The sequence below is a fragment of the Callorhinus ursinus genome, unplaced genomic scaffold, assembly GCF_003265705.2.
Source record: "Callorhinus ursinus isolate GAN/ISIS: 27379988/994484 unplaced genomic scaffold, GSC_fseal_2.0 scaffold41, whole genome shotgun sequence".
NCBI lineage: Eukaryota > Metazoa > Chordata > Mammalia > Carnivora > Otariidae > Callorhinus > Callorhinus ursinus.
In genome coordinates, this window is record NW_027397103.1 from 13,430,726 (window position 1) to 13,501,036 (window position 70,311).

Sequence of the window (70,311 nt, forward strand, 5' to 3'; positions counted from 1 at the left end):
CACCCTTGGGACGGACAGGGCCCACAAACAAGGCCAGAGGACCACCCTGACCCCTCCTCCGGGAGGCAGAGCCCTCACCTCTGTGACAGATTCATCTCCTTGGCCACTCGCTGGGACATGGCCACAGCAGCCACTCGGCGGGGCTCGGTGATGCCGATGATGCTGTTGTCACTGGGGGAGGAGAGCACAACACATCAGTGGTGCACGGGCCCACTCATCCGTCCATCCCAAAGTCACACGCGGGTCCATGTCAGGATTTGGGGTGTGGAGAGGCCCTCTCCAGGGGTGACGGGACGGGCACCAGACAAGCTGAACAGCAAAAGGGACCAGCCCGCCGGTCAGCACATAGACGCTTCGGTGGTTGCAGCCCAGCAGAAACCAGGCAGCAGCTGCTAGAACAGGGCCCGGGGGGAGCTGGCCCTTAGCCAGGGGAGCACGTGCTCGTCCCGACACAGAACCTGCCAAGAGGACAGGGGCCGGATTCCAGGCCGTGCCGAAAACAGTACAGCAGGCCCACGGCTGCTTTCCTGGGAAAGGTCTGCGTACTGGGTTGGTGGTGGCTGGCGTGTGGGATCTGAATTTCGCGAGGACTCCCAGTCCTGTGCCTGGACTGTTTGTACAAACGATGTGGCTGATGCCGGACCATCTGCTTTCCTTCTGGGCATCTGGGACTCGGGGAGGTACCAGGCAGAGGGTGCCGAGGTGACCCCAAACAAACACCCCGGGTACTCCGTCTCTACTAGGCTTCCCTGGTGACAACTCCTCACACGTGTTGTCACAACTTGCTGCTTCTGTGTGACTCTCCCGGGAGAGGATTCTGGAAGCCTGTGCCTGGATCCCCCAGACTTCACCCCACGTGCCTCTCCCCTCTGCCGGCTAGGTTCTGTGCTCTTTTGCTCTAATAAATCACTCTCATGCGTACAGCTACAGGCTGGGTGCCATGAACCTTCCCAGCAAATCCATGAGGCTGGGTGGTCTTGGGGACCCATGACACACACGGGTCAAAAGTGACAATAGGAGGCGACATTAGCGAATGCACGGCCCCATACGCCAGGGATTGATCTAAGCATCTTACGCAAATTCCCTCATTCCATCTACATAACCTGTGAAGTAGGTGCCATGGCTGTCCTTATCTCAGGGCTGAGGAAACGGAGGCCCAGAGAGGTTAAGCAGCTTGCCCAAGGCCACACAGCACATAAGTGGCAGAGCCAGGACTAGATCCATGGGGGCTCATGTTTGGAATAACTTTTGGGGATCGCACCTCCACTGTCCCGCGAGGGACCCACGGAGGACCCTGTGGCCAGCCCCCACCTGCTATAGCCTGCTTCGTAGAGAAACTGTGGCACCTGCGTGGTCTTCCCGCTGCCGGTCTCCCCGCACACGATGACGATGGGGTGCTCGGCCACCGCCTCCATGATCACTTGTTCTTCAGCGAGAATGGGGAGCTTCAGCCGTTCTTCCTGGTGAAAGAGAGGCAGTCAGTGCTCAGGGAAGGTGGGGGGGCAGGTGGGGAGTCCCCTGCAGAACGGCAGACGGCATCAACAGGACCACGAAGGGGGACGCAGTTTCTGGAAAGGTGCCTGTGGGCACACAGATGCTGTGAGCCTTCCTAGCAAGTCAATGACGCCCTGCCACAGGGGAACAGGTGAGCCCCTGACCGCTGAGGAGTGGGACAGAGGGCCACAGCCCACAGGACACAGAGATATGGGTGGGGGACTTCAGTGTCCGAGCAGACGTTGGTGGGGGCGGCTTGGCCGGTGCAGAGGAGGCCCCTGAGACACAACGGTCTCGGCTGTCGCAGGGAGCGGCGTGGGGTCATTGATATACGATCACTCCGGTAAATAACCTGGCGCTAATTTTATCCAAGTCAAGGATGCGCGACCTGGCAATTCCTCCCCTAGACACGTGTTCCAGGGCACTGACTTTCTTTCTTTAAAATTTATTTGAGAGAGAGAGAGAGCATGTGAGCGAGCGCCTGCGTTAAGGAGGGGGGACAGAGCGAAAGGGACAAGGACACTCCCTGCTGAGTGTGGAGCCTGATTCCATGACCTGAGCCGAAATCAAGAGTCAGACGCTTAACCTACCGAGCCACCCAGGGGCCCCCAGAGCAGTGACTTTCAAACCTTTTCCTACAACCCACACACAGAACACATTTTGTGGTGACTCACTACGTACATGTGCACAGACACGCACATGCATTGGGTTTGAACTGCGCGGGTCTGCTTCCTTATGCACAGGTATTTTCCCTATAAATAAAGTACAGGACTAGGGGCGCCTGGCTGGCTGTCAGGAGAGTATCCGATGCTTGATCTCAGGGTCATGAGTTCGAGCCCACGTGGGGCATACAGTTTACTTTAAAAAAAAAAAAAAAAAAGTCCAGAACGATAGATGTGTTTTCTCTTCCTATGACTTCCTTAATACCATCTTTTCTCTACCTTACTTTATTGTAAAAATACATTATACGATACATGTAACGCACAAAACACTATTAATCGACCGTTTCATGCTTCTGATAAGGTTTCTGGTCAACGGGGCTATTTGCAGTTATGTATCTGGGGAAGTCAAAGTTGAATGTGGGTTTCTGCCTGCGTGGGGAGTGCCCCTAAACCCGTTTTGTTCAAGGTCAACTGTATCATATACTGAAAAAGTTTTAAGAACCACTGCTTACCTTCACTATGTGAAGCATGCTCACATGCTAATTAAAAAAAAAAAATTCTACTCTATTTCTATTCTATTTGCTTCAAAAAAAAAAGTGCTGGTCATCTCATGACCAGTGACAGCCGTGACTCTCAGTTTGCAAACACTGCCCAAGGGAAAATGTTGCACGTATAAGGAACACTTGCGAGAGAAGAATACTTGAACTGTGCTCTATTCACATAGTGGAATACTACACAGCGGGGGGGGGGAACCCCCAAACAAATGAACTTCAGCTACATGCATCAACGTGGATCAATCAATCTCAGAAACATAAAACTAACAAAAAAGCAAAATGCAGGGGAAAAAAATGACATGTCCCTGATAAAACCAGGTAAACCTAATAAATGGCTTGGGAACATGTATGTGGAACAAGCAGAGAGAGGGGACAAAGCCGGGACGGGCAGCAGGGACACTTGATGGTGGAGCCCGGATCCCTGAATGATGGTGTGAGGCAAAATCCCACACCACCACCAGCCATCAGATGGCACTGCGCTCTGATTTCACCTAGAGGGAAATCTAGGGGAGCCTGGGGGGCTCAGTCAGTTAAGCGTCTGACTCTTGGTTTCAGCTCCGGTCATGATCTCAGGGTCCTGGGATTGAGCCCTGCACGTGGGGCTCTGCACTCGGTGGGGAGTCTGCGTGGGATTCTCCCTCTGCTCCTCCCCCCACTTGTGCTCTCTCTAAATAAATAAATAAAATCTAAAGATTCTCTCCCACCCCTGCTTATAAATACTCTCTCAAAAAAAGTCAGTCAGCTTGCCCTAACTACACGTAAGCACATAAATTTACCTAGAACTGAAACCAGTTTCAATAAATAGTACTTATTCTTACGTAGAACACCGCACTGATATCTTCGTTTTGGTTTTTTTTTTCCCCATTAAAAAAAAAAAAAAAAAAAAAGGAGCTGGTCACGTCCCACGGATATCCACAATACAATCTGAGGTCTGAAACAGCCCCTCTTGGACCCAGGAGGCCGCCTGCCTCAGGGACTCAGCTCCGTGGTTCTAAGTGTGGGATAGACCCTCTCCTTGGCTCCTGCTGGGCTCTTAGTGCTTGCCCTAGATGGCTTCCCAGGCCCTCCTGTTCTCCCCCTTCACGGCCCCCAGTCCTTTCCGACGCGGCTCATCCCTGTTCACAACAGTGAGGGGTCCATGTCCGCATCCTCTGGTGGGCTGACAGCGGAGGCTACAGATGGTCGCACTCCCGGGGCCTGGCCCACAGCACACACTTGGGCATGGAGGTGGGGGCCCCCTGTGCCCCGCGTTCTGCAGATGAAGAAAGCCCAGGAATAGGCTAGAAAGTGGTGGAACCAGCTGTCCACTTCAGGTCAACGGACTCCACAGCTGTTGGCTCTTGTCTGGCCGAGTGGCCCCCTGGGCCAGGACCCATGGTCAGGGGCCGAGGGTGATGGTGAGCAGGTGACGACAGAAGCAGCTGACACCCACCTCAACGGCCCTGGCCCTGTGCCGGGTCTGCTGTAGACACATGTGCACATACTCCTGCGTCTCGTCTCCACGACAACCCTACCAGGTAGGAACAGCTGTTCCCATTCCAGGCGAGGCCGCTGGGGTACAGGAGGTGATGTGACCTGCTCGAATCAGGCATGCCCCCCCTTCCACATCCTCAGACCCCCGCTGTGCTAGCCTAAGCGCCGATCACCGACACCAGAGCAGCAAACCTGCATTTCAGGGGTGCGGTCCACAGGAATGAAGACGGCAGGCTTTGCTGGGGCCCTGGCCGGGGTGGAGGCCGCTGCGGGAGGTGCCGAGGTAGTCCCGGCCACACGGGGTTGGCTACTGGGCCCTGGGCTCCCATTCTCTGCACCAGTAGCCACCAGCTCAGCGGCAGGGGCCTCATCGGGTTCAGACTCCACCGAGGACTCCGATTCCTCCTCTTCCTGGTGATAGTGCTTCCGGTGGGCCCCGCTGAGGCTGCTGATCTTCTCCTGCCCCTGGGCTTCGATCCTGTCAGACTTCCTGCTGGGACAGCCAAAAGTCAGGCACAAAAGTCCTACAATGGACCTGACGCAGCTCTGTGTTGCTATCTATCCCACAGAAGTCAGGGTCCAAAGGCCACACCCTTTCCCACCTCAGGGCCTTTGCACTTGCTATTCCTGCTCTCTGCACATACATTCTCCCTCACTTGACCCAAATGTCACCCAACAGGGAGACACTCCCATTTCCCTCCACCCTCTTTCCCTGCTTTATTTTCTGCCTAGGGCCTCTCAGCACTAGATATAGACATATTCATTTGATTATTGTCCATCTCCCCACCATTAGAACGTAAGCTTCTTAAGGGAAGCTTACTTATTATTTTACTCTTGTGCACCCCTCTACCCCCAGGACCTGGAGGAGAACTTGGGACCTAGTTTGCACCCACAGCAGCCATAAATGCACAATGCTTAAGGGAGAAGGTTAAAAGTAAGACAGCAGTGTGTGGGGCGGGTCTAGGGTAGGAGGGGCGCGTGGGCTCCGTCTAAGGCGCGTGGGCTGCCCTACAGGAAGGCCAGCTAGTGCAGCTCAAGACCAGGTGGGAACCTGGATTTTAATGTGGTTGTACTGGGTTGAACAGTGCCTCCCCAGAATTCATGTCCAGAAACTCAGAATATTACCCTTTTGGAAAAAGGGTCTTTGCAGATGTAAGTAAGGTAAAATGAGGGCATCCTGGATCAGGGTGGGCCCTAAACCCAATGCCCGGTGTCCTCACAAGGAGAGAAGAGAGAGACAGACAGAGACAGAAGACCGAGGAAGACATGGAGACGTGCCGGGAGACAAGCCAACCTCAGTGTCAGCTTGGCAAGGACGGGACGCCCAGGACTGCTGGAGACCACCAGAAGCTGGGAGAGAGGCAAGGAAGAAATTCTCCAGCTTCCAGAAGGGCCCAACCCTGACGGCCCGGGTTCTGGCCTTCAACACCACGAGAGAATACATTTCCCTTGTTTTAAGGCACCGGGTTTGCGGAGTTTTGTTACGGCCGCCCCGGGAACCTGGACAAACACGCTGGCGGAAGACCTGAATGCCTTCATGACAGGATGTTAACCCGACAAAACTTACTGATAGGCCAAACCTAACCCCTGACCGCCTTAAAAGCAAATGCTAGCCTCCTCGTGTGTGCCAGAGCTGGAAACCTGTCCTGCAGGACTCTGTGTCACAGGAACCTCCCCGTGGCTGGACCGAGAAACTCTGCAGCCTGTGTGTCACCAGGGTTCTGGCAGTGTCGGGGCCTCCACCCGCTGCCACTGCACATGTCTGCTCGCCCCCAGGGCGCTGGCAGGATGGCCCGGCGCACTCACTCTCTGCTGTGGTACATGCGGTCCCCAATGCCCAGCTTGGACGTGGTGTAGAACAGGCTCAGCTCAGCTTCCGAAACCTGGACTTGGCTCAATTTCTGCAGCATCTCTACTCGCTGGGGAAGGAAACGAGTGTGTCAATCATCTGGCAGGACGACCCTCTCGTCAGAAAGGAAGCGAGACTCTACATCAGGTTTTGGCCTTCCTAACAACTAGTCTTTTTAACCCAAAGGTCATGTTACAAGTGCTGCGTGGCAGTCTCGCCTCCCCGAGAGCCGGGGTGGCTTTCTAGCCCCAGACAGAGTCTGGCGCCGCATGAACCAGCCATCTCTGCATCACTGCGTGTCAGGAGGGATTATCCACCATCCAGATGCCCATCAGAGGGAGACCCAATAAAGGAGGGCCCGTGTGTGTGATGCGGCGCTCCCCAGCTGTCTCACAGGGAGGAGAGGCTCTGGTGTGCCGGCGAGGGGTCCCCACGCTGCCTTCAAGAGCACGTGGGGGCAGGGACAGGTGGCCTCCTTCCCATGGTGAGCGGGTCAGGAGTTTTACTACTCTTGAAATTATGTTTATGTACTTTTATATGTCTATGTATTTTGCAATCAATAAAAGGAAAAACCATGTACAGAACGGTGGAAAAAAAATATAGCATAGGATTTTGAAAGGACACCCTTGCGGCAAAATGAGCCTCCCTGTGCCAAGGGCTCTAGGGCCTGAGTGTCAGGGCTGCAAACAGGGGACCCTGGGTGGTGGCCTCGACAGAAAGGCAAATGGGAATCCCATGAAGTCTCCAGATGGGGCTTCCTCAATCTGTGCTGTAGGCACTCTGGGCCAGAGAGCATTCTGCTGTTCTGTGCACTGTAGGCCGTGTGGCAGTGTCTCATGCCTCCACTGGGTGTCTCCAGACACCACCAGAGATCCTCTGGGGCAAAACTGTCCTGGTTGCGCATCGCTGCCCCAGAGCCAAATACCATTCCCAGGAAATTTGGAAGGGCAAAGGAATGTGTTTAACTTTACCACAGACATGAAGTTTTAAAAATGCAGACTGTGGGAAACTCTACAGACAACCAACCTGATTAACTTCAGCAAATAAATGACAAGGGGGGAAAAACAAAAGAGGTGGGGTAGGGGAGCATTTATGAAACAACTGGAAACTTGACCTTTACTGGATATTTGATATTTTTAAAAAATTTAGGTGTACTAAATGGTCCTTATTTTAGAGATACAATTGTAAATATATATGGATAAAATATTATGCATACGGGGTTGAACAGTGCCCCCCCAAGATACGCCATGTCCCAGAATGTGATCTTCCTTGGAAAAAGGGTCTCTTCAGATGTAATTAAGTCAAAGATCTCGAGGTGAGATCCTGCATTATTCAGGTGGGTCCTAAATCCCAAGACAAGTGTCCTTATAAAACACACAGAGAGGGGACAGCCATGTGAAGACAGGGGCCAAGACTGGAGGGACATGGCCAGAGGCCAAGAATGCCTGGGGCCACCCCAAGCTGGATGGTAGGAAGGCTGCTCCCCGAGAGCCTTCACAGGGAGCAGGGCCCTGCCCGACACCTTGATTTCAGACCCTTGGCCTCCAGAACTACAACAGAATACATCCCTGTTGTTGTGAGCCACCCAGTTTGTGGTCCTCTCTTTCAGCAAGCCTGGGACCCAAATACAGATTTATGCTACCCGGGCTTTGACCCAGGAGGTGGGAAAGTGGCCAGCTGTGGAGACGACCGGGGGACCGTGGGTTGACAGCTGCTGACACTGGTGACAGGTACAAGTGAGCTCAGTGCGTTAGGTTCTCCATTTCTGTAGATGCTGGAATTTCTCATTATAAAATGTCTTCCTTAAAAAAGTATGAAGGGAGAAAGGTTAAAATTCTCCAGAATAAAGTTAAAAAATAAGGGACACAAGAGGATTAGGACAAATAAAGAAGAGATGAGCATGCTGATGGGCTGACTCTCCAGTTAACGAACATCTGGCCTCAGCAAACCTGGGTTCATCCAGACTGACAGAGCGCCTGGAGGGTCTGAAGGCTCTGGAGCTGAGTCAGGTATGGGGGGTGCTAGCCACAAGAAGCCATTCGAATTAAAAATAAATCACATAAAAAATTCAATTCCTCAACCATGCTAGCCACACGTGACTCGTAACTACTATATGGGATTATGCAGACCCAAAGCATGCCCCTCATTCCGGAAAGTTCGGCCAGTCATGCGGCAGAGATCAAGTTGGGGGACACATACCCCGTCTCTCCCCAATGTGGGGAGCTGTGTGCACACCCTATCAGAACAGGCCTACCTGGCTCTTTTTCTCCTTCTGTTCTAAGATTTTCTGCAGCATTTTCCGCTCTTTCCTGGTCAGAGGCTTCTTCTCCTTCTTTGACAGGGGAGGGGCTTTAGGCTTCTTTTTCTTCTTTCCCGGCAAAACGAGTGCATTACTTGCATCTACTCCTTTCAACGTGTCTTTATCTGAAAAGACACACTTGCCTGAACCCCCAGCCCAGGGACCAGAGTCCACATTAATGCCATGTTCTCTGGGGTGGCTCCGTGCCACCTCTCATGGGCACCCCTGCCCCATGTGTGAGACCCCCTGAATGCCCACACAGGAATGGGGGTGCAGGCCCGTCACTGTTCTCTCAACTTGTCTGCCCAGCACCCGCCACGGGTCAGACTCCTCGGTGAGCCAGGGCACCTCCATCCTAGTGGTCAGGGGAGAGGGGGCGGGGCGCCAGTAGGGAGGGTACATGCTGCAACAGCGCTCCCCTCAGAATGTGGTCCCGCTTTCGGCGGACGCCTGAGGTCAAAACAGTGCTTCCTGTGGGCAGCATCTGACTCCACTAGCCTCTGGCTTTGTCCGTCCTCGTGTCACGAAGTTAGGAGAGGCTGGCTGTCTCCTCCCACAAGCATCTAAGCTCAGCAGGGCAGAGATTAAAAACAAAACAAAGCAAACCCCTGTTCCGTCTCCTACAACAAACCCTGGCACACAGTGGGCGCTCCTACTAACGAGGGGGAGTCCGAGCAGAAGTGTCAAGCAGCCTGGAGCTGAGCAGAAATGTCTGGGCTAAAAAACATATTCAGGGGTCGCTGGCAAGAAGATTATAATAGAAGCCAGAGATGTAGATGGGGTTACTTTACTGTCTTGCCCACAATCCCCGTGCTACTAAACTAGGGCTGGGGGCGGCCGGCTGGCTCAGTCGGAAGAGCGGGGGACTCTTGATCTCAGAGTTCGAGCCCCACGTTGGGCGTGGAGAGAACTTAAATAAAACTTAAAAAAACTAGTGCCGGACTCCACAGGCGAGAAAGCCTTGGGATTGCCCCAAAATCACCGCTAAAACTAGACCGTCACGGTGTCCTGCTCTTTGGATCATCTGAGGAGAGGAGGTGCCTCCTGGTCCCCCCGCCCCAGAGTCGCGGAGGCAGGGCGCAGGCCAGCCCGGGCCCAGTGTCCGGCCCGGACGCCTTACCCTCTAGTTCCAGCCGCACGGGGGGCGGCTCCGGGGGGCCCTTCGAGGCGCCGGGGGTCGCCTGCAGGCGCCCCTTGACGTTGTAGCGCCGGCGCAGCTTCCCCATGACGCCCAGTACTGCCCCGGTTCCGGCGGGGCCGAGTCGGCAGCGCACCCCGAAGCCCAGCCCACGTGGGCTCTCAGACCCCGGGCTCAGGCCTCGAAACTTCCGGGATGCGTTCTCGCGAGAGCTGCGAATAACCGGGGCCTGGAGAGCGGGCTTGGGGGCGGGGCCAATTTAGAGGCGGGAGCGAAGCCGGAGGTCGCCGGGGAGGCCTGAGTTTCAGCTCTGAGCGGTTCGCACGTGGTGTGGCTGAGTCTCAAAATCTGATTCATCTGCTAATACTAATTTAGTTACTTGGGAGTGGGACTGTTTTGTCACCTTTTGAAATGTAACCCCGCCCCCATTGCGAACTTCTTCCCTCTTGTCTTTTGTTCATTTGCACTTTTTGATATTCCTATAAGAGACGTAATTAGTTGTGTAGTAAAAAGGCACAAATGTTTCCATTACAGGGACAGAAGCACTAAGAGAAGAAAGCATCTATTAGGCGGCTTTAAACTCTCATTACCCTATCACATTGTCTGTAGCGCACACGGAAATAATGTATTTTCTGGATCCTGTAATTATCTTGCATACGGAAGTTATATCGGCAGCATTTTTTTCTGTTAAAAGCATTAATCTGTAAAGGGCAGACATTTAAAATATATTACAAAAAAAAAAGGTGAAGGCATTAGGATTTTAGAGTTTTAGAACCTAAAACGAGACCTGGCTGCAGAGCAGATAATAAGTAGTTATTGAATATAGGAAGGAATGAAGAATGTGACTGCATTAGCTTCCCTCCTGCCCCCAAAAAACAAAAGCAAAAACAAATCTCCACACACACACAGGTGGGGCATGAGAGGATTTCGGTAGTGAAGGTATGAACATGTTTATAAAGATATATATTAAATGGATTTTGTGGGGGAAAACATAATTAGCATATCAAACCTCTGGTTCCTTGGGTTTTATAGCTTAGAATGATTGTGGTCTGCAGTCTTCCCCTTAAATATCTTTATTTAAATAAATAAAAAGTGTGCCCATTTTAAACTTAAGTAGGTAATAGTACATTCTCCTATATTTTCTCCTAAAATATTATATACCAAAGGATTATCTCCAGAAAATATAATGAAAAAGACCTCTCGTAAATATGTTGAAAAAAGAAACCAATCACAAAAGAGCGTACTGTGTGATCTCATGTACATCATGTTCAAAAACAGGCAAAATAAATTCCCCACATTTTGGAGGGGAAATAGTGAGTGGGAGAGGACAAAGGGAGCTTTCCCCAGAGGCTGGTAAACTGGTCTGGGTGCTGGTTACCTCATGTGTTGTTTGTTTAAACTCATACAAAAGCACCTTATGATTTGGGTATTTTTCTGTTTGTATGCTATACTTCAGTAAAAAAGTTTTCTTAAAAAATAAGAACTTATGGGTGGCTCAGTTGGTTAGGCATCTGCCTTCAGCTCAGGTCATGGTCCCTGAGTCCTGGGATCAAGTCCCACATTGGGCTCCCTGCTCAGCGGGGAGCCTGCTTCCCCCTCTCACACTCCCTCTAGTGCTCCCTCTCTGTCAAATAAATAAAATCTTTAAAAAAAAAACAAACCTTAGAATATGTGGTCAATAAATATATGAAAACTTCACCAGGAATCCAGAGGAAGTGTAAGCTCCGAAATAAGATACAGTTTTTCACTCTTTGGATTGGCAAAGGTTAAGTTTTATTTCCCTGGCCGTCTCAAAAAAAAAATGTCTGGTTGGTCACGGTTTGCTTTAGGCCCTTGTGTTGCATTTGGTTAATGATGGCTCTTCAGTCCTTCAAAATCAATCATCCTCCTTCACTTTTTATACCATTTACTTATTGAAGAAACTGGGTCTTCTGCCCTGTAGAAGGCTCCACATGCTGGATTTGACCGGAGGCTTCTCCTCATTTTCTCCTCCATGCCCCCCTATTTCCTGTAAACTGTTGGGTTAGATATAGAGGCTAGATCGGCTGAGGGTTCAAAGTGTTTTGGTAAGAATCCATCGTAGGTGGCGCAGGTACTTCCTGCTACTAGGGTAGGGCGCGTCCCGGTCAGGACAGCGAGGCCTCTCCATTTTCAAGTCACCTTTTTGGTTTCAGTCTCTTGCTGCCTGGCTCCTGCATCCATCATTTCACGAACGGGGTGCAACGTGATTCTCTAACTCTCTCGCGCCCTCCTTTTTTAACCAGCTGGACTTCATCTTCAGAAAACTTTCCCTCCTCACCTATTCCGTGATGCTGAATTACAGTTCGTTCAGGAAGGGCAGGAGGGATGCTCGCTGCTTCCCCTTTATTTCAAAATTTCAGAACGGAGGAGTGGATGAGCTGGGGCCCTTGCCATCGCCAACGGTGGCCAAGGTTTGGGGAATCGTTATAAACTCCGTGGCATGTTTGTATCTGGGTCTCCAATCAATTAAGGTCATTATCCTTGCTGAGGCCGTTTCAAGTTTTACGGGCGCGGGCTGCTTTTTACCGAAAAGTTAAAAATAAAAATTAGTATATACTTGCTAAAGGTTAACCTCCCACACACACATTCAGTGGGGGCGGGGAGAAAAAGCAGCCTCCGGCCTCCGCGGCCCCTCGTAGGGACGTTGGCGGGGACGTTGGCGGGGTCGTTGGCCGGGACCCCGCGTCCGGGGGCGGGGCGAGGCGTGGGCAGGGCCGTCGCGGCTTTGCGCGCGGGGCGGGGCAGGTGGCGCTGCGACAGCGGCGGTGGCGGCTGACAGAGGCGCGGCGCGCGGCCCCCCGAGCGCGCCAACGCGGTCCCCGCCGGAACCGCGGCGTCCCCGGTGCGGCCCTCAGCCCCGCTCCCGACCCCGCATCCCGCCGGCCCCAGGATGGGCGCGCGCGCCTCGGGCGGGCCCCGGGCCCGGGCTGGGCTCCTGCTGCTCCTGCTGCTCCTCGGGCTGCTGGCCCCCGGCGCGCAGGGGGCGCGGGGCCGCGGCGGCACCGAGAAGAACAGCTACCGCCGCACGGTCAACACCTTCTCGCAGAGCGTCAGCAGCCTGTTCGGCGAGGACAACGTGCGCGCCGCTCAGAAGGTGGGCGCCGGGCTCGAGCCTGCGGTCACCTTGCCCCGGCCGCCGCGCACCTGGCGCCCGGGTCCGGCCTGGGCCGTGCGCGGCCTCCGGGGCTGCCGGGCGGCGGGGAGAGGGGAGAGGGGAGGCCGGCCTGCGCCCCGCGGCCTGCCGCCTGCGGGCCCCCGCCCCCGCGCCCGCGCCAGGCCGTGGTCGGGACCGGCGGCGGGTGCCCGCGCACGGCGGGGGCGCAGGGCCTCGGGCGCCCTGGGCTCAGCGCCCGGCACTTCTCCTTGGACCTTGCCCGCTAGCGCGGCGTGGGCAGGGCGGCCCCTGGGCTGCGCTGACGCCGGCCGCGCCTCTCATTCATTCATTCAGCGCGTTTGAAGGAGCACCTACTATGAGCCAGGCGCCGCGCGGGCTGCCCAGGGGGCGCCCTGCGCGCTCCCCAGCAACCCCACATCTCTGCTAGCCTCGCACCGACCCACTTACCCTGAGCACCTTAGGCCCTCCTCCTTCTGCTTTGAGGATATTTAGCCCCCCCCCTTTTTTTAACTTTACAAGAAAAGAAAGGGGAGTAGTGCAGTCTGCTCTGTTGCTTTGGCAACCTGGCCCAGTAAGTCTCCTGAGTTCCTACTGTGTGCCGCCCCTTGATTTGGAGCGTTTTTATTTTGGAGCTTTTATCAACCTGCAGACCCCTGTATGTTGAGCGTCCAGGAGGAGCGCGGGAACTTCTCCCCACACCCTGTCTGCCCTCTGGAGCCTGGTGGGACGGGCTTCGTTTGGGGCCAAGTCCCCTGAGAAAGGGGAAGTGAATGAGGGACAGTTGCATGTGGTAATGTGGTTCCCTGAGCGCAGCCCTTGCTGTTCCTCCTGTTAAAATCATTGCTCTAAGCTAGCCCTGGGGTTTGGGAACTCAGGTTCTCGCTCTACAGCTTACAAGCCGGCTGGCTTTGCACAAGTGGCTTCGTTTCTTTGAGCCTCAGTTTCTTTATCCTTTAAAAGGGGTTAATCATAATATCCCCTTCATTATGAGGTGGTAATTATGAATCGTTGGTGCCTTCCTGGCCCAGAATAATGGCTGAATCAGTATCAGCTACACCCTGGCCAAGGTGCAAATCCACATTGCTTTTAGCCCTGTTGGAAGGACTTCCAGGGTGAAAAAAAAGTTTTCTGGTGCTTGAGATGGAGGTGGGAAAAAAAATTAAAACCCAAATCAGATTAGCTGGATATTCTTATTGGGTGAAATAAAAAGATTAATTTAGTAGGAAAACTGACTTCTGACTGCCCTCTCCTATGGGTGTGCAGACACTTGTGGAGGTTGTGGGCTCTGTGGGGAGAAGATCACTTTGTAGGTGGGCATGACCCAACACCTGGGTGCAAAAAGATTCTCATCCTGTCTGCCTGGGCATAAAGGGTGTGAGCAAGGTGCCATTGTTCTTGAATGATTTGAAGGCAAAAATCTTTTGTTTTGGAGCAAAAATTTTGAAAGTCTGACTTGTGCAGGTGTAAGGGCAGGCAACTCATGTTTCAGCAGATGGTCCTAGGTCAGAATCTAAGTTCTATGGGCATGAAATACAGAATGATACTTAAGGGCCTAAGCTCTGGGTTATTGATACAATAAGGCAGCTCTATTCTGGCAAAGAACCTGGGAATCTCAAGTTCAGAATTCTTCCTGGGGTAAACCAGGGTTTGTGCCTTCAATAGGGATGATAAACTGTTATTTGCTTGAAATGTGCTGCGTGCTTTTATAGATAAGGTAACTCAGTTCTTAGAACAACCCTATGAGTAGGTACTGTTAATGCGTTCATGTTATAGGTAGGGAAACTGAGGCACAGAGTGGTGATGTGCGTGGCTTTAAGTCAAACTGAGTGCCAGAGCCAGGAATTGAACCCAGGCAGAGTGGGCCTGGAGTCCACACTGGTACCTTCCCAGGTCTTCTTTGCCTCATGATCCTTTCTGGTTCCCCCCATCAATCCAGCATCTAGAATGAGGCTGACCTGACATTTCCTGCTGCGTGTAGCCTAGACTGGCCAGGCTTGGGGGAGGCTGTTTTGTTACTCTTAATTAAACAAAAACTGGGTTTGCTGGCAACTGTAGTTTTCAGCTTGCCTGGGGTTACTAATTGGAGCCAGACCGGCTTGGTGGGTTGTGAAGTTTGAGGGTGTTTAAAGACACACCCCGTATTCTAATCTGGGCCACGACTAGAATAAACCCGTGATGTTCTGGTTTGGAGCATGGGCCTTGCTGTCCAGCAGACATGGGTCGGAATCCCTAGGTCTGTGACCGCGGGCCAGTTGTTTGACCTCTCTGTCTCATTTGCACAGGGGAGATGAACTAGAGGTTGAATGCAGTGAGCCACATTGTACAATACCAGGTACTGAATAAGCATTTAGTACATGGTAGAAGATATTTATTATATAAGAAACAGGTTCATCTGGTAGGAGAGTGATCAACTCATTTATTTTTTAAAAACTATTAAGCAACTTGTACATGAGTGTTCATAGTGCTTTGCATATTAGCCAAAAAGTGGAAACAACCCAAATATTTATCAGTTGATAACGGATAAGCTGTGGCCTGTGCAAGCAGGGAATATTATCCAGCCATAAAAAGGAATAAAGAAAGCACTTGGATGAAATGTGAAAAACAAATGAAAGAAGCCAGACACCAAAGGCCACATGTTGTATGGTTCCATTTGTATGAAATATCCAGAACAAGCAAATCCGTAGAGCCTGAAATTAGGTAAAATGGTTGCTAAGGGGAGGGGGGAATAGGGAGTGACTGCTTAATTGGTAAGGGGTTTCTTTTGGGGGCAATGAAAATGTTTTGGAACTAGGTAGAGATCGCACAACAGTGTGAATGTACTAAATGCCACTGAACTGTACACTTTAAAATGGTTAATTTTATGGTGTGTGTATTTTACAACAACTTAAAAAAATTTCTTAAGCGCCTATTATATGAGCACAAGCCAGACAAAATGGCCCCTCCTGTGGACCTTTCACAGGACGGGCGATAGATAAGTCAGATACATAAAACAAGATTATTTCCGAGTAATAAGTGCCGTTACAGAAATAAGAGAAGATGATGTAATCATAATGAAGAAGAATCTTTGTTTAAGTTTAGTGTGTGTCTGTACTGTTCTAAGAGAGAGGCTCTGTGATGACCTTCCCTGTTTTACAGATGAGGACAGCAAGGCATGGAAAGGTTGAATCTCTTGCCCCCGGTCTAGCTAATCAGAGGGAGAGGGCTGGGCGTGCCTACACTTGTAACCTCTGCAGAATTGGAAATACGTGGAATAGAGTGAGCTGAATGAGAAGGAGGTGGAGGGACACAGCACGCCAGGCAAAGGGAGCAGCATGAGCAAAGGTCCTGCGACGGGAATGGGTTTGGTGTATGAGGGCCAGGGAGGGCCAGTTGTAGGGCTGTGACAGAGCAAGGAACAGAGGGAGACAAACATGTCAGGCAGGACCTAGGGTTTAACAAAACAGGCTCAACAGTGATGCAAGAAAGGCCTTGTGGGGAGCCAGGAGAAAGGGGTGGAGTGCCCTGCCTGGAGGCATTGGGCAGGGGGTGGAGGAAGGGGCCATGAGTTGGGTCTGGGAAGATGGGTTGGCAGGGAAGGAAGGGGCTGGGGCAAGGTTGGGGCACGGTTCACAGGTTGGCTGCATTGGGGTGTAGATCTTGGGGAGCACAGAGAAAAATTATAGCTGGACTCACATGGTGGGAACGTCTGAATGCTAAGCTGAGAGCTGGTGTTTTTTTCTTACCCCTTTGCTTTTTAGTTAGTTTTTTTTTTTTTAAGTTTAAAGTTTTGTTTTCTGTTTCTGTTTTTGTTTTTTTTTTTAATAAGGCCACAGTTGCATGGAATACTATTTCAAATAGTTCAAAAGTTAAGAAAAAGAAATCTGGGGCGCCTGGGTGGCTCAGTTGGTTGGGCGACTGCCTTCGGCTCAGGTCATGATCCTGGGGTCCTGGGATCGAGTCCCACGTCGGGCTCCCTGCTCAGTGGGGAGTCTGCTTCTCCCTCTGACCCTCTTCCCTCTCGTGTGCTCTCTCTCTCTCTCGTTCTTGTTCTCTCAGATGGATAAATAAATCTTAAAAAAAAAAAAAAAGAAAGAAAAAGAGATCTGCTTGCTACCTCTGACCCCATCTCCATTCTCCTTCCCAGAGCAGCCAGATATTCTGAGCATACAGACAGATCCTGCCTCTTCATGGGTTTTCTGTTTGTTTTTCATTATGCATGCTCTTCCACTCTTCTTCTTCCTCCCCCTCCTCCCCTTCCTCCCCCTCCCCCTCCTCCCCCCTCCCCCTCCTTCTTCCTCTTCTTTTTTAATTAATGAGTTTTGGAGACCAGGTCCTGTTGGTACATAAAGCTTTGATTCCTTCTTTTTGGAGGGCTGCAAAAAGCAAACTATCATTCAGGATGTACCGTAATTTAACCCACCCCCTAATAGTCGATAATTTGTTAGCTTCACATCTTTTGCCCCTCCAAACCTGGCGGCAATAAAGGTCTCCATATGCAGAGTGTTGTGTGTGCACATAGACAAGTTCATCTGCAGACTGTTAGAAATGGGATTGCTGAGTCAAAGGGTCTGTGCATTTAGAAATTTTTAAATTGAATTCTAGTTGGTGTACTTTTCTGCATGAGAAGTATAAAGCATAGTGAATCATTATACCCTGAATGCACCCGTGTCACCGGCACGTGGATCTAGAAATGGATTGTCCCAGGCCCTCTACCCCCCCAACCCAAGGCAACCATTCTCCTGACTTTGACAACATAAATTAGTTTTGTCTTTACGCCCAGTTCTAATTCCATATACACTTAAGAAAAAAAAGATTTTATGTATTTATTTCAGAGAGAGAGAAAGAGAGCACGAGCAGGGGGAAAGGGAGAAGCAGACTCCCAACTGAGCAGGGAACCCGACACGGGACTCGATCCCAGAACTCCAAGATCGTGACCTGAGCTGAAGGCAGACTCTTAACCGACTGAGCCACCAGGCGCCCCATATATGCTTTTAATACCAAGAGAGACTGCTGGATTGTTTTCCAAAGAATGACGCGTTTTCACTCCTCCCAGACACGTGAAGGCTGGCTTCCAACCTTCTCCAACGAAGTGTGTCATTAAATTTTTGGTTTTACTATCTTTGAGATAGATGGTCTTTTCACTTATTCAGCATCCGTTGGCGTTTTCTTTTCTGGAAACTGCCTTTGTTTTCTTTGCCATTTTTCTATTGAGCTGTCCGTCTTTTGTTTTTGTTTTTTGAGAGGCTTGCATTGTTAGCTGTTTGCAAGAAAGTATTCTGAGCAAAATAACTCTGACACTTCCCAGTCTTTTTTTCCCACCCCACCCCATCCAAAACCCTTACAGAGTAGTGTAACTGACATTACACTTCAAGAGACTACCTATTTAAAGTAGGGTGAAAGTGTCCAAAAGTGGACAAGTTGATACATTTTGACGTATCTGTGAAAACATCACCACAATCAAAATGTTTCCTCTAACTTGTTATTTTGAAAAATTTTGAAGTACAGAGCAGTTGAAAGAACAGCTAGAAACTCCTCCCCTGGCCCCGGATGGGTCACATTTCCCCCAAACTTGTTTTTCTCTTTTTCTTTGCACACACCGCACACACACGCACAAGCACACACGTGCATACGCGCTCACGTGTGCACATGCACAGGCATGTTTTTTTCTTCACAGAAACATTTGAAAGTGAGTTGCAGGTGTCATGACACTTTCTCCCTACAGAACCACGATACCGTTGTCCACGCCGCCAGAAAAAACCTTGCATTTAGTACAATAAGAACTCATCATATAGTCTATATTTACATTTCCTTTACAGCTTTCCAAAAAAATCTAATGCGTAATCAGGCATTGCTCACTGCATTTAGGTTTCACGTCTCCTTAGTGTCCTTGAGTTTGTCAAAATTCCCTCACTTTCTTGGGAGGGGGGGTGTGGAGAGCTTCTCTGACATTGACATTTTTGAACAGCGCAGACCAATTGCCTTTTCTTCCCCCTTGTTTTGGTAACAGCTCTAGGGAGCGCTAATTCAGGTACCATACACTTCGGTCATGGAGAGCTCAGCGGTTTTGAGTACATTCAGAGAACTGTATGGCCGTCACCACAGTCGATTTCAGAACATCCTCTTCACCCCAGAAAGAGACCCTGTACCCATTAGCCATCATTTCTCTTCCCCCATCCCTAGACACCCCAAATCTGCATTCTGGCTCCGTAGACTTGCCTATTCTGGACGTTTCATACAAAGGGAATCACACAGTATATCTGGCTGCTTCAAGATTCATCCACGGTGTGACCTGCATCAGAACCTCATCCCTTCTTACGAGTTTTTATTTATTCATCAGTTGATGGATATTGGGTTGTTTCCACTTTTTGGCTACTATGAATAATGCTACTGTGAACATTCATGTACGAGTTTTTTGGGTTTTTTTTTTTTTTTTTTTTTGAGAGAGAGCGAGAACGCACAGGCAGGGGGAGCAACAGGTAGAGGGACAGGGAGAAGCAGGGAGCCTGATGCGGCACTCGATCCCAGGACCCTGGGGGCACGATCCGAGCCAAAGGCAGACGCTGAACCGACTGAGCCACCCAGGTGGCCCCATGTACAAGTTTTTATGTGAACATACGTTTTCAACATTTGGGGTGTATAAGTCGGAGTGGAATTGCTGGGTCACGTGGTAACTGACATTTCAAGCAATCACTGTACAGATGCACCATTTTGGATTCCCACCGGCAGCATATGAGGATCCCCATTTCTCTACATTCTTGCAAACACTTGTCATTGTCTTTTTGATTATAGCCATCGGAGTGAGGCCGAAATGGTATCTCACTGTGGTCTTGACAGACCACTCTTTTCTTTTCTTTTCTTTTTTTTTTTTCTGAGATTTTATTTTTAAGTTATCTCTACCCCCAACCTGGGGCTTGAACTCACAACCCCGAGATCAAGAGTCGCAGTTCCACTGACTGAGCCAGCCAGGTGCCCCCAGACCAGTCGTTTCTTGAAATGTCCTGCAGTGTGTGTTGTCTGATTGTTCCCTCACAGTTTACATAAGGGCACACACACCTATCTGGCAAGAATTCTACTGAAGGGGCCAGTGTGGTTGCCCTTCCCCTTGGTGATTCATTTGTGATCTCTGTGTATGTCCTAGTGTTTTTCGTTCATGCGGTCTTTGCAGTTGGCGTGTCCTTCACAGGCTCGGGCAAACTCGAAACCGCAGAAACGTCACTCCTTCTCTGACTTGCTCATCAAGACACGTTTGCAGATTTTCCTTGGAGTCAGTTTTCATAAGCCAGAGGGTGACAGGGGTGAGACTGGGATGCAGGACGCTGCCCGGAGGTGGGTGTCCAGGCTTTTCTGCTGCAAGAAGAGGGATAATGAAATCCTGGCTTGAGTAATTTTGTTCCTCCCTCGGGGACAGCTGTGGGCCTCCTGAGTCCGTTCACCTGAGTCCCCCTTGTTCTAACTTTTCACCCTGAACATTGTACAACCTGCACAAAGGGAGAAAGAATCTTGTAATGAACCCCACACCCAACACCCATGGCTTCTGTTTATCAACCTTCTGCCATTCCTGTTACATTTATCCCCTCGCCAAAAACGACGTTTGACCTGCAATAATATCTTAAAGCCAATCCAAGACATATTAGTTAACCTGAGAATACTTTAGTCTGTATCTTATTTATTTATTTATTTATTTTTAAGATTTTTTATTTATTTATTTGACACAGGGAGAGAGACAGCGAGAGAGGGAACACAAGCAGGGGGAGCGGGAGAGGGAGAAGCAGGCTTCCCGCCGAGCAGGGAGCCCGATGCAGGGCTCGATCCCGGGACCCTGAGATCATGACCTGAGCCGAAGGCAGACGCTTAACCGACTGAGCCACCCAGGCGCCCCGTAGTCTATCTTTAACAAACAACAAAAACATGACCACAAAACACACGGCTCATGGCAATATTCTGTAGTGACTAACCCCAGTCCATTTTCCAGTTTTTCGACGGACTTGAAAGGTCTCCCGACAAAATTACTTCCTTTGCATTGGGATCCAAGCAAAGTTTACCCTGCATTTAACCACTGTGTCTGTTAAGTCACCCTTTTAAAAAAATATCTTTCCCTTAAGGGGCGCCAGACTGGCTGAGTCGGTGGACCACGCGATTCTTGATCTCGGGTTGTGAGTTCGAGTCCCACGTTGGGCTTAGGGATGACTTTAAAAAAATCTTTAAAAATAGATATATCTTTATTTATTTATTTATTTATTTATTTATTTTAAAGATTTTATTTATTTATTTGAGAGAGAGAGAGAATGAGAGATAGAGAGCACGAGAGGGAAGAGGGTCAGAGGGAGAAGCAGACTCCCCGTTGAGCAGGGAGCCCGATGCGGGACTCGATCCCAGGACTCCAGGATCATGACCTGAGCCGAAGGCAGTCGCTTAACTGACTGAGCCACCCAGGCGCCCCTCTTTATTTTTTTAAGAACAGTTTTAGATTTATAGAAAAATTGAGAGGATGGTACAGAATCCCCTCATTCCTTGCAGCCAGATTCCCCTGTTGGGAACGTCCTACATTCCTATAGCACATTTGTTGTGTGAATGAACCAGTATTGATAGATTATTAGTAGTTCAGAGTCCATGCTTTCTTTCGATGTCCTTGGTTTTTACCCCACATCCTTTTGTGTCCGAGGATCACATCCAGAACAGTGCACTGGATCTAGCTGTCCTTGAGCTGGGACATCTCTCGGCCTCTCCTTGGTGGCGGCCACCTGGGCTGTTTGCAGGAGCCCCGGTCAAGGATTCTGCAAGACACCCGTCAGCTGTGATGGGTCTGAGGTTTTTCTCGTGTCGGTTTGAGTGGAAGACACATGAAGGGCACAGACTCTCAGCCTGATTCAAGTGGCCTTAGTGTGAAGGGCTCTTTCCCTCTCACTGCTTCTTGTGTCCCCTGTGGCTTCTGTGGTGGATAAGCCGGGCCCCCGTCCTGGGGCGAGTCCCCGTCCGCACTGGGCAGGTGCAGCGCTCCGGGCCCGGGCTGCAGTATAACCCCTGTAGTAGTGGCTCGGGGCTGCCCGAACAGGGCCACACTGTGCAGCTCCAACAATAGGGATTTACTAGAAATCCGAGGCCACGGTGTTGGCAGGGTCATTTCTTCTGAGGCCTCTCTCCTTGAGGTGCACACGTGTCTTCACGTGGCCCTCCCTCTCTGTATGTCTGTGTCCTGATCTCCTCTTCTTACAAGGACACGGGTCCCATTGGGTTAGGGCCCACCCTAGTGACCTGGTTTTACCTTACTTACCTCTCTGAAGACCCTATCATTAACTCCAGTCACATTCTGAGGTCCTGAGGATTCGGGCTTCAAGGTAGGGGTTTAGGGAGAACACAGTTCATCGCCCTCAGGGCTCGCGTGTCTTTGCCAGGTGAAGTGGGCCAAGGTGTCCTACATCTCGGGAACTACATCTCTTGCTAAAGCAACAGCGTGCCCACAGGTCAGAGAGCGAGCTTGCCCAGTGCGTGGTTAAAAGGCCAAGGGTGGGCCCTTCTCTGCTTTCAGCCTCTCCTGCCCTGGCCAGTTTTCAGGAAGGGGCCTGTTCTTCCTTCTGAGCAATGCCCGTCCTGCGTGGGCATGAGGATTTCCCAGGATGGCGGGTCTGCAGGCACCTACCTGGAGACCTGCGTGTCTAGGCGCTGTGACAGAAGCATCCTTAGCAGCTCCGATGCCGGGCCCCCGGTGCGTGCCCACCCTGTGCAGAGGCCTTTCCAGGTTGCAGTGTCCAATCCTGTCTTGGCCCCATTTGACAGCTGACAAAACTGAGGCACAGAGAGTTTCAGCGGTGTGAGCACTGGTGCCTCTTCCTTCCAAAATAGTTGCTTCTTCACACCCTTTCTGGGGGAGCTGGTGCCATCTCAAAGGCCCAATACCCTCTTCTAGAAAAGCCTAGCGCCCTTCCTTTTTCCTCCATTTGAACAAAGTATAAAAACTGCTACCCAATTCCAGACCAACATGTATGGGTCGTACACCCATTATGCAACAGGATGAGCAAAACAGGGCGTATCTGCAAAGTGGAATGCTATGTGGCCATGAAAAGGAATGAACTCCTGATTCCTGGTACGACATCGGAAATGTCATTACGAGAGAACGAAGCCGGACATGAAAGGTCACGTGTTGTACAATTCCATTTGCATGGAAAGTCTAGGAAAGGCAAATCCGTAGAGACAGCCAGATTAGTCGTTGCCTAGGTTGGGGTGGAGGGATGGGGGGGTTTCTTTGGAGGCGATGACCATGTTCTAAAATTAGATTATGGTGATGGTTGTATAACTTTGTAACCTCGTGACTTATTCCAAAGACCAGCCACCTGGACACTTTGAAGACATGAACCTAATGGTATGTAAATCATATGCCAGTAAAGCTCTTTTTAAAAAAGGAGCCTTTTGTTTTTGTTTTTGTTTTTTAGAAAGAGAGGGGAGTGGACAGAGAGAGAATCCCAAGCTGAGTCCCCTCTGAGCACAGAGCCCAGCACTGGGCTAAGTCACATGACCCTGAGATCGCGGTGCGAGTCGAAACCAAGAGTTGAATGCTTAACCAACTGCGCCACCCAGGCGCCCCTAAAAACCGAGTTTTAACTAGACCATTACCAATGGGCCTTCTACCTGGGGGAAGGTGCATCGTCCCACCTCCCTCCACTGACAAGAGGGACAGCCGCCCTCTCTTTTTTGTGACACGGATGCTTCTTTCTGGTGTTCTCCACACAGTCTTTTCATTTGTGTGTGTATGTGTTTTTTTGTTTTTTGTTTTTATTTTTTTTTTTAAGGAGACTCCACACCCAACGTGGGGCTTGAACTAAGGACCCTGAGATCAAGAGTCACATGTTCCACTGACTGAGCCAGCCAGGTGCCCTGTTTTTTGGTTTTCGGTTTTTTTTAATCACAGGTCTTCTATTTTTTTTTTTTTTTTACCCTTCCACTTTAAAATAGCTTTATGGAGGTATAAGTCAAGTACCGTACAATTCATCCCCCTAAAATGTGCCATTCAACCCTTGTTAGTCTGTTCACGAGCTGTGCACTCATCACCACAGTCCGTGGTAGGACGTTTCGTCACTTCTAGAAAAATCGTGTACCTTTTAGCTATCACAGCCCCTGGCAACCACCCACTACTTTCCATCCCTATGGCTTTGCCTCTCTTGGACATTTCATGCAAACAGAATCATTTGCTATGTGGCCTCTTGTGTCTGGCTTCGTTCCCCGAGCGTCACGTTTTCAAGGTTCGTTGACGTGGAAGCATGCATCAGTACTTCCATTTTATGGCCAAATAATATCCCGTTGTCTGGATAGACTGGGCTTTGTTCGTCCATCCATCAGCTGATGGCCACATGGTCTTTACATGCACAAACCCCGTTAGGGCAATGACCTCAGGATAAAAGGATGATTCCTTGCAGGACATGTTGGGGTCAGTGCTCTGTGAGAATATGGGATGTCAGTAGGAATTGTGATCACTTACCGGGTGCTCAAGGCACTTCACGTGAATAGAGCACTTACTGCTCAGAAAACCAGGTGGGGTGGGACAAGGGCACGTATCTCTTAGCTGGAGCCCTGCTGTGTATCGTATTGTATATCCATGTACCACACACATGGCTGCGTAGCTATAGCAGTAAGAGGCAGATCTGAGATTTGAACCCAGGCACTCAGACTCCCAGCCGCACGCACTCTCAGCCAAGCCACAGAACGGATGTAGAGGTTATTTGAGTCCTCTCTCCTGGTTGCTGATTCAACCCTGCTTCTTTTACCCTTGTCCTGGGGCAGCGATCCACCCATGAAGTCTGATTCCAAATGCCGTAGCCAGTTCACTCCGAGGCACTTCTTGCCCACATGTGAGTCAAAGGGCACAAGTCCAGGGCTCTGCTCGTCACTTCTGTTTGCTGTAACAGTGCAGATGGGTACAACCGAGGTGCCCATGGGGAGGGATTGCTTAAACCTCTTTATGGAGAATGAGGCAGCTCTGTACAGGCTGAGGTTGAGTAATCACCAAGACAGAGTGGCACAGGAGAAAAACTGCAAAACCGTGAACATTCACTGCTGCTGGTGGGAAGAACGTTTGTCCGCCGTGGCTCACTGGGCGCCACTAAGGGAGGCCACAGAAGCGACTGATAACAGCAGGTGCCTCCGGACGGAGGTTTGCATCATGGGGAGTGAAGTGGGAGGCTTACTTTTCACTGAGTTCCCATTTGCAGCTTTGAGTTTTATACCATGTGTGCAGAGTATTACTCCAGAAAAATAGGGGAATGAGGCTGCACCTCCTATTCATATTCCTCCGGAATCACCCGGAGAGCTCACAAAGCCCTCCGACGGCCCAGGTCCTTACAGCCAGGTGGGGTGTGGGGCTCTAGCGTTTCCACGTGCCCAGGACACGGGATACAGCTCACATGTGAGAGCCACCATCATCCTGGTCCTCGTCCCTCGAGGCAGCACCCACACTCCAGGCGAAATGGGTTGGGGGCAGAAACTCCCACTCTTTAAAAATGAGAAATCAGGGCGCCTGGGTGGCTCAGTTGGTTAAGCAACTGCCTTCAGCTCAGGTCATGATCCTGGAGTCCCGGGAGCGAGTCCCACATCGGGCTCCCTGCTCAGCGGGGAGTCTGCTTCTCCCTCTGACCCTCTTCCCTCTCGTGCTCTCTATCTCTCATTCTCTCTCTCTCAAATAAATAAAATCTTTAAAAAAAATGAGAAATCAGAGAAAAGCAGAGACCTTCACCTTGTCGTGAGCAACAGGGCTCTAGGAGAAATCGGAAGTGGAGCGAAGCCACTTTGCGGGGACCTCCCGTCTCCCATAGGTGTGCCACTCGGCCTGTGGTGGAGGAGGCTTGACCAGACTTCTCCCAGCTCCTGGCCGACCGGGCTCATGACGGCGCCCAGGCTACCCGGCTCTGTTTCCCGTTGACATGTATACCACTGGGCCTGGCTGGACGAGGAGAAGGGGGAGTTGTCCAAGTCAGCTTAGTGACCATTCTCTTCTTTCTGCAGTTCCTGACCAGGCTGACCGAGAGGTTCGTGCTGGGGGTGGATATGTTTGTCGAAACGTTGTGGAAAGTTTGGATGGAGCTCTTGGATGTTCTTGGACTTGACGGTACGTGTGTGGAGGGGGGCCATTCATTTAAGGCGCTGTTTTATTCTAGTGGTTCTCAAGGTGTGGACGCAGTATCTGCAGCGGGTGGCACAGGGGACCCTTTGGAGGGGGGCAGGGGGACACAAATGAACATTTTTTTCTTGTAATAGTTGCATAAAGAAATGGCCCCTCCAAACTGAGATTCACAGATGCTGTTTAGGGCAAGGTACAAGTGGGTGGTGCTGACTTGTCTGCCCCCTGCAAAGCCGCACGGACCAGAGGAGGAACCTCTGGGTTGTTGGGATCCATCACAGACTAGACAGTTATTTAGGCAGAAAGGGATTTCATACAGAGCTTGGGGCACTCACAGAGTTATCAGAAGGACAGAAGAAGTGGTGTGTGGCCCCCAGAACACTGCCGAACTGGCCTGAAAGGGGAGTTGCTCCTCAGCCCCAGGAATCAGGAGGCTGCCTCTGGGATGGTTGAATTCAAGGTCACGGGCCCTGGGCCAGGCTGCCACCTCTTTTGCCAGGAAGTCTCCATTAGCCTGTGTTGAGGTCCCCAAGACCAGCCCCAGGTTCGGTGAGCCACTAGGAAAACCCAGGACTCAGCATTATAGTCATGCTTATGGCTGTGACTTATTAGAGTGCAAGGACACAAAGCACCATGAGCAAGGGGCACAGGACGCTCTAATTCCTCCAGCAACAATTTGTGACAACAGGTGTAAAGTGTCGTCTACCAGGGAAGCCCGTTAGAGACCCAGTGCCCGGGGTGTTTCTTAGGGCTGGTCACCTAGGCACTTTCTGCCTGGCACCGACCAAAACTCCCGACTGCCCGCAGGAAAGCAGGTGGTCAGCATAAACCACCTGATTCGTACAAACAGTCCGGGCACAGTCCCTTATGAGGGAATGGAGGGAAGTCCCCTCCATACATGTGTTTTTTCCACACCACCAACCAATAAACTCCATCCTCCATGGACACTGATCAGGCGTCCCACAAATTTAACTGAATTCTGACCCACAGGGCAAGGGCTCCCCCCACAAGACTGCCCCTTCCTCTCTAGATGCCAGTTGCAAGCCCACCTGTGCTTCTGACTGACCGGCTCTAGATCGAAGGTTCCCACGTGCCCCTGCCTGGGTTTGACTGATTTGCTAGAGTGGCTCACAGAACTCCAGAAACCCATTTCCTTAACTAGGTTACCAGTTTGTTATAGATGGATGTAACCCAGGAACAGCCAGATGGAAGAGATATGCAGCGCGAGGTCCGTGGGAAGGGCCAGGGAGCTTTAATGTTCTCTGAGCTCCCCAACCTGGAACCTACCCAAAACCTGTCCAGGTTTTTATGGAGACTCCGTGACACAGGCATGATTGACCAAGTCCTTGGCTATCGGTGACTGACTCAACCTTCAGCCGCTCTCCCCTCCCTGGAGGTCAGGGGATGGAAAAGAAATCCCAGCCCCCTCCTCACGGTTGGTTCTCCTAGCACCCAGCCCCCATCCTTAGGACCTTTCCAAAAGTCACTGCCTCGGATTGTGCTCAGGTGAGGCTGAAAGGGGCTTGTTCTGAATTATCAAGATACTGTTATTGCTCTCGTCCCTTAGAAAACTCCAAAGGATTTAGCTGCTCTGTGCCAGGCATGGGGACAAAGACCGAATATATATACTTCTTATTATAAATCACCATATCACACTCCAGAAATCCAAGTTCCCAAATGCCAGCCAAGGGCCCTTCTTACCTGCACACCTTTCTAGAGAGCAGCCTCAGGCCCACTGTGTTAACCCTTCCTGCACACCTCCTAACTTGGCTTCCTCTCTTGGCCCCTGTGGTTCCTTCTCAACCGATAGCCAGGGTGTTTTTTTTGTTTTTATTACAACTTTTGCTGCGTAGAGTGATTTAAAAAAAAAAAAAAAATTAGTCGGGTCGTCATTCACCTTCAGACTGCCCAGTGACTCCTGTTGCACTTGGAATTGACACGGGGCTCCCACCGAGGACAGTCAGCGCCGAGGATCTGCCCAGCCTCCCTGCCCAGTCCCCGGCCTCCATCCTGCTCTTGGATGCAGCTTTGGTTCCGTTAGGCGTCCTCTGCCAGGAGCAGTCCCTCAGCCCTTTGCCTGCTGAGTCTTTCCCATCCTCTGCTCTCTGGTACATGACACCTCCTCCAAGGGGCCCATCCTGACTAACCCGTGTACAGGAGGGACCCCATCTGTTCTCACACCCACCACCCCTCACCAGCTGTGATGTTCTGTGTGCACACACGCGTGCGCATGTGTGTTTATTGCTCATCTCCCTTCTGGAATCTCTGCTCCTGTGAGTGGGGTTTTGCCCATCTCCTCCAGACTGCCCCCTCTGCCTTGCTCTGCCTCTGGTGCACAGGGGCTCATGACTCATAAAAGTTGGAGGACTGTCGGCTCCACTACTTCGCTGCTGGTGTGAGTTCACTTGTGTCCCCCCAGAAGCACGCCAGAAGCCCCATATCTGTGAACATGAGCTTATTTGGGAATAGTCTTTGCAGATATGATCAAGTTAAGATGAGGTCATCCTGGATCAGGGTGGGTCCTACGTCCAATGTCCTTGTATGAGGAGGGAAATTTGGACACAGAAGACAGAAATACCCAGAGAAGAGACGGCCCTGGCAGAGACTAGAGAGATGCGGCCACAAGCCCAGGACGCCTGGAGCCCCCAGTTGCTGGAAGAGGCAGGAGGGACCCCTGTGGAGTGCTCAGGGAGAGCAGCCCTGCCCACACCTTGATTTCGGAATTCTGGCCCCCAGCCGGCAAGACAATGCATTCCTACTGCTTTAAGCCACCTCATCTAGTCATTTGTTACAGCAGCTGTGGGAAACCCTGGCCACGTGCAGGGTCTCTGGGAGTCCTCCTGCCTGCCTTTGACACTCCCACCTGACGGACTGGAGACTGGCCCCATAGGTGGGGCTCCCTGGTTCACACCCGCTGTCGTCCCCCTCAGCCCCTGGGAATCTGACTCCAGCCTTGAATCACCGAGTTCAACCTGTGAGAGACCTTAGACCAGCTCAGGGTACCTCACGGCTTGGGCAAAGATTCCGCGGCAGCGGGACGACCCTTTGAGAGGATGCTGTGCCACCTGCAGCCTCCTGGGGCTGCTGGGGACCCCTCCTGGGAGTCAGGCTGAGTCAACACATAGCACAGATACAACTGTGTGCGATCCTGCTCAGGCTCCATATTCACCACCTGCCCAGATTCCATCCCCGACCGACGCGCCCTGGAGAAGCCAGCCTGATTGCCAAAAGTTTCACGCAGCTTGGAGTGGAAAGCTAGAGTAGCGACAGCCTCCTGATTACGTGGGACAGATCAGAACAGCATCATTCCACGGAGGCCCCACATGCTTGTGTTCACGGCCAGGGTCGCTGGACATCCCAGAGGTGAAAGAACTCCCTTCCACGTCGTGTTTTCCCCTCGTAGTTGGTGCATCAGCTTCAAAGCATCCAAAGGCCTTTGGAATTTGCATCTTAGGCTTAGAAGTTTGAGTGTGCAAAAGGCAGGAACCTGTATCCCAAAGTTGGATATTCTGGTGTAAAATGTTTCCATGAGTACAATCCTCTAACTTCCGACTCCAGAAGTTTTCTAAAATGTTTCCATGAGTACAATCCTCTAACTTCCGACTCCAGAACTTTTCTAAAATGTTTCCATGAGTACAATCCTCTAACTTCCAACTCCAGAAGTTTTCAGTGCCCTGGAGCCTCCTGAGCCAGAGCAGTCCAATGGAAATAGAATGCCAGATGATATTACACGTTCCAGTTGCCACATTAGAAAAGTAAAAAGACATTAACTTAATAAGGTGTTTTAGTTGCCCCAATAGGTTCAAAATATTGTCATCTCAACTTTTGATCAATACAAAAAATTATTAAGGTATCTTACATTTTGGGGGGTATTAAGCCGTTGAAATCCAGCCTGTATTTGACACAGCACATCGCCGTTCAGACTCGCCACGTCTCAAGCGCTCCGTGGCCACACGTGGCCAGTGGCTACCATAGTGGACACCATGGCATTAGCCCTTCTCTAGATCTGGTGGCTCAAGCCACTGTTCTGGGAAGTGGAGCCCTTGTCCAGGAGTCGGAAGGATGGATTTAAGTCTTGTGCCTTCATCAAGTTGTTTACTTTCTCTGAAGGCTTGGAAGCCACTTCCCACACATGCTGTGACCACGCATCAGGATAGCGCAGGTAGTGGGTGGCTCCAAGCGCCAGACTCCCTGCATCGCAATCCCAGCCCCTCCCCGCTCTAGCTGTGGGACTTAGGGCAAGTCACGCTCTGCGCCCGAGTCCCCACGTGGGAAATGCTACGTATCCTCAGCACGTTGTGAGGACCAGGTGACAATTTGTGCAGAGCCGTTAGAACAGTGCCTGGCCCACGGTAAATGCCTCGTGAACACTGCATGGCTTACGAAGGGGCTCTGCTCCAAAAAATACGTCACCATGCACTTCTGGGACGCACGTAATCCCGATTCTCGAGGCTGAGGGCCACCTGCGCCCGGCTGTGCTCAGAGCCAGCTCTCCCTGGGCTCTGGACCGGGTGGGCCCCTAATCCAGTATGACCGGTGACCTCACAGAGGCCACGCAAAGATGAAGGTAGGGATCGGGGGATGCTTCCCTGAGTCAAGAAGGCTGGGGATGGCCTGCACACCCCAGAAGCCAGGGAGAGGCCTGGGATGGGTTCTTCCTCACGGCCTTAGAAGGTACCGCCTGTCGGCACCTTGGCCTCACACTCAGGGCCCTCCGTGCTGTGTAAGAATATGATCCTCTTGTCTAAGCCCCTCAGCCAGTGCTTCTTCACTGGGGCAGGCCTGGGAAGCAGATACAGGCGGGACATCCAGAGCTGCTCATGTCCTATTTAGGACTTTTAGGGTCTCCGCGGGAGGCAGGGTGCTCCTTAGGAGCCTCGCTGGAGAGAAGCGCAGTTTTTATAAGGGTCTCTTTACCTGTGTTAACCACTCTCTGCCCCGGTCCGGTATTTCCCCTGGGGGTCCTTGGGCCCCCTGGTCACCGAACTTGGCCCCTTGATAACCTGATAGTACATGTTATACGGTTTTGGATGTAAGAGGCTAGTCCAGCGGCTCTCAAAGTATGCTCTAAGGAACCCTGGGGGGGATTCCCTGAGGCCCCTCAGGGAAAATTGTGAGGTTAGGCATTCAAGGAGTGCTTCCATAGTGTTTTGCATCGATTCCACGTCGATAATATATTGAATACGTTGGGCTTTCTACACATTAATTTTTACCTGTTTCTTTTTTGCCCTTTTTTTGTTTGTTTGTTTAAGATTTTTATTTATTTATTGAGAGAGAGAGAATGGTAGAGAGAGAGCATGAGAGGGAGGAAGGTCAGAGGGAGAAGGGACTCGATCCCGGGACCCCAGGATCATGACCTGAGCCGAAGGCAGTTGCTTAACCAACTGAGCCACCCAGGCGCCCTCTTTTTTGCCCTTTTTAATGGGCAAAAATATTTGGCCGCTAGAAATACTTAGATTACATCTGTGGCCTACCTTTGTGGCTGGCATCCTGTTTCTGTGGATTCAAAACCAGATCTGAGGATCCAGCCCTCCTCTCTCAAAGCAGATATTACAGAGATTTGTAAAATCGCAAAACAACTCCACTGTTTTCATTGTGGGGGGTTTTGGGGTTTTGTTTTGGAAAGCAGTTATTTTTCATGAAAAATATATTATTTGTGTTAACCTATAATGGGTTCACTGTTATTTTTAAACAAATTGATAATAATATTTAAAAATGAATTTATTCCTTTTGCTTAATTTTTCTGTAAACCTAAAACTCTGAAAAATTAAGGCCATTTAATAAAAAAATTTTTTAAAGAAAAAATTAGCCTTAAAATATGAGGTATATCTAAGTACAAAATCGTAATGAAGTTCTATTTTATTTTACTTTATTTTATTATTTTTTAAGAAGATTTTATTTATTTATTTGACAGAGAGAGCAGGAGAACACAGGCGAGGGGAGCGACAGAGGGAGAGGGCAAAGCAGTGGGGGAGCGACTCCCCCAGTGAGCAGGGAGTCCGAAACAGGGCTGGATCCCAGGACCCCGGGGGCATGACCTGAGCCGAAGGCAGTCGCTTAACAGACTGAGCCACCCAGGCGCCCCTATTTTATTTTTTTAAGTAGGCCCCATGCCCAGTGTAGAGCCCAACATGAGGCTTGAACCCAAGACCCTGAGATCAAGACCTGAGCTGAGATCAAGAGTCAGAGGCTTAACTGACTGAGCCACCTAGACACCCACAATGAAATTCTTTTTTAAATTAAGAACTTATTTATTTATTTATTTACTTATCTATATATTTTTAGAAAGATTTTATTTATTTATTTGAGAGAGAGAGAGAGAGAGAGAGAGAAAGAGAGCACATGAGAGGGGTGAGGAGCAGAGGGAGAAGCAGACTCCCCGCTGAGCAGGGAGCCCGATGTGGGACTCGATCCCGGGACTCCAGGATCATGACCTGAGCTGAAGGCAGTCCTTTAACCGACTGAGCCACCCAGGCGCCCGAAGTTAAGAATTTATTTAAAAAAATAATAATTAAAATAAATTAAGAATTTATTAAGGGCGCCTGGTTGGCTCAGTCGTAAGAGCATGTGACTCTTGAGGTCGGGGTTGTGAGTTCGAGCCCCACATCCAGGGTAGAGATTACTTAATAAATAAAAGTTAAAATAAAATGGATCAGTGTTTAAAAAACAATTGGTTAGAAATTAGTTTTAGTTTCTACTGTAATAAATATAAATAGATAGAACCCATATAAACAAAATCTCTTGGGAATCCTGAGACCAAAACAGTTGGTTTTGTCTCATCTTTTGCTGGGGTTAAGTGTGAAAACTCCAGAGTCAAAGCCACACTCAGTCAGATGCTCCTGATCCCTCCGGAAGGCACGATGAAGGAGTGCAGCGCACTGGCATTTGGGGAGTGAGTGCTGGGTGACCCCGTGCCTTCGGCTTGGACAAGGTTTTTGTTTCCGAAGTTGGGCCCCGTGAAGTGGCCAGCTGAGGCACAGTAATCTGATCACTTTGGAGGTAGCAGGCAGGCGGGGAGTGAAGGGAGGATGGGAGACAGTTGCGCTGTGGATGCATTTAGAGCATCAGAAAGGCTCAAGTCTTCCATCTCATGCTCACTTCCAATCCTCATGCCCCACCTCTCTCCTCATGCCCTCCCCCTCGTGCATGGACTGGGTTGTGCATCAGCCAGCAGGTCTCAAAGCGAGGCCCACCTCAGACCTACAAAATCCCATGTCCTGGGGGTGGGCCTCAGCTGTGTGTGTTGGAGGGCCCTCCAGGGAAGTCTGAGGCACACACTCGAGTTGAGAACTTTGGTTGAACATTGAAGGTACTTAGGATAGAACTCCCCTTGAACGGGGTAAATGACACCATGAGGAGACAGACCGCTCCAGGATATAGGACCTTCTTGCAAGAAAACTAGCCTTGAAAACTGGTCTTCAGAAAGTCATTGTCACAGGACTCTTCTAGATTAAAGATGGCAAACACGGCATGGCCAATGGCAGTGCATGAACTGTGACTGGATCCCAGTGGGAGTGGTGGGGGTCAGGGGGATGAACAATAGGGAATTTAATACTCTTAGTTACAATCATGGTGTCGTGGTTTTGAGGAGAATGTTTATTCTTAAAACACAAAAGCAATCGGAATTGGAAAGGAAGAAGTAAAATCGTCTCTCTTTGCAGATGGCATGATTTTATCTATAGAAAATCCTAAAGACTCCACCAAAAAACTGTTAGATCTGATCAATGAATTCAGTAAAGTTGCAGGGTGCAAAATTAACATACAAAAATCAGCAGTATTTTTATATACTAACGATGAATGATCTGAAAAAGAAATAAAATGATCCCATTTATAGTAGCATCAAAAACAATAAAATACTTAGGAATAACTTAACCAAGGAGGTGAAAGACCTCCACTCTGAAAATTGCAAGACACTGATGACAACACAAATAAATGGAAAGTTATCCCATGTTCATGGATTGGAAGAATTAATGTTGTTAAAATGTCTGTTATTTACCCAAAGCCAGCTACAGATTCAGTGTAGTCCCTATCAGGATTCCAAAGGCTTTTTTTTTTACAGATGTAGAAAAAAAGTCCTAAAATTTATGTGGAACCACAGAAGACCCGGGAATCCTGAGAAGGAAGAACAAAGTGGTACTTGCTGATTTCAAGTTGTATTATAAAGCTGTAGTAATCAAAATAGTATAGTGCTGGCATAAAAACAGACACGCAGGGCGCCTGGGTGGCTCAGTTGGTTAAGCGACTGCCTTCGGCTCAGGTCATGATCCTGGAGTCCCGGGATCGAGTCCCGCATTGCTCCCTGCTCAGCGGGGAGTCTGCTTCTCCCTCTGACCCTCCCCCCTCTCATGTACTCTCTCTCTGTCTCTCATTCTCACTCTCTCAAAATAAATAATAAATAAATCTTTAAAAAAAAAAAAACAGACACGCAGACCAACGGAAGAGGGTTGAGAGTGTACCGAAATAAACCATGGACCTCTGGTCAACTAGTATTTGACAAGGGGGCCAAGGATACTCAGTGGAGAAAGGACAGTGTCTTCAATAGACGGTGCTGGGAAAACTGGATATTCACGTGGAAAAGAATGAAACTAGACCCCTATAATACACCCCTCGCAAAAATGAACTCAAAATATATTAAAGACTTAAATGTAAGACCAGAAACCATAAAACTCCTAGAAGAAAACAGGTGGTAAGCTCCTTGACATCAGTCTTGGCAATGATTTTTTTGGGATTTGACGCCAAAAGCAAAAATAAACAAGTGGGAGCACATCAGACCGAGAAACTTCTGCAGAGCAGAAGGAACAACCTACAAAATGAAAAGTACCTATGGAATGGGAAAAAAATATTTGCAAACCATATATCTGTTAAGGGGTTAATGTCCAAAATATGTAACGAACTCCTACAACTCAATAGCAAGAAACCAACAGTCTGATTAAAATACGAGCAAAGGACCCAAACAGACATTTTTCCAAAGAAGATATACAAACGGCCAACAGTTATATAAAAAGATGCTCAACATCACTAATCAGGGAAGTGCAAATCAAAAGCACATGAGATATCATCTTACACCTACTGAAATGACTGTTGTCGCAAAGACGAGATTACAAATGCTGGCGAGGATGTGTGCAGAAGGGGTCCCTTCCTTGTCCACTGTTGGTGGGATTGTCAGTTGGTGCGGTCACTATGGAAAACAGTATGGGGGTTCCTGAAAAAATTAAAAATTAGAGTGACCATATGATCCAGCAATCCCACTTCTGGGAATATACCCAAAGGAAATGAAAACACTGTGTCACAGAGACATGTGCACCGCTGTGTTCATTGCAGCATCATCTACAATGGCCAAGACAGGGAAACAACATAGGTGTCCATCGACGGATGAATGGGTAAAGAAGTGATACATATGGGCGCCTGGGTGGCTCAGTTGGTTGGGCGACTGCCTTCGGCTCAGGTCATGATCCTGGAGTCCCGGGATCGAGTCCCACATCGGGCTCCCTGCTCGGCGGGGAGTCTGCTTCTCCCTCTGACCCTCCCCCATCTCATGCTCTCTGTGTCTCATTCTCTCTGTCAAATAAATAAATAAAATCTTAAAAAAAAAAGGATACATATACACAATGGAATATTCCTCAGCCATAAAAAGAGAAGGAAATCCTGCCATTTGCAACAACGTGGATGGAACTTGAGGGCATTATGCTAAGTGAAATAAGTCAGACAGGGAAAGACAAATACCGTATGATCTCACATATATGTAGAATCTTTAAAAAAAAAAAGCCTCATAGAAAAAGAGATCAGATTTGTGGTCAGAGGTAGGAGGTGGTGGGTGAGGGAATTGAAATAAGATGGTCAAAAGGTACAAATTTCTAATTACAAGATAAATAAGGACCCAGGGATGTAACAGACAATGTAACGATTATAGTTAACTCTGTTGTATGGCATATTTGAAAGTTATTAGGAGAATAGTAGATTCTAAGAGTTCTCAGGACAAGAAAATTCTTTTTTTTTTTGTATCTATATGAGGTGATGGATGTTAATTAAGTTTATTGTAGTAATTTCACAATATATGTAATACGTCATGCTTTGCAGCTTGAGCTTATACAGTGCTTTATGTCAGTTATAGCTCAATAAAACTGGAAAAAAATATGCCAAAGTATGATCTTTTGCATCTTTCAAATGGCTCAGTAAAAAAAAAAAAAAAAGTATGTGACAAAACAAGATATGGTAAAATGTTAACCACTATTAAACCTAGTGGTTTCAATAGGAGTATTTATTTTACTATCCTTTTAACTTTTCTGTTTGAAAATTTTCTTAAGTTGGGCACACAGAAGATGCAACTCCTCCATTTCACTCCATGTTTAAGATGGAACTTCATGTATGATTAGGTTTGACTGTGAGTAAGAGATCCAAAATATCAGCAGCTTAAACAAGATGGAAGCTTATTTCTCTATGTGAAAGTTCACAGGTAGGTGGTTAGGCAGGTAGGTGGCTTTGCAGCACGTTGTCCTCAGAACCGAGGCACCTTCCATTTTATTGCTCCCCAATAGGTGACTTCCCTTACTTCATGGCCCGAGACAGCTGCTCCCACTCCCGCCATCACATCCACATTCCAGCAGACAGAAGAAAAGGAGGTAAAGGGCACATTCCTGCTACTTTCAGGAAAAACCCCTGGGGGCCACCGCAAAACATCTCCTTGACCAAAGCTTAGTTTTGTAGCTACAAGGGAGGCCGGACATGCCTCCATCCTAGGCAGCCGCATACCCGGCCTAAAATTGGGCATTTGTGACTCCGGAAGGCAGGAAGGGAGGAAATCCACGGTCAGTTTGTAAGCTGTGCCCTGCCACAAAAAGGCATCTTAAACTCAGGATATGGCAGGTAGTCTCCCAGGGCTTAGCACGAAGGATTGCAAGGCAGCCGACTTTAGGGACATCTTATTGCAGAGACCCAGCAAGGGAGCCGAGCTGCCCGAGCCCCACTTGGAGAGAAAGCCCTGGCTCTTGGTGACCGGCCACTGTCCCTCTTTTCTGTGCCCCGCAGTGTCGAACCTGTCCCAGTACTTCAGCCCGGCCTCGGTGGCCAACAGCCCGGCCCGCGCGCTCCTGCTGGTCGGTGTCGTTCTCCTGGCTTACTGGTTCTTGTCTCTGACCCTGGGCTTCACCTTCAGCCTCCTGCACGTGGTGTTTGGCCGCTTCTTCTGGGTCGCGCGGGTCATCCTGTTCTCCATGTCGTGCGTGTATGTCCTGCACAAGTACGAGGGGGAGCCGGAGAACGCCGTCCTGCCCCTCTGCTTCGTGGTGGCCATCTACTTCATGACCGGGCCCATGGGCTTCTACTGGCGCAGCGGGCCCAGCGGCCCTAGCGTGGAGGAGAAGCTGGAGCACCTGGAGAACCAGGTCAGACTGCTCAACATCCGCCTCAACAAGGTGCTGGAGAGTCTCGACCGCGCCAACGGCAAGTGACAATCAGCCAGCCGGCCGGGTCCCCTCACGCCAGCGCCCTCTCTCAGAAAACAAAAACGGAGGAGGAAGAAAAGAGCACCAACCCCCAAGCAATCTCAATAAACGTTCCTGAGCACGGCGGGGCGCGCTCCGTGAGGGTCTTTCCGGCCACGTGTCGACCCTGAGGACACGTTCCCGGAGGAATGACGGGATCACTTGTGTAGAACCCCCCACCAAGTGTCATTAGTGGGGGGGAAAATATTTTTTAAACAAAGGATATAACCATATTAGCTGTACAGTAAGAGTTTATCTGTGCATAGAGCATAAAGTTAATTTTTTCAAGCACTTAAATACATCTTTTGTAAGGTTTTTTAATAAAGGCAGATCGAGTCAAGTTTAATAAAACTTCACATTGAGGGGAAGGATGTGCTAATGGGACACTTTGGACTAAAAGCTCCAAAGCTAGCGTTTGTTTTCACAGCACAGGGCTTGGTGGGGGAGGTCTGGGTGCGTGATTCTCGTGTTCCAAGACCGTGGGCTTCATTTTATGTTACTTTCAGTTGATGGTGACTGGGCTGACGGAGGTGGCCGGTTCTGGGTGTGGGCGGGTCCAGGACGAGACTAAACATCTTTTGGGTCCTAATGACCCCCAGCCAGGTGCCTGTCAACTATATTTCAGAGGGAAAGATTATTATTTGTGGCAAACCTGAGATTACTTGGTTGGTTGGTTGGTTTCCCTTCTGAACTTTGATGTATTTTAACCAGCACGTTTTGTAAAGGAAAATTCAAGGACCAGGCAAAGAAATGTCTCTGGGGTTTGATGCCGAGAGCCATGGGGGGGAGCACCGAAGCTCCCTCGGGCAGGAGTCTATCTGATGCCCTCACGTCGCCGTCTGCCAGCCAGATCTCTAGACGAAAGTTCTGCCCTGCAGGGTTGTTGTTTGTTTCCTTGTGGTTTTGGTGGACCCAGGACCATGGAAGGAAGACAAACCGTAGCAGCTAATAACATTTCCAAGTCTGTCGCTGCTCCTAAGGCATTCTCAGGAACAACAAGCAGCGAGAAACACGCCTTGGAGAAGATCCGAATTATTTTTCCTGAAATTTTTACGATCCATGTGTTAGGTGCTTTCTGTCTGAAGTCTGTGGTGCCCTCATCTTAGGTAGTGCCCAGGGGCAGAGAGGGACGTACCAGGCAGACAGCGGTGGGGGGCCTTGGCAGGGGCGCCTTGCGAGGCTGGGTCAGGGGTGCAGGGAAACGCCCCAGCCTCGGGCCCCCCCCCCCCGGGGCTGTCAGTAAGCACCGGGGAACACACAGCAAGGAGAGGAGGCTTGGGCTTTGGTGGAAGGCAGTTTCGAAGGTGGCCAAGGGTGGTGACTCCCTCCATGATCCTTCCCGGCCCCGCTCTGTGCCCCGGGGGTCCCCTCACGGAGCCCCTGTACACAGATTTGCAGAGACCCCTGTCAGATTGGGCAGAACCAAGAGCCCATGGTCCACCTAGCATTCTAGAGAAAACCCAGCTGTCTGCCAACTCTTGTGCGGTATTCCCGGGAAGTTTTATTTTGGGTCGCAAGTATCGGGAAAACAGGAACAGCTGTTTTTGAGGATGTTGATGAAACTTCTGCTTTTAAGGTGCACATAATGGGGACCCAAACTCGGCTGCATTCGGTTCATTTCCTGAAATGCATACCTGTTCTCCAGGGTGTGCTCGGGCAAATCCTTATCCGTGGGCATCTGGAACCTGTGGTTTCTGGATCGAAGCCGTTCCAGTTTTGCCATTTAGATACTTCCAGACAAATCTCTTTTAGCACAGGGTATACAGAATGGCCTCCTGGGGAGGCCATTCTTGCCCTCCTTCCTGTTGTGCAGTTTGGCTTTTGTGTATTGGGAGTGTTTGGTACTAAATAAAACATTGCTTTGCCCACGTTGGCTGGGGGAGAATTGGCATTCGGTGCACAAAGCTTTAAAGTCCTCAACTATCATGGGTCTTCATGTCCCCTGCCATCTTCCCACATGAAGCCTGAAGGTGTAGACAGGAACACCGTTTTAATCTCCAGTAAATCAAGGGAGGCTCATGCCTCTGGGCCCCGGTGCGCTGAGACGAGACCGGGAGCAAAAACTAGAAATCGCTGTTGGGAAGATGCACCACTTTTACCCAATGAGCCAAGTGTGGGCTCTGAGGCTAGTCTTAGAATCTGATACACTCAGATGAAAGATGGCTTTATTTTCAATGAAAGAACCTACAGTTAAATAGACGTATCACTTCAGGGCAGAACGTTATTTGAAATTTGGGTAGGAATCGTGGATGTTAGATCTGGATAAATCTTGCTCTTTGATGCACACGTTTGCTTTTTGTTTTGGGCATCTTCCTACCTCCAAATAGTTTGGGATTTTTTTTTTTCTTTCTTTCTCCCTTCCATGGAAGCTTGTTAGGGTACTTGGCCTCTCCCAGAGCTCCCCATCCCTTTCTTTTTCCTCTCTTTTGTACATGGGAAAAAAATGTATTTTTGTACCATATCTCATACCTGGAAGAGAAACCCTTTTTTTATGTCTCCCGGGCTGTAGAACATGTTAGTGCAACACTTCCTTCAATGTGATGTAAAAAATCCCGATGAGAACTACTGTGAATGGGTTATCACTACGACTCTGTTTTCTAGATCTCTTAAAGTTCATCAGTGTTTATTTCCCAGTGCCTCAGTGTCCTGACACATGCCAGGAACAGAAAAGAGAAAGGACCAACTCTCTCTCTCTGACTGGCTGGATTTGTGCGGCTGCTCCGGAGTCTGGATTGACAATGACCTCTGCCCTGACAGCTAGCAAAGGTGTTTCTGCAGTGCGCCAGCCTTCCATCAGTACATTCCCTGTAGCGATCAGGATCGGCATCATCTGCCTTCTGGGGGCTTGGGGCTTTCTATTTCAGTGATACCCCCTATCCCTTCTGGTAACAAAGTGCAGCGATAGAATTTCTCGAAAGCCAGTCTTGTGCATTGTGCCAGGGTCTTTATTGAGAAAGGTAACTGGGTGACTGGCACGGGAGGCCAATACCATTGAAAGAAGGTTTGTCACACGGTTCCCTAAAGCCAATGGGCACCACATGCCACGCAGGGCCCCCCGAAGCCCGTCATGTGCAGGGTCAGGAAGCAGAGAAGGGGGTCCATGCTTGATGACTGTGGTCGTGGGAGGTGACCAGGTTCGAACATCCCCTCCTGGGTGCCAAGGGCAAACGTGCGGATCGGGGTCAGTGGTTGGGAGGATTATACCAGGACTTTGCTGAGGGCAGGCTAGTGGGGAAGATGTAAACCCCGTTGGCTGCTAGTCCGTCTCTGACTCAGCAGCCTTATGGAGAGGTGAGGAATAATGTCACATAGCCAATGCAGCATCGAAAACATGGTGAATACACCCTGTGCCTGGTGGCAATCCCGAACTGCTTCATTTCTACGCCTCCTGCTTCTTAAGCTGCTCTAGATGTTTGGCACCTGATCGCCCCCTCCCTGACGAGGTTTGATTGTCTGACTTAACCCAAAAGCCAGCTCTGGCCGTCTAACTGGCTCATGTTAGAAGGAATTCCTAAGGCCCTAAGATGTCATCCCCCTTCCCCAACTTAAAAAAATAATATCTATCTATCTATCTATCTATAGGTAGGTAGGTAGATAGATAGATAGATAGATAGATAGATAGATAGATAAATCTCCATTCTGCAAAGTTTTGTTTACGGTCATCTGATTGGACTTTTGCTCCTCACTTGTGAATAGTGAATAATAGAATTATATATTTTTTTGCAGGATCTAACAGAGTTCCCTTAAAATTAGTATTAGACAGCCGTCAATATGATGTACAGTATCTGGGATAAACAAACTTAGTTCAGCATACTGAATTCTGTGCTTTCCTCCTCAGTGTTTCCCCGATTTGCAGGAGATACACCAGGACTGGTTTTGCCATTGTGGTGGCATAAAAAAGCTGATTGTCATTTGCATCATCTACTGAAAAACCTGTGGCAGCTAATGGTGTCATTGACCCTATGTTCTAATGTCTTTTTGTGGATTTAAAGGTTTTGTTATAGTGTCAGCTTTAATATTCGCATGTGTGTTAAATCTCTGGATACCGTGTAATTAAATTGATTTCTTGTGGTGGTGACGGTGATTAGCGCTCACTTAAAATCCAGCGAAGCAACTCCTTCCCCTCTTAACTGGAAATCATATTTGTGAGGTATGGTGTCCATTATCAACAGTGTATTCATGATTCAGTTCATATTTTGTGTATCTGATTATAAATTTTCTAGAGCATTTGATTTCACCCTTAATATAAACCCATTTGATTTGAATATGGTGGTGTGTGTGTGTATGTGATGTGTGCACACTTTAGTTCCATAAGCCTTGGAAAACTGATTCTATGAATATCAAATATAGACATAAATGTGTAAGGCTTATTTTATTTGCAAAATGGTACCTACATTCCTCCTATTTATTAAATCACTGGCTTTAGTGTTCTGTAGAGATATTTGTAGACCGATTTCAGAACAGAATGAAAATATTGTGAAAATTACAGCTTAATAAATGTTTATTGTAATTTTGTTGTACACATTTCTTAAATATGTTTCATTATTTCTGACCAAGCATTTGTGGAGTCTTCCCCAATCTTGACATGTAATGATGATTTTATGGTTCTATTCCCCAGTCTGAGAAGAGTCAAATAATCTTTTTTTTTTGTTTTTTTGTTTTTGTTTTTTGTTTTTTGTATTGTTAAAACCTTATATTATCATGGTACTTTGGTCAAAACCCAGAACCCAACAGGGAGCATCACTATTTGCCAAACTCCAGGAAGAGTCAAATAATCTTGATGTGTTCAATTGGAAGGAGGGTTACCAGATAAAATACAGACACACCCAGTTAAATTTGAATTTCAGATAAGCAACCAATACTTTTTTTTACTTTAAATGTTTTATTGTTATGTTAATCACCATACATTACATCATTAGTTTTTTTTTTAAAGATTTTACTTATTTATTTATTTGAAAGAGCAAGAATGAGAGAGAGAGAGCACATGAGAGGGGGGAGGGTCAGAGGGAGAAGCGGACTCCCTGCCGAACAGGGAGCCCGATGCGGGACTCGATCCCTGGACTCCAGGATCATGACCTGAGCTGAAGGCAGTCGCTTAACCAACTGAGCCACCCCGGCGCCCTTCATCATTAGTTTTTGATGTAGTGTTCCATGATTCATTGTTTGTGCATAACACCCAGTGCCCCACACAGAACGTGCCCTCTTTAATACCCATCACCAGGCTAACCCATCCCCCCACACCCCTCCCCTCTAGAACCCTCAGTTTGTTTTTCAGAGTCCATTGTCTCTCATGGTTGGTCTCCCCCTCCGATTTACCCCCCTTCATTCTTCCCCTCCTGCTATCTTCTTTTTTTTTTCTTAACATATATTGCATTATTAGTTTCAGAGGTACAGATCTGTGATTCAACAGTCTTGCACAATTCACAGTGCTCACCAAAGCACATACCCTCCCCAATGTCTATCACCCAGCCACCCCATCCCTCCCACCCCACCCCCACTCCAGCGACCCTCAGTTTGTTTCCTGAGATTAAGAATTCCTCATATCAGTGAGGTCATAGGATACATGTCTTTCTCTGATTGACTTATTTTACTCAGCATAACACCCTCCAGTTCCATCCACGTCGCAACCAATACTTTAAGTATGTCCCAAACATTGCATGAGATATACTTATACTTAAAAAAAGTACTGGTTGTTTATCTGAAACTCAGATTTAACCAGGAATCCTGTATTTTTATTTGCGAATTTGAGCAACCCTAACAGGGTTTTGCAATAGACGTATACGACTCCAGCCCACCGACCGAGATGCTTTCATGGGTGGTAAACATTATTTCCTTAGCAAATATTCAGGAGCAAACATAACAGAATAGTCGAGCTAAATACACGTGGGGGGTGGGGTGGGTGTGCTCTCTGGAGGCCCCCTCGGTGGCCCCCGCCTGGGAGAGAGAGCAGCTTAGGGGAAGGGACCGCACACTGGAGCACAGCACTGCAGTGAGTAGCCTCAGCCGCAGTGCTGGGTGACAAAGTAGGAACCAGAGCGAGATACGAAAACGTCCATTTGAGTGAATTAAATACATGTGATTAATCGTTGTGCAAGAGCACATAAAAAAAAAAAGATCCAGTGAAACAGTAGATGGGAAAGGAGGGGTGGGAGCAGGCCCCAGGAGCAGGAAGAACATTAACTGAAACGAGGCACTGCTGGGCGCTGTGCTGGGCTGAGCAGCGCGGTTCGAGAGAGCCGCCGAGAGCACGCACGCACGGCCCTGCCCCCAACCCGGCCTCGATTTACAGATTGACCGACTCCACTTCCGCTATCCCTTCTGTCAAAAGCCACCAGCTTCTTCCAGCCAGCAGGTGGTTTACTTGATACCCAGGGCGGCGAGCTGGTCGGCGGTACCTCGGCCCCTGTCCCCAGCCTGGGCTCTTGTGCTGTCTGTTTCATTTAAACAACAAAAGCAAACAAACAAAAAACCCCCCAGCTTTACTGAAGTGTGATTGACATACGATGAATCAGGCATGTTTAAGGTGTCAATTTTGATCACTTTGGATCTATTTCTGTCCCTGTGAAAACATGGCCACCATCAAGAAAGGAAGCACGTCCCCCACCTCCAGAGTCCCTCCTGCCCCCGCCTCTGAACCCGTCTCCCGTTCCCAGGCAACGCCTCATCGCTTCTCTGGCCCACACATTCGCTTGCATTTTCTAGCATTTTACATAAATGGAATCAAACAGCAGGTGCTTGCTAGTCTATCCTGTCTTGTTTGACTCAGAATAATTATTCTGAAATTCATCCAGGTTGGGGGTGTGGGCAGCTCCCTCCCTTTTATTGCTGGGTAGTAGTCCACGGTGTGAATATACTTCCGCGTCTCCGTTCACCTGCTGATGGGCTTGGGCCGGTTTCGTTTTGGGGCTATTACAAATAAAGCTGCCGTGGACGTGTACGTGCAGATCTTTGTATGAACATTTTCTTTCGTTTGTCTTAGGCAAATACTTAGGGGCGGAATGGCTGAATCCTCTAATAGGCATATGTTTAATTGGAAAAAACACCATTTTCCGAGGGGTTTGCACCCACATTTTCACTAGCTGTGTATAAGAATTCAGTTCCTCTACATCCCCACCAATACTTGGTATGGTCAGTTTTTTTCTCAAAAAAATTTTTTTTTCATTTACTGAAAGGTATCGTCTCAATTGAAAGCTGGCCATCTTTAATTAAGCCATAATAAACCAGTAATAGTACATAACGTGTTTCCCTGAGTTCTGTGAGCCATTCTAGCAAATTGTTGAACCCAAGGAGGCGGTCACGGAACTTCTGATGTCACCAAGTGGAACAGAAGTGAGGGCAACCCCGGGGTCCCTGAACTTGGGATTGACGTCTGAAGGCAAGGGATGGTTTTGTGGGGCTCTGCTCTTAACCCGTGGGGTCTGCACTAATTCTGGGAAGCTAGTGTCAGAGTTGCTTAATGTGAGGGAAAACTCCATACGTTTGGTGCCAGAGTGTTGTGAGCAAAGGGACAGTTTTCCTTGAGATGAGTTTTCAGGACCCAGAGCACCACAGGTTGCTGTAGGAGGTGATGAGACAGGGGTGGTGACTGGATGACAGCAGTCATATAAACTAAGAGCCTTCTGTGTGTGTCTCTGCTCCGCTCTACCTGCCCCAGCTTGTTAGAATTACACAACCACTCTGCTAAGAAAGGATTATCTTGGTAATGCAAAGGGGATCACCCAGACTCAGAGAGGCTGAGGAACATTGCCCAAGGTCAATGGCCAGTCCTCGGGGAACCTGGGTGAGAGCCCAGTCTTGCAGGCTACCTCCCTAAAGGCAGAAGTCATTCCAGGATCTCCTTTCTGTAGAAGCTGTAGCTTTCATGTGTTTTTTTGTTTGTTTGTTTGGTTTTTGTTTTTTGGGACTTGCATCAATGGAGATGTTCATTGGTGACCCTAAGGAAACAATGACTATAGATACTAACAATCAAAAAACTCAAGGGGTGTCTGGCTCACTCCGTTGGTGGAGCATGTGACTCTTGATCACCACATGAGAGTAGAAATTCCTTAAAAAAAAAAAAAAACAAAACTTAACCCCCCCCCAAACCAAATAACCACCGTCTTCTCTACTCCAAAGTGTCAGAGCTGGAAGCAAGGATCAATTGTGTTTGTTTTACGGCTTATTGATTTTTTGAAAATTTAAGCCTTACAACGAATTCCTGTTTCGTTCGGGGGCCCAGAGATGTTAAGTGACTTGTATAAAGTGGCACAACTAGAAAGGGAGTGTGCGGAGCCAGGACTGAAACCCGGTGGCTCTGATCCACATCCGGTGTGCCACCGCACGCTGGGGCATAGAGAGCAGCTTCCGTATGGTCAGCGTTTACACGGAGCGATCTTTCCTCCTGACAGTATGAGAATGTATAGATGCGTGCCTTTGGAGGTTCACCTGTCCCCAGCTATGCTGGGCAAGTTGGAGCTTCATGTACATTTACAGCTTATTAGATGCTCAGGAGAACCCCCAGCTTCACTGATATCTTCTGGATACGTTTGTTTTTCGGGGGTCTCAGGATGCCCTATTCTATTCAAAGAGGCCATTGTTTTACCAGGATTTAAGATCTTGTCGTAGGGAGAGTGAAATCGTTCTGGCCTCAGGAATCAGACAAAACCGAGCACCAACTGTGCTCTATATTAACTTAGATTTCAAAAGACTGCAACATCGCTTCCCTTTGTTTTCAGATCCTTTTCTTGTATTGCTTAGAACACCCTGCGTGAATTGTGTAAAATCATTTGAATGTTACCCCCACATGCGTGCATATATATATATATATATATAATTTATTTTTGCATGGAGGAGCCCTCGGAGGCTTGGAAATAGTTCATTCATTCATTTGGATAAGCCTGCAGTTCTCAAAGTGTGGTCTGAGTTCCTCTAGTTACATAAAATACTATTAATAATTAGTCATTTGCATTTTCCATTCTCATTCGGTCTCAAACGTGAAATGGGGTTTTCCAGAGGCTACCAGATAGGGTATCGCAACTGATGAATGGCAACACAGGGCTGAGGAGCCAGCAGTCTTTGATTAAGTTAGACATTCGAGATTAGCAGACATGTAGAACAATGCTACTCTTCTCACTGATTTTTTTTCCCGAAGTATAGATATTTTTCATACAAATAGGCTGTTTATGGTAGCGTGCTATGGGTTTATCATTTTTATTTTAATTTTTTAGAGTAGGGGAGGGGCAGAGGGAGAGGGAGAGAAAGAATCTCAAGCCAATCCCATGGGCTCGCTCTCACCACCCTGACATCATGACCTGAGCCGACACCAAGAATCAGACACTCAACTGACTGAGCCAGCCAGGCACCCCATCATTGTTATTTTTAAATGAAGTTATGTATTTTTTGGTTTCTCACTTTTTATTTTTAATATTGTAAAATTATTTCTAATTTTACTGTTAATCCTAATTGATAGACATAACCCATGGAAACAAAAGCTTTCGGGATCCTCAGGAAGTTAAAGAATGTAAAAAGCTCCTTGCCTTACTCTCTTTGGGTTTCTGTAACAAAAGTACCACAGACTGGGTGACTTAAACAACAAACATTCATTATTTCTCACAGTTCTGGAGTCTGGGAAGTCCAAGGTCAAGGGGTCAGATAATTGTGCCTGGTGAGGTCTGTTTCCTGGCTCACAGATGACAGTCCTCGCTCCCTGTGTCCTCATGTGGTGGAAGGGGTGAGGGGGCTCTCTGGGGTTTCCTTTATGAGGGCACTAATCCTACTCACGAGCCTCCACCCTCATGACCTCATCACCTCCCAAAGACCCCACCTCCTTACACTATCACACTGGGGGTTAAGGGTTAGGGGCTAGGGTTCTACATATGAATGGGGTGGGGTGACACAAACAGTCTACAGCAGTCCTGAACCACAAAGTTTGAGGCTCACTGGCAAAGGCAAGCAATCACATAGTACAGACTTCAGAGGTACAAACGTGTGTTCAGTGAACCCTGAATCTCCTTCCTGCCTGGCCTGCCCAGCCCACCACCTTTCTGCCTCTAAGGCGACCCCTGTCACCAGTTTCTTATGACTCCTGCTAGGGATAGCCAGTGACTACACAAGCATATATGTATATACCAGGCTTTAACACTAATTATAGCATATTATCTACACTTTTCTGGAACCTGGTAGTTTTGTACATACATCTCAGCCAGTGGCCACATTCTTTGTCTAGTATCCCATTTTGTGGCTATGCCATAATTTATTTAGCCATTTCCTTATTGATCAACAGCTGTACTTCCTAAGGTGATTTATTTATGCTTAGCTCCCATGTGTTTCTATGACTTCCATGCAAGTTGTTGTATTTGGTGCAAATCTGATGCTATATAACTTTATTATATAATATAACATACAATATAACAGTATTATAAGTATAACACAATATAACATTATATAATAACACAACATAACATTATTATATATTATTATATAAGACATCACATTATTATGTAACACAATATGACATTATTATACCTATGATGCAGTATAACTTATAACAATATAACATTATTATCCAATGTAACAGAATAAACATAATATGACATTAAGAGTTCAGTTTTGCCTCTTAGTTTTCTAGGAACTAGGCTGTTAATTTCATTCCATCTTTCCATTAGTGTAGAAAATTTGAAACCAACCTATTGGTGATTGAATGAAAAATGTGCATTTGCATCATTAGTCTAATGGATAAGCTTGTTTTGTTTTTTTTCTAAACACCTCCTTTGTCCTGTCTACTTTAGTTGTGACACAGTGAGGGTAAGCATTATAAATCAGAGTGAAATAAGGATGACTGGTAGTATTTAATCCCATGGCTCTCTATGGAGGGCCAATTTCCTTCGGGCCCTGGGATTTGGGCTATCCTTCAGTAAGATTTTGTGCGCTCTGCAGCAAAGGTGTGTGAGCCCATTCACCCTAAGCCAGCTATGATATCCATGCTTATAGTCGCTAAAAACAAGGCCAACTACTTCCAATCACTGCTGAATTATGTTTTTTCATTCTTAAGTCCACACTTGACTTCAATATTAGAAGGCTGCTGTGAACTGGAAATTGATTGAATCACAAAACATACTCATTGGGAAAATGTACATGACAGGGCATGAAATTGAATACTAACAAAACTAGCAAAAGAAACATCTACAAAGAGGTTATCTCATACAAGAATGTGTGACCCACATCCACATGTCAGCTGGCGTGAGAGGTATAGCTTAAGGATAAGGATGAGAGAATCACACCTATGTCAAGCCTAGATAAGAGTCAGGAAAGCTCCTCCCATCCATGCGGACATGGTATTTTCATCGCCAGTGCTAAGATAATGCATGCAATTTACCCTGCATTATGACAATAAATTCTGGCCTCTCTTTACATTTATTTTTCTGTGTCAAAGTTTTTCTCCGAGTGTTTTAGTTCAACGACTGCAGCTTCCCGTGGATAGGCTTGGTGAGAAAATACTATCGTTAAAAAGAGTTGGTTTTGGGGGTGCCTGGCTGGCTCAGTCGTTGGAGCCTGGGACTCTTGATCTCACAGTTGTAAATTCAAGCCCCGTGTAGAGATTATTTACAAATAAAATCTTACAAAAACTAAAAAAAAAAAAAGCTGTTTTTGACAGCTGAAAGTTCATATATGAACTGTGCCTATTCTTCTATCTAGAGCTCTACGTTTAGAAAACACCTAAAAGAACAGAATGCTCACAACGGCCACAAAGGGGGCTACCCTTGTTGTGTAGAGCCCCTACCAGAGCCCGAAGCTGCAAGCCGAGGTTAAATTACCTTTTCATGTCTATAGTCATCTGATTGGAGCGTCCCCTTCATCTCACACCCTGCCTTAGCGCTTTCAGTCATAGTTAGGTATTTTTTATATTTATTTCACTTGGCTCTGGCTCCCACCTTCGCAAAGGTTTCAAGCTCGACTTTCATAATTTAGAGATTATGGCGTCCACCAAAAGCACGGCCTTATTGAATGCAAACGTTTAAAATAAGCCTCGAGAGGGCAAGCCAGGCTTCAGAACTTGAGTTATCGGAGGACTTTGTATCGCTTCCTCCCGCCTGGACTCGATGGGGTTCCCGCCGATGCCCCACGTGCACTCAGCCTCGCGGTCGGGCACCCCAGCATACGCATCAGAACATAGACAGGAAAGAAGAGACAGGTCCCAGACGCTTCGCGGGCTCGCAGAGCTCGAGGCGGTGAGGCAGTGAGGCCAAGGGTAACTCCCTGAGGACGGGCGGAAGACAAGCTGGGGGGACCCGCCCGCCCCGCCCCGGGACTGGCTGGGTTGTCAAGGTGACAGCGGTCGGCCTTCACGGTCGAGGGGTGACCCCGCCCTCCTGCCCAGCTCCGATTGGGCACGCCTTTTTCCGGCTCCCCTTTTGGATTGGCTGAGAGGCGCGGCTCACGCACCGGAGCATCTTGCGATTGGTTGGTGCTCAGGCCGCCTCGCCGCCGCGCGGCCGCCTGGGCTGATGTGAGGCCAGCTCTCAGCCAGCCAATCAGAGTGCGCGCCGAGTGTGGTGCGGCCGGGTGGCTCGGATCCTTCCGCCGGGCTGGCAGGCGTGAGACCGGGGAGGTGCCGGGAGGCTCCAGGAGGTCCCGGGAGGGGTGACCCGTAGGACCTGGGGGCGCGCCAAGTGGGGGAGAAACGAGCAGCTCCGGGCAGCCTTGTCCGCAGGGGGCTTTCCCCGCTTCCCAGGACCCCTCCCGCAGATACACACTCTGGCGTGGCATCCTAAAGAATGAATTAACAAACAAACAAAAAAAACCACCAAGAGGAATCAAGAATACAAGTAAATAAAAGGCTTACATTGCCCAAAATGTACGAAAGAAGTGCGCAATATAGGCTTGATGACACAGATGAGAGAGACTCTGAATCCTCGGGTTCTTTGGTGTTTTCACGAGTATGCACGGAGCTGCTGGTGCCTCCGGGAGGCAGGTGGCAGGAACCAGGGCTGTCTGGGAGCTTGCAGGAGCCCAGAGGACGTCATTCGAATGGGGATGAGTGCTCCCGGTGAAAACAGGCTCAGAGCAGGCAGAGCCTGGGCGCTACTTTGAATTGTACCCCATGCAATGAGACAGGCTGGCGGGGGGCGGGGGGGGGGGGGAGGTTTCCAAACAAGGAGCAGCCTTCGGCAGGTCTTGTACTACGTGCACACGAGATGGTATAAAAAGGGAAAGCGAACTGTGTGTGTGTGAGAAAATAAGACTTATTTGCATCTTAAAGGTTTATTTATTTACGTAGTATCTACATCCAACATGGAGTTCCAATGCAGGACCCTGAGATTAAGAGTCACAGGCTACCTACAGAGCCAGGTGTACCAAGACTTCTTTGCATTTTTTTTTTTTTTTTAAGATTTAATGATTTGCGAGGGAGAGAGAGCACATAAGCAGGGGAAGGGGCAGCAGGAGAGAGAATCCTCAAGCGGACTCCCTGCTGAGCAAAGAGCCCCACGTGGGACTTGATCCCAAGACCCTGAGATCATGACCTGAGACAAAATGAAGAGTCTCACACTTAACCCACGGAGCCACCCAAGGGCCCTGTAGACTTCTTTGCATCTTATTACACCACCCAGCCCCTTCCTTCACCATACGTGCCAGCTGAATCCACTAGAGACTTGGTATTTTTCATGATTCTTTTCTCTGGTAGCCTGGCTTCTCTACTGAGAACTTTACACTTACATAAGAGGAGAAAGAAGCCAAATCAAGCCAGAGGGTGGGCAGTTACCTCATCTGGTCACCTTTCCTTCCCTGTTAAAAACAAGCCTGAGGAGAAACCATGGTAGGGTAGGATGGCTTGTGTGGCTATCTAAATTTGTTTAGCATTAAATGAGGCCTCTGCTGGTGGGAATGTCTGTTTCACCATTAGCACTAGGCTAATAAGGTTTAGCACTGTCTAGAACCCTGTTCGTAGTATATCACCGGGTTGTGGGTGATGTTCAGTAACTGAGTGTCACACAGAAGACAGTAAGAAACTCAGTGGGGAGTCTGCTTCTCCCTCCCCCCCCGCTCATGCTCTCTCACTTGCTCTCTCTCAAATAATTAAATAAAATCTTAAAAAAAAAAAGATTAGGGATGCCTGGGTGGCTCAGGTCCTGGGATCAAGTCCCACGTTGGGCTCCTTGCTCAGGGGGAGCCTGCTTTTCCCTCTGCCTGTCGCTCCCCCTGCTTGTGCTATCTCTCTCTGACAAATAAATGAATAAAATCTTTAAAAATATGTAAAAAAGTAGGGGCGCCTGGGTGGCTCAGTTGGTTAAGCGACTGCCTTCGGCTCAGGTCATGATCCTGGAGTCCCGGGATCGAGTCCCACATCGGGCTCCCTGCTCGGCGGGGAGTCTGCTTCTCCCTCTGACCCTCTTCCCTCTCGTGCTCTCTATCTCTCATTCTCTCTCTCTCAAATAAATAAATAAAATCTTTAAAAAAATAAATAAAAATATGTAAAAAAGTAAACAAATTAATAATCAGGATGATTTAGACTTGTACTGTGAAGGGAGCAAAATGAAATCATGTGCAGAGTTCCTGCAGAGGGTGGAGGATTGCTTCCATAGTCATTGGCTGGCTGGGGAAGGCCTGTTTGAGGGGGTGGCATTTGAACTTGTGACAGATGTCTGTCCCAGGTGATCCCAGCAGAAGTGGTCCAGGGCTTCAAAAACCAATTTGCCAAAAGCCAATATGCCAAATAATCAATTCAGTGCATTTGCAGAATTGACCAGATTTACCAATTTACCAGAAAACGATGTTTTATGACATAAGAGTCTTGAGTTAGATTCAGAGAATAAGAATTTAATCTTCTGATTTTTTTTCTTAAATATTGAATAGAAAATGTGCCTCATGAATATATTTTTATTCAGTCTCTTCAGGAACATCCTGCTGGAGGACCTTGAGTGTTCATTTTGAGTATTCTCATCTCATTATGCTCCATCTGGCTGGTGAGCTCAGGTGTGTGTGGGGAGGGGGCACACTGTGCTTGCCTTGTACATTCTTGTAGCCCCTGACCCATTCTAGGTCAAAAACAACTGGTGAATGATCGAGATCCTTGTCCAGACTGAGCCCATTGAAATCTTCCTTTCCAGTCTTAAGGACAGAGAAGGGTTGAAGTGGGAGGCTCTGAGCATGGACCAACATTTGGAAGTACCTGCATAAACCATGATCCTTCATTTATTGATTCTACAGATCTTTACAGAGCATCCCCTGGGTGACAGACCCAGGGTGCTAGGCTCATGGATTCTAAGGGGGAGCCAGATCATGCACAGGTAAACAAAGACAGAGGCTTAAAGTAAACTCTACCCCCAACGTGGGGCTCATACTCATGACCCTGAGATCAAGAGTCACATGCTGTACTGACTGAGCCAGCCAGGTTGCCCCCCACCCCCGAAGATCATAAGTTTTAACACTGCAAATAATAATGAAGTCATTTCTCTTATAAAAAAATGGGGACATGACACATGAGACTATGGTCCTCCCTTCCCAGAGGTAACCACTGTTTGCAGCTTGGTGAATATTTGTATTAGTGTCCTTGGGGTTGCTGTAACAAATTACTACAAACATGGTAGCTGACAACAACAGAAGTTCATTCTGTCGCAGCTCTGGAAGGTGTGGACAGGGCCCCCTCTGAAGACTCTAGGGCAGATTCCCTCCTTGCCTTGTCCAGTTTCTGGTGGCTGATGGCACTCCTTGGCTCATGGCTGCGTCTCTCCACTCTCTGTCTCCGTGGTCACAAGACCTCTTCACTTGTGTCTCCTCTGTATGTCTCTTATAAGGACACTTGCCATTAGATTTAGGGGCGATGTGGGGAATCTAGAGTAATCTTATCTTAAGATCTTTGCCTTAATTACATCTGCAAAGATGCTTTTTCCAAATAAGATCATATTTCCAGGTTCCAAGTGGACATATCTTTTGGAGGGGCCATCACTCAACCCCCCTACAGTATCTTTCCTACACATATATTAGTATGTGGAGAATATATATTATATATGCCAAAGAAGAAAATATATTTTTTTATTTTATTGTGTATTTTTAAAATATTTTATTTATTTATTTGACAGAGAGAGAGAGAGAGAGAGAGAGAGAGACCATGAGAGAGGGAATACAAGCAGGGGGAGAGGCCGAGGGAGAAGCAGGCTTCCTGCAGAGCAGGGAGCCTGATGCGGGGCTCGATCCCAGGACCCTGGGACATGACCTGAGCCGAAGGCAGATGCTTAACGACTGAGCCACCCAGGCGCCCTGACAATATATTTTAAAACACAAATGGTATTTTACATGTATTTTTCTACAGCTGTAGATCTTGTTCTGCAACTTGCTCTTCCTCCTGAACAATCTCTTTGAGAACTATGCTTTTTGTAGGGCAATCTGACTGTTTTTAACTGATGCACACAGTATTGCAAGGTCTGGAATGTACTGCACTTTACTAGCCTTTCTCCTTATTGACAAATGTGAAATTTGTGTACAATTTTTCAGTCCAGGCTTGGTGAAGTAAGACAGTCATGGATGTTACCAGATTTTTAATTATTTACTTTTCTCTTCTTTCTTCCTTCCTTCCTCCCTTTTTTTAAAGATTTTATTTATGTATTTGACAGAGAGATAGAGAGAGAGCATAAGTAGGCAGAGTGGCAGGCAGAGGGAGAGGGAGAAGCAGGCTCTCCGCCGAGCAGGGAGCCGGGCGCGGGGCTTGATCCCAGGACCCCAGGATCACGACCTGAGCCGAAGGCAGCTGCTCAACCGACTGAGCCACCCAGGCGCCTCTTTTTTTTTTTTAAGTAGGCTCCATGCCCAGTGTGGAGCTAACCATGGGGCTTGAACTTATGACCATGAGATCAAGACCTGAGCTGAGCTCAAGAGTCAGATGTTCAACCGACGGAAGCACCCAGGGGTCCCTTATTTATTTACTTTTAATTGTGAAAAGTATGAAGCCTACAAAAAGTATGTGTGTACATTTTAAAGACTAATAAATGTGCACTGTGTTCATATGATCCAGTTTAATAGGGCGTGACCAGTATCTTGGAAGCCCCTCCTTAAATTCATTCCCTTGTCCTAGAACCCTGTGCCCTGAATGTTGATACACATTCCTTTGCATTTCTTTATGTTTCTCTAACATGTATGTATTCCTAAACCAGATGTTTTTGGGTTTTGCCTGCTTTTTCCCTTTCTATACAAGTCTGTATGCTTCTGAGGCTTTTTTGCTCAACATTATGTTTTTGAGGTTCATTGTGCCGGCCCATCTATAGAGTGTCCCTTTTGGTTGCTGCATAGTATTCATTGGATGACTGTCCCGCCACCTATGTATCCCTGTTTTTGGGTTGTGACCACGTTTCCCCCTCTGCTTTCTTCTGCGGTTGGAGAGGAGGTGGAGAGGTTGAACTTTGGGCCATCCCTTTAGGCACATCTGGCCCTTGGTAGCTGGCATCCCCTGGATTTCCACAGCCCTGTGCGTGGACAGGGAGGGTTGAGGCAACCACACCACAGAGGCCAGAAAAAGAAATCCTCCAACAACCCTTTTGCCTGATGAACCCAGGGAACGTGGCTGAGGCTTTGGACTCACCCTTCTCCCGGACCAGCCTTAGAGAGCCCCCTGTGTCAGCAACCACAGGAAATGGAAATATGTCAGTGTCTTGCCCCTTCTGGCCTTTTCTCCACCAAGTCCTAGGCATTACTTCTTTGGTTATGACTTGGGGAAAGTCAGTTCTATGCTAGAAGTTGCTCTCATCTCATCTGGACCCCGAGCATTGCTATCTACTCTCTAACCCTGCACTATATGCTCTTGGCCTACTTTCCAAAATACCTCTATGTATACATAGATATTTAAAGATGTATCTCTATCTAAGCTTATATTCATATACAAGTACATGGATTTCTCTCTTTCTCTCTCCCCTTCTCAATATCTCCCTCCTTTCCAACCCAGTCAAGCACCATGATACCCCATGTGAACCTCTGCAATATCTCCCTCCCTCCTACTCCAAATTCAACCCCACTCACTCTATTACTGCTAGAATAATGCTTTCAAAATATATGTCACACCACTCCCCTACTCAAAGCTTTCCAAATGGCTTCTAATCACACTTCAAATAAAATCCACAGTCCTTACCCTGTGGCCTCCCAGGGTCCTGGATAGCCACTTCCATTTGTGCCAACCATAACTCAGGGCCTTTGCACTTATGTCCTCTCTCTGGGAAGGTTCCTCCCAAAGATCAGCACTGGGGTGGATTCTTCACTTTTTTTTTTAGGTGGAGAACCTTCAGACTAGGGATAGAGAGATCCCTAGTTTGGGGATTCGACACACCCTCGTTGTTACTGATGCCTGCCTATCTTCGGATCAGGTGTTCTAGGCCATCCCACGTCAGTGATGAAGGTGCTAAAGTGAACACAAGCCCCTCCAGGGGAGAGTGCAAGTGGGATGACCTTTGGTGATTGTTTCGGTTAGGATGCATCGGGCAGCAAGTTATGCCAATGGGACTCCCTGCGGCTTAAACCACGACGACAGTTACTATTTATTCAGCCAGAAGCCCATGGCTCGTCACAGGCTTGCTCTGCAGCTCTGCGAGGGGATTCGGCTCTTCCTCCTTGTCTGCTTCGCCAGCCTCTGTTTAAAGGCTTTCTTGCGCCGTGCTCCTCCGAGTCGCCAAACACCCACCGCAGCCCCCTGCAAAAGCACCTCGGCCCTCCCGGGGGAAACTCAGCGCCAGGGCCCCCCCCGTACACGCCCCTTCGAGCTCATTGGCCGGGATTTGGTCACGTGCTGACACACGAGCCAATTGGGCAAAGGAGAAGAAGGAGTGCTGTGATTGGCTTAGACCAGTGGGCACATTGATCCCTGGGGGACAAGTTCTGAGGGCCGCGTGGATGCACAGCTGCTTTTACACCATTAATTGATAGGCAGCCTCGTACTTACACGGGCCTTCCGATTGCCGGAGAAAGCATCTGTGCTCTCAATCCTCCTGCACCCCCTTACCAGGGACAGAGGCTTACTCTGAACTCATCGCAATTCTCGCCGTTGCGTCTTGCCCTGGGGTAGAACCGGTAACTCTGCTCCAAAACCTCCGTGGATGAGTAAATGCCATTCTTTCGTGTCTGGCTTAGACGTGTCTCCTAAGGCTGAAGTTTGGCCTGGGTGGAAATGCGCTGATTTTAGAATAACCAAAGAAGTGAAATTTACCAACACCGATTCACTTTTTACTTTTAGGTATTTTCCCCAGTTCTTCTAAATGTCTCAAGATACTTTGAAGAACATCCACGAATACGTTTTTAAATGCAATTTCTTTCAGATTTGGTCTCCTTAATCAATAAGACAGATACACATGTATGGTATTCAGTTATGTCGGAGTGTATTCATTCCAATGAGAGCAAATCCTCATTTCATTTTAAAACCCTCAGTTTATTTATTTATTTAATTATTTTTTAAAAGATTTTATTTCTTTATTTGAGAGAGAGAGAATGAGAGATAGAAAGCATGGGAGGGAAGAGGATCAGAGGGAGAAGCAGACTCCCCGCTGAGCAGGGAGCCAGACTCGGGGCTCGATCCCAGGAGGCTGGGGTCACGATGTGAGCCAAAGGCAGTCACTTAACTAACTGACTGAGCCACCCAGGTGTCCCTAAAACCCTCAGTTTAAAAAAGATGTCCATTTAAGCCTATGATGAAACTTTCCAATGTCAACCTAAGTCAGGATACAATCCTTTGGCTTGGGCACAATCCTCTCAGGAGAGTCTCCAAAGTTGGATTTTGTGGCATTCCTAGTAGGTGGGTAGCTCTGAGTCAGTGTGACTTCCCTGCTGCATCTTAGCATCCTGGCATTTGTTTCTATGTGTACAAAGAAATATCATGCTTTGGCAAGAGAGGAGAAAAATGAGATTCATAATGTCAAAAGCATGTGGGACTTTCAGATAACCCGGACTCGTACCCCAACTATGGGGCCATTCCTTTTCCAGATCATCAGTTTGGGCGTTTTTGGAAAACTCTTTGCTACTTCCAAATACTCATGCTTTTCTCTTGAAGCTGCTTTCAACATATTCCAGGGGACTCAATATGTTTTCATCATTTCCTATATTGGTTAATGGTCACTTTATAATAGCGAGAGCTCTGAAAGATGGAAAGCCTAACTTGATGCACACCAGGGTGGGAGAAATAAAAAGGAATGTAGGCGAGCTCATACGTGAGGGAGCAACAGGGTGGATTCCAAAGAAATGACCGGGAGGTCGGCCCTCTGATGAAGTGTGAGTGCATCTGGCCTGGCAAATTTCGGTATTCTGTTAAAAGTTTTGACTAGGAGGGGGAGGCACAGATCAGGAGTGTGGTGTATTAATAGTATCAATCTAGGGGCTCTCAGTGCCTCAGTCAGTCAAATCTCCAACTCTTGATTTCAGCTCAGATCATGATCTCTGGGTCATGGAGCCTGCTTAAGATTCTCTCCCTCTGGGGCTCCTGGGTGGCTCAGTCAGTTGAGTGTCTACCTACCGCTCAGGTCATGATCTCAGGGTCCTGGGATCAAGTCCCGAGTTGGGCTCTCTGCTCGGTGGACAGTCTGCTTCTCCCTCTCCCTCTGTGCTCTCTCTCTCTCTGGCTCTCATGCTCTCTCTCAAGTAAATAAATAAAATCGTAAAAAAAAAAAAGATTCTCTCCCTCTTCCTCTGTGCCCTGCCCCCATGCACACACTCTTTCTCTCTGTCTCTCTCTCTCTCTCAAAAAAAGTACCAATCTAGATCCTTAAATCAAAAATAAGCAACAGGTACAGAGGGAAAAGGGGAATTGCAGAGACGCAAGGAAGGTTGCACATAGACAGACAGTTTAAGGTTCTTGGTCAGGAAGGGCTCTTCCAGCAATGTTCCCATTTTATTTATTTATTTACTTATTTATTTTTAAGATTTTATTTATTTGTTTGACACACAGAGAGAGAGGGACAGAGAGAGCACAAGCAGGGGGAGGCGGCAGGCAGAGGGAGGAGAAGCCGACTTCCCATTGAGCAGGGAGCCCGATGTGGGGCTCGATCCCAGGACCTCGGGATCGTGACCTGAGCCGAAGGCAGACACTTCACCAACTGAGCCACCCAGGTGCACCAGTGTTCCCATTTTAAATGGGAAGAACTTTCTTGAATTTCTTTCTCTTCCCCCTCTCTGATCTTGTAAAGAAGGATATGGGGCAGCAAGGTGAGGCCTGAAAAGGTATTGCCAAAGGTGTGTGTGTGGAAGTGTTGATATTTTGGCTATAGCTTACCTCTCCTTTGGGTTCCCCTACAGATGCTGTGCCTGGTTGGGTGGGCCAGGCTGAAGGGATTAAGAATGAATCAAGTGGCCATCAGGTGTATAAATCCAGTCCTCTGCCCGCTCCATGAGAGTTGGCCAATCCCCTCATCAAACTCTGATTTGCATGGCCCTGGAAGGCGAGGTCTATGCTTTACATAGCAGAACCCCCTTGCCTAGCCCACGGAGGCACACACTAGGCATTTCTGAATGAATGACTCTTTCTTGAGCTCCTCCTATGGATCAGGCTTTGGGAACCCTGGTGAACCGGTGAAACAAGGATTTTGCTCCTGTTGAAAAAAACCATGAATCCTTCAAAGATGAATCTCCTTCTGGGTCAAGATGAACTCATGCCTTCACAAGGGTGGTAACTCAAACACAGAGCCAGATGAGATGCTGGCCCTAGGACTTGGAGGTCAGGAAGCCAGGTATCCTGGAAGTCATGTTTATATAGCAAGCATCCTGTTTTAGATTAGAACCTATGTTTTTTTCGTGGTGATTGAGAGATGGAAGCTGTTTCTGATTTAGTGATGGGGTTGCTTCATAAAACTCCAACACTGCAAAAAAAAAAAAAATGTGCCTGGGAGAAGCTGACTGGGTTATTGGGAGAATAAGTTACAAGGAATGTGGGAAGGTCCGTAGCACAGTGCCAACCCACGCACAGTAGGAGTGTAATAAATTAACCTTCAAAATATACCCCAAGTCTCATTTTTCTATTTCCACATCTGCCACCTGGTCCAGCCACCATCATCTCTCTCTCTCTCTCTTTTTAAAAGATTTTATTTATTTGACAGAGAGAAAGAAAGAGAGCATGAGCAGGGGGAGTGGGAGAGGGAGAAGCAGACTCCCCGCCAAGCCGGGAGCCCCATGTGGGGCTTGATTCCAGGACCTTGGAACCATGACCCCAGCCGAAGGCAGACGCCCAACCAGCTGAGCCACCCAGGCGCCCCACCATCATCTCTTTCAACATCATCCTAACTGGTCTCCCTGCTTCTATACCTGCTCCCTGAAATCTATTCTCAACTCAGCAGCCAGAGGAATTCCTATTACAGCTACAGTCAGAACATGACCCTCTTCTGCTCAAAACCTTCAGCGGTCCCATCTTGCCCATCGTAAAAGCTGGTCTTCATTGTCCTTAGGAGCCACTTGTGCGGCCACTCTTCCTTCATTGACTTTATCTTCTACTCCAGGTCTCTCAAGTCAAAGAAAAAGGCTGGACCCTTTACTAGTTCTCTAACCACACCCAACACTCCTGCTCAGGGCCTTAGCACCTGCTGTCATCTCTGCCTGGAAACTTTCCCCCAGATACTGAAGAGCTCATTACTCCTGTCACCTGCTTCAAGTTGGTGGCAGACGTCACCTTTTCAATGGAATCTTCCCTGACGACTCTATTTAAATAGAAACACTCCTTCCGTCTTTTCTATCCTTCCCTGCTTTCTTTCCATAGTACTTAATACCTTTTATTACATGAATAACTGTACACGTATTATTTATACGACACTCATTGGTATACTACATATTTCACTGCATGCATTATACTATGTATGACGTATATACGACATCTTCTTCGTCCCTTATCCCCTGTTGACACAAGGCAGGAACTTTGCTTCGTTCACTGCTGTATCCGCAAAGCCCTGCACCGTGCCCGGCACCCAGCAGGCGCTCCGTCAATAATCCGCAGGAAGAACAAATCAATAGCGAACGAATGAGCACAGGAACCGGCCAGCGCCTCTCGGCTTCCCGTGCTGCTTTAACCCCTTGCCGTCCCAGGTGAGGATGGGGAGCCCGGGCGCAACGCGCCTGCGCAACTCCACCCACCGCGCGCGGGTTCGAGTCCCGGCCGCGGTAGGGCGCGGCGGGGAGCACTCCTTTGCGAGGTTCGGCAGCGGCGGAGGGTTACACGCGGAGGGGCGGGGCCTGGCAGGGGCGGGGCCCGGCAGGGGCGGGGCCGGCCGGGGATCCCGCAGACGCGCCCGCGCCGCGCTCAGTCGTGCTGCCTGCCACCCGTCGGTGCCGCTCACCCGCCGCCCCGGGACCCTGCCGCTCCGCCTGCCGCCCCCCGCCCGGTCCCACCCCCGGTCCCGGTCCCAGCACAGTCCACGCCGCCCCCCGCCGCAGCCATGTCCAAGCAGCCGCGGTCCGGCCGGGAGGAGATCCTGGAGTGCCAGGTGATGTGGGAGCCTGACAGCAAGAAGAACACGCAGATGGACCGTTTCCGGGCGGCTGTGGGCGCCGCCTGCGGCCTGGCGCTGGGTGAGTGCGGGCACGCGGCCCGGGGGCTCCGCGGCCACCACCGCTCCCCCCGCCCACCGGGCCGTGGCCTCCAGAAGTCTGGCTCCCCCTCGGGGTCCGAAGGGCCCCCTGGCAGAGGGACCCCCTCCTGGGGACCGGGGCGCCCCCTTCTCCGGGGCGTTGCTGTCAGGGCCCCTCCTGGTTGTTGGAATAATCCCCTGATTCTCAGTTTCCCTGTTCCGGGGCTTGGAGGAGCCCCTGGCAGTGGAGGCCCTCTCTCCAGGGGGTGGGGCACCTTCTGACGGTGGGGTTTTGCCCCCTTGTCTGTGCAGGACTCCTCCTGACTGTAGCATCTATGTCCCCGGCAGGGGTCTTCACCCGCCCCCGCTCGCCCCCACCCCTCCCGGGCCTTGGAACCTCTGGGGACTGAGATCCCTTGCTAGTCTTCCTACTTGTGAGGTGAGGGGCTCCTGGGGTCTTGCACTGTGGCCTGGGGGGGGGCTTCCTCCCAGACATAGGGTCTTTCTGACTTGTAGCTCTTCTCCTATGTTTGTGGGGGGGTCCCTTGCCAGCCAGTAGCCCCTTGTGTTGTGTCCCCTCCTAGGCCCCTCATCTTGAGCTTACTAAAGGGCTGCCATGGAATTCAGGCACCTAGGAGAAAGACGGTCAGGTAGAGCCTTTGGGATTGGGGCGAGACTCCTTCCCCTCCTGTTTACGCTCGCAGCCTGCTGCAGAACCTAGCCACGGGCCCTCCCTCCAGCCACCACCCTGGCTCTCAGAAACAGCCTGGCCTGGCTGCATGTGGGCTGGGCAGACGAGGCCCTTTTTCTGGGTGAGAAGCACCTGCACGTGCTTCCCTCTGGCTCTGGCTGGCTTGTCCGACTTCCTGCAGGACATTTCCCACCTTCAGGGGTTTTTAGCTCCTCACAGCCACTTTCCTCCCCTTCGTGGCCCTCGGCTGGCTTCTGGGACTCCTGTGTTCCTGTCGGTGGCATCACCGTTCTCAGTAATCCTCACAGAAGTGGAGACTGGGTCGTCTGCCCTGCATAGGGGAGTCCTCAGCAACACTGCCTTCCTTCTTAATCCCCCCTTTTTGTGGGGGGCCCTTGTTCCCTCTACCCCGAACACTGGCTGGTTTCCTGCTTCCTGCTTTTCCTTCCTCCTCCCTTCTGTACACCCTGCTTGCTTCGCCGGAGCACAGGTCTGACTTTGTCACTCCTTGGCTCAGAGGCTCACAATGGCCCCTTGTTGACCGTGAAATCGCACAGTGCCACCTGGCAGCTTCCAAGCCCTCCACCGTAGGATGGGTGTCATAGCTTCCACTGAGCCCCTTCCCTTGGCAAACCCAGCTCTCTCGCTCTCCCTCCCTCCTGCTCACTAGACAGGGAGCACCTTGGAGACAGATGTGGCTTATTACTTGGGGGCCTTCCAGGTAGTAGTGGGTAAATAATGTGTGTCTGGTTGGGGGAGAACAGACCTGATTCCTTCTCCCCCAAGAAGAGCCAGGAGTGGAACATTCGCCTGTGTTACCTCCCCTCGATTCTGTCTCTTTCCCCTGCTGGCAGTAGTATAATATTCTTCTCCTGTGCTTAACTAGCCGTGGCACTTTAGGAAGTGATGGCACATGAGTTGTGAGGTGGGTGAGACACATCCGACCTGACTACCTGGATTTCGAACTGGCTCCACCACTTCTTTGTGATCAGGAGGAAGTCACCAGATCTTCCCTGAGTCTCACTTTCCCTGGCTGTAAAATGGGCATGATGAGAGGACCTGTGTCAGTGGGTGGTATGAGGGTGACAGGAGGCCCTCAGGCCCAGCGGTCACCTGCACCTGGCTGGTCCGTGGGTCGCTGTGTAAACACTCCTGAGCACTCCCAGTCGGCCTGCTCGGGGCGGTGGGCTGGGGGTCCAGGCCCAGACTGGACCTGAAGACTTGGCTCAGGTGGCTCACACACTGGGAGACTGCATAGGGAAAGCAAGATTTCCAACTTGTTTTGAAAACCCAAAGGTCTGTGATGCTGCGTCTGTGTCACCATGTGGTGGCAATAAGCTAGACTGAGCGGGGTTCTCCTCTTGGTCTGGGGGAGCTTTAGAGCTTGATGTTTGTCTCTCTCTCTTTTTTTTTAAAGATTTTATCTATTTATTTGACAGAGACACAGCGAGAGACGGAACACAAGCAGGGGGAGTGGGAGAGGGAGAAGCAAGCTCCCCGCTGAGCAGGGAGCCCGATGCGGGGCTCGATCCCAGGACCCTGGGATTATGACCTGAGCCGAAGGTAGACGCTTAATGACTGAGCCCTCAGGCGCTCCTTGGTGTTTGTCTTTTACTCTTCCACTCCTGATGGTTGAGCCAGCCTGCTGCTTCCAGAGGCCCAGCCCTGGCGGTTTTGGGCTTTAAGAGCCAACTCACATGCTGCCTTGTTTTTGATCATTGTCTTTGAATGTTTTCTCCTTTCATCTGCTCTCCAAATGCATGTAATTTGGACTTTCATTCTGCCTCGTCTTTCCATTAATTTGTGAGTATTCTAGTCGCTTCAAGACTGCACACTTGAACTTGTACTCCCCCCCACCCCCCGGGGTCTTGTGTGTAGTTGGTATGCAGTCTTGAGCAATGCTGTCGCTCGCATGTACAGAGAGAGAGCAAAGTACGCATCTTCACGGGTCGCTTCAGTTGTGCTCTGGTTCCGAGGTTGGACGGCTGGGGGCCATCCTCCCGCCTGGCCACCTGGCCATGAGCCCAAACCCCCAGACCGAGGTTGGCGTGAGGTCTCTATCCCCGCCGTTCAGGAGCTGCCCGATCTGGGTGAGCTTACTTATTCTCTTTCCCGCACCCAGGGCCATTGCTTGGTTTATTGTCACTGCTTCTAGCGGAGCTCACCTGAGGGCTCCCTGCCAAGCCCACGTAGACCTGGGGGCCCTCAGGATGCGAACCCCTTATGGAGCAGCCCACAGCTGCAGCCCAGCATTTGTGCCTGTGGTGTGAGGCCTCTTTTGCAAGACCCCAGGGCGCATGCTACACGCACCAGCCCCCCCCGCCTTGATTAGGGGAGGGACACCCCCTTCAAAGCACCTGCTGGTTTGGTGGCCTGTGCCACGTGTCTTCCGGTGTACCACAAGCTACAGCTCAGTTCAGTGTTGGAGCAGCTGGGACATCGTTTGCCCACAGATTGAAGGCTTGCTCCCTGTTCTCAAATAGCTCAAGTGTAGCTGGAGGAGAAAGCTCGTGCGGGCTAGCAGTGCGGCGAGTGAATCAGGGCCGAGCGCCAGCGCACGGCAGCCTGCTGTCGCCTCCCGGGCGCCCCAGGGCGTGTTGGCTCTGGCAGACAGGATCCTGAGCTGAGACTTGGAGGTGTAGGCTGGTCAAAAGTCTCGTAGGTGGAGAGGAAGAAGAGGGTGAAGGGAAAGCAAGACTTGCACATTCAGATGCCTACGGGGACCCAGAGGGTGATGGGCATAGTACCAGTCAACTTAGTGGGTGCTTTTTTTGTTTTTAAAGATTTTATTTATTTATTTGAGAGAGAGAGAATGAGAGATAGAGAGCACGAGAGGGAAGAGGGTCAGAGGGAGAAGCAGACTCCCCGCCGAGCAGGGAGCCCGATGCGGGACTCGATCCCGGGACTCCAGGATCATGACCTGAGCCGAAGGCAGTCGCCCAACCAACTGAGCCACCCAGGCGCCCCCTTAGTGGGTGCTTTACACACGCATCCGCCGACTCCATCCTCAGTAACCTGGCCAGGTAGGTGCTGCTTTCACCCCCTTTCCCCAGCTGGGAAAACGGAAGTTCAGTCCTGGTTGGGTTGTCGCAGCTGTGAGTAGCCCGTCTGTAGTCTGTTTCTGGAATCATTAGTCTGTGCCGCGGTATGTGGCCTTGGGCATGTGGGTGAGGGTGGGGCGCGGCTGTCACCCAGCTCTGTAGTTGCTTGTCACTACGTGGTGGGATGGTGCCTTAGTGATCTGGGAGAGCAAGGCGGGGGCTGCGCTGTTGGGAGCTGGCCTCAGAAGTCGCCCTTGGTCATTTCCATACTATCCTGTTGGTGACACGGATGAGTCCTGCTCAGTGTGGGGAGGGAACAGCACAGGGAGGTGAGGGCAGAGGTGAGAAACGGGAGCCAGTCACAGCTGTTCTCTTGTCTCAGGAGAAGGCAGCGACACTGAATTTCATTTGAAACCTGACTTTAGTACGTTGACAGCTAGTTCCAGTTCTTCACGAGCAGCGTGCAGCCTGAACCACACAGGCCTGTGGCGGATCATCCGGGCTTTGGGATGCTGCCTGTGAGTGGGGGCCAGGAGTGTGTGAGCAGGAGCCGGAAGGGCGTGTCTGAAGAGGGGTCCCCGATGACTTGGCTGGGTCGTCAGCGGTGGAGAAGTCTCTGCACCGAGTCCTTCCGTTTCTCTGCTGTCCTCTACGGTCCTTGTGATGTTGGGTTGCTGTCGAGACCACTCAGTCCCCAGATTGGCAGGCGGGTGGCATCTTCCTCCCTCGCGGATGCTGCTGGTGACTCACTCTTGATGGGCTTTTGTAGTCTTCAGTGGAGGTGTGGGTGTGAAGCCTCTGGTCCATCTCTTGTGTGAGCCTGAAGGAATTTTTGGTGCCGGAACTATTTGCCCTTTGCGAGGATCAAGGTGACCAAAAACAAACAAAAGACTGGGAGAGAATGGAGCTGTGGGCCTGTTTGCCTAGTGCGGGCAGGGTGGAGGCTCCCTCTCCCGCCCCCCCTTCTGGACCCGGAGTCCTGCTCATTAACACTTCCATGTACTTGCACAGCCCGTCCTGTCTGCTAGCCCGCTGTGGGTCGTGCTTCTGCAGGATGTGACCAGCAGTGGCTGCAGTGGCTGTCACGCCGGGTACTTTCTCTCTGCCAAGCACTGTTCTTAGTGCTTCATGTGTTCTGACTGTTTCAGTCCTGACAGTGACCCTGTGACAAGTACCATTCTCTTCCTTTCATGGAGGAGAAGCTGAGGTCCAGAGATGATTGATTACTCATCTGAGCTCACATGGAAAGTGGCGGGATCTGAACCCGGATTGTTGCACTCTGGAGCCTTTGTCTTTAAGCAACATGCTCTACTGCTCCTCGGGGTCACTGTTGTTATTCCCATCTTGCAGTTGACAATGCCGAGGCTCAGAGGGTGGAGCAGCTTGCCCACCGTCATTGTGTCGTAAGTGGCAGAGCCGAGATTCTAATGCAGGTCGTCCAGCCCAACCCTGGAGCGCAGTGTTACCTCTCCACGGTCATGGGGGCATCCATGCCCTCCTCCAGTCAATTTCCAGGTGACACACAGGGAAACTGAGTCCCCAAGACTGGCCTACCTGAGGTCCCCAAGCGTGGTCTCTAGAGTCAGGGTTGGCCCCAGCCTTCCAGATGCCCGGTCCCTGGCGTTTTTCCCTGCATGCTTGGTGGACCTGCTCTCTGGCCCCTGGCGTGAGTAGGTGGGTGGGGCCGGAGGGCCGTTCTCCTGGGGCTTGGAGGAGGTGGCCTGAAGCCCCCGTTCCCTGATCACTGTACGACCTCTGTCCTGCCTCTCCGCATTTCATCCAGGTGACCCATCTCCATCCCTGCTGCAGACCCACTCACTCCAGCACTCTTTAACTGGGCTCTTGGCTTCCTCCCAGTGTCCTGACCCTGCCCTTGCTGCCAGGGCCAGCCCCTCCTCCTGCAGCATGCTCCTGCTCTCAGAGATCTCTCCCTTCCTCTGTGTGCTCCCTCCCTGGCCCCCAGGGCTGGGAACAGGGAGGACCATTAAGTCTTTAGCTGACGGATGGCAGCGAGAGAATTCAGCCCAGCCATCATATTAGGCCATTTTTTTCTGTTCCTGACACCTGCTGGTCATCTTCCTCCTGTTACCACATCCTTGGAGCACCAGCATATGAATGGAGAGCCTACCGAAAATATGTGGCGATTAAAAAGGCCCAGTGAGGGGCAGCGACTTTCCCCAGGATTGGAACCAGGTGGGAAGAAGAGCGAGTTTTCATTTGTGTGAAAGCCGGAGAGAGGGATGTATTTACTCATACATAAAATCTGGAAGGACACACAAATCTCTTTAACTGGTTACTTCTAGGTAAGAAAAGTTAGATGATTGTGGGGCAAGATGGAGAGACTTTTCCTGAATGACCTTCTGCACTTCTGTTACCTTGAATCATATGGCTTATTCAAAAATCAAAATAAATACCTGTTCCTCTCTCCCCCAAACATTGTTACTGGCACAAGAAGTCATCAATAAGCTCCTAGTTTTGCACTTCTGTGTTTTCAAATCTATTGGATATGACTTTCCTGTTTGTATGGTGTAATAATAGCAAGCTTAATGGAGTTCTGATTTGGTCCAAGGTCCTGTTCTAGCATCTGTCTCATGCATGTGCTTATGCTCATTTAAATGCTCCCAATAGCCCTGCCAAGAGGGGGTGCTATTAACCATCTCCATTTCACAGATGGGGAAACCGAGACACAGTTTGCTCAAGTAACCTCCACAAGGTCGCACAGCTAATAACCGGCCAGGCCAGGATTTGCAGCCAGGACTTCTGGCTCCAGAGTCCATGTTCTTAGGCACGCTGGCTATGATATGGAACCACTGCCCGGCAGTGGTGGGTTTGCTCTGGGGGGTAAGAATTGGGATACCCCACCTCCCCCAGACCATTTCTTGTCAGACACCTTCAAACCGCTCAGACATAACTGTTAATTCCTTACGTGTGTCCCCGTCTTCTTATTGGACTGCCAAGACTTTCTAAGATTGGTTTGAGCCATGTGCCATTTTATTTTGTTTTTAGAAAATTATGATGACTTATACCACTGGTCAGTTGAATCCTATCCAGACTTCTGGGCGGAGTTCTGGAAATTCAGTGGAATTGTCTTCTCACGCATGTATGATGAGGTAAGTAGGGATTTTACTTATGCATTACCTTTTTATGGTTATGTTCCAAAATAAAGTGTTTGTTTTTGGGAATACTGAATCATATTTTCTTTTGACGCCTCGCATCAGTGGGAAAAAGTCATTGTTCTAGAGAGTTGGCAGAAAATTGTGTTGAGGTCACAGACTCCATGGAGACCAGGCAACCTCTGGACTCTGTGATGTGTGGACCTCAGGCCCTGTCCTGGGAACTTGGGCGATTCTACATGCAGGGCATCACCGTTTTATTTTTATTTTATCTTAAAAAAATTTTAATTGTGGTAAAAGACACATAACACAATTTACCATCTTTTTTTTTCCCACAATTTACCATCTTAACCATTTTGAAGCGTCCAGTTCCATGGTGTTATTAAATACATTCACATTATTGTTCTTTTTTAAATTGTCAGTAGTTTTATTATTTTTTAAACCTGGAGTTCAGGGAACGTTCTGACGCCTCATGCTGTCCGTCAATCTGGGGAAAGTGGGTCCTGTTACTCAAAGTATAACTTAATTGTGTTTTTGTGTGACTGTGGGGTGAACTGTTCTGAGAGGCTCACCTGTATATGCACTTGGGGAAGGATATCGAGGTTCCAGCCCATGGAGGAAGGAGGCTAGGGGCCCGGCTCCGGCTCTGGGGGGTTGCGGTGGGAGGGGCGGGTGGGTCCTGGAGCTCCGTCTCCCAGATTTCAGTGTGTGTGGTCAGAGCCTGCGGCATTGGGCAGGTGCCCACCTGTCTTACTTACTTTCTGGCACCTGCACCTCTCATAGAGTAGGTGCTTCATACAGGTCTGCTGAAAGAGTTCATTTGTGGGGATGCTGTTTTCCCTTGGCATTCATTTCCTTTTTTTTTAAAAAAAAAAAAACACCTCATGGGGGAATAATTAGCCATGAAACCGTACCTATTTAAAGCGCCCAAGGTGACGATCTGATATACAGACACACTGTGGGATTAACACACCCATTGCCTCACTTTCCCTGTGGTGAGAACGCTGAAGATCTCTTCCCAGCAACTTGCACATGTGAAATCCTGTCTTGGAACTGTCAGTTCCAAGCCTGGAGGCCAGTCCAGTGCTCAGTCTATGAAACGATCTAATGAGGCCTTGGGCCAGTGAGTTAGTGGGCTTCCCGGGAAGCAGAGTCACTTGTATTTATTCCTGGTGTAGATCTCATCTGGGTGCGTGTCTTGGTTTGCTGTCGTTCTCGGTAGGTTGTGGACACATCGAAAGGAATCACAGATGTCCCCGAGTGGTTCAAAGGCAGTCGTCTAAACTACGCGGAAAACCTCCTGCGGCACAAAGACAATGACCGAGTCGCCCTATACGCTGCAAGTGAGTCCTCATGGCCCCAGTGCATTTCCCTCTGTCCGCATCCTGTGCCACGCACACGAAGGGCCACGTGGCTGGAGGGGCTGCAAACATCCAGATTGCCGGGTGTGTTTTCAAACGATGTTCTGGCACTTTTTTTATTGTGGTAAAAAGTGGGTAACATTAAATGTACCGTCTGGACCATTTTTAAGCATCCAGTTCCGTAGTGTTGGGTGCCTTCCCGTTGCTGTGCAGCAGCTCTGCAGAACGGTTCCACCCTCCCCCTGTTTCGGCATGGTGTCCTCAGAGTCCATCCGTGTAGTCGTGTGTGATAGGATTTCCTACCTTTCTGAGGCTGTATGTATTCCCTTGTTTGGATACCCCACATCTTGTGTGTCTGTTGATCTGTCACGGGGCACCTGGGTCACGTTCACCTCCTGGCTGTTGTGAATAGGCTATGACAAACATGGGTGTGCACAAAGCTCCTTGAGGTCCAGCTTTGGATCCTTTTGGGTAGATACCCAGAGGTGGATCGTATGGCGACTCTAAGTTTAATTTCCCGAGGAACCTCCTCCATACTGTTTTTCTGTAACGGCTGCCCTTGGCACCTTTCCGACATCATTAAGACCTCTGTTGACTTTTTCTTCTTGCTGAGAAAGGGAGGGGACATTCATGTGATCATGTTTTATGGGAGAAATTGAGACACCAAATATGAAGTAACCAGCTCAGAGTCACCGGGACAGTTAGTGAGGGAACTACAGCTAGAATCTCTGCCTGTTGACTTCTCTTTAAAAAAAAAAAAGTTTAAAGAATTTTCTAATTTATGTACTAAGCAGGTTCCAGAAGAGTTGCCATAAAATATTTGAAATAAACGGGGAGTTTCCTTAGTAAGGAGACACTGTGGTTGGCCTCCTAATTAATTAGGTTTTTGGTAAGCCTGAAGTTTTGTAAAAAAGTAACATTGGATTTATATTGTATTGGTTAAGGTTTGAGGTGTTTCACGGTGGATTTTCCAGATGACTATGTTTTTCTCCTTTGAGTGATAAAGCTTTACTTACTCATTTTAGACACAGCATGTGCTACTTGGGTTGTGAGGAAATAGGGCATCCGCAGAGGAGACTGAACTTCACTGGACCTTTGGTGTTCATGACTCACGGCTTCCAGTTTTGGGATGGTGACAGAATCTAATGCTGTCGAGCTGTCCACGTGTGTGGGATGGTCTGCTCCCTCCTTTGCAAAGGGAGCTCAGGTAGCTGTGCCCCCTGCCGTCACCTGCCCAATTCTTGTCTCTTGCCACCTGCTCTCAGTCCTTGCAACCCCTGTCTACGTTACAAGTTACTATTTGTTGTCAGAAGTGGTGTTACAAGTCAGATAATTATGCTTGTCCAGGTAGTGCCTGAAGTAGGGGTAGCTGACCTTGGGTGAGCCCCTTAGCCTCTCTGGGTCTGTTTCTACCTCTGTCTAATGGAGAGGAGGAGAGTACCTATTC

General features: G+C 49.2%; 3 protein-coding genes across 5 annotated transcripts in view; 2 read left to right on the top strand and 1 right to left on the bottom strand.

Annotated features, from left to right (window-relative positions):
* DHX37 (DEAH-box helicase 37) overlaps positions 1 to 9,656 on the bottom strand; it is a 26,291-nt gene extending 16,635 nt beyond the window's left edge. Inside the window, exons 1-6 of one of the 2 annotated variants that reach the window (XM_025889708.2) lie at positions 9,452 to 9,656; positions 8,287 to 8,456; positions 5,990 to 6,102; positions 4,376 to 4,673; positions 1,312 to 1,460; positions 79 to 171 (exon numbers count right to left, since the gene is read on the bottom strand). In XM_025889708.2, the coding sequence (XP_025745493.1) occupies positions 79 to 171; positions 1,312 to 1,460; positions 4,376 to 4,673; positions 5,990 to 6,102; positions 8,287 to 8,456; positions 9,452 to 9,557 (929 nt within the window). In that variant the 5' untranslated portion in view covers positions 9,558 to 9,656. Of the gene's footprint in view, positions 1 to 78; positions 172 to 1,311; positions 1,461 to 4,375; positions 4,677 to 5,989; positions 6,103 to 8,286; positions 8,457 to 9,451 lie in introns of both variants that reach the window. The other variant, XM_025889707.2, reaches the window with a different exon arrangement.
* A 2,167-nt stretch (positions 9,657 to 11,823) lies between these two features.
* On the top strand, positions 11,824 to 41,689 carry BRI3BP (BRI3 binding protein). Of its 2 annotated transcripts, XM_025889663.2 has the most exons (4): positions 11,824 to 12,584; positions 25,575 to 25,677; positions 36,225 to 36,308; positions 36,715 to 41,689. In XM_025889663.2, the coding sequence occupies exons 1-4, from the start codon at positions 12,381 to 12,383 to the stop codon at positions 37,134 to 37,136; spliced, it is 813 nt and encodes a 270-aa protein (XP_025745448.1). In that variant the 5' UTR covers positions 11,824 to 12,380; the 3' UTR covers positions 37,137 to 41,689. The 2 variants fall into 2 exon arrangements, with proteins under 2 accessions (XP_025745448.1, XP_025745450.1); XM_025889665.2 differs by lacking the exon at positions 36,225 to 36,308.
* An 18,670-nt stretch (positions 41,690 to 60,359) lies between these two features.
* Positions 60,360 to 70,311, top strand: part of AACS (acetoacetyl-CoA synthetase) — a 62,381-nt gene continuing 52,429 nt past the window's right edge. Inside the window, exons 1-3 of the mRNA XM_073881306.1 lie at positions 60,360 to 60,659; positions 67,397 to 67,500; positions 68,726 to 68,846. Of these exons, the coding sequence (XP_073737407.1) occupies positions 60,527 to 60,659; positions 67,397 to 67,500; positions 68,726 to 68,846 (358 nt within the window). The 5' untranslated portion in view covers positions 60,360 to 60,526. The remainder of the gene's footprint in view (positions 60,660 to 67,396; positions 67,501 to 68,725; positions 68,847 to 70,311) is intronic.

Bases quoted from the DNA above. Each gene is read 5' to 3' on its own strand.
- BRI3BP (XM_025889663.2), top strand. From the start codon at position 12,381: ATGGGCGCGCGCGCCTCGGGCGGGCCCCGGGCCCGGGCTGGGCTCCTG. The intron at 12,585-25,574 runs GTGGGCGCCGGG...TTCTTTCTGCAG, and splicing joins ACGTGCGCGCCGCTCAGAAG to TTCCTGACCAGGCTGACCGA. The intron at 25,678-36,224 runs GTACGTGTGTGG...GCTCCCCAATAG, and splicing joins GGATGTTCTTGGACTTGACG to GTGACTTCCCTTACTTCATG.